Source organism: Haemorhous mexicanus, chromosome 1, assembly GCF_027477595.1.
Source record: "Haemorhous mexicanus isolate bHaeMex1 chromosome 1, bHaeMex1.pri, whole genome shotgun sequence".
Classification (NCBI taxonomy): Eukaryota; Metazoa; Chordata; class Aves; order Passeriformes; family Fringillidae; genus Haemorhous; species Haemorhous mexicanus.
Genome location: NC_082341.1, coordinates 42132713 through 42193660, shown reverse-complemented (window position 1 = coordinate 42193660; position 60948 = coordinate 42132713). Strand labels below are relative to the sequence as shown.

Sequence of the window (60948 nt, the reverse complement as noted above, 5' to 3'; positions counted from 1 at the left end):
ACGCCCGGAAAGCCGCGGCCCTGCTGCACGCGCGTCATCTGTGCCGCCATCCCGGGATCAGGAGCCAACCAACGGGAGCCTTACTCCTGCCATGCCGCTGGCGGGCGGCTGGGGAGCGCCCGGAACCCGCTCCCGTTTGTGGGGCACCCCTGTGCCCAGGGCCCGCCCGACGCCCACTCACACCCCAGGGCCCGCCCGCGGCGCTCCGGGGGCTGCCGGGCCACTCACGGCGGCGCTCGGTGGTGTGGGTGGCCCCGCGGGCATGACGCAGGCGGCGGGCGGGCAGGAGGGAGGGAGTAAGAGAGGGAGGAGCCCGTGATGGCCGGTGCCGCCGCCGTCGCGCTGTCCCTCGCCGCGCTGCCGGCCACCGCCACCGCCGCCCCTCCGCCGCTGTCAGCTGCCGACCACCGCGCCGCCGCCATGGCCGAGGAGGAGGCTCCTAGCGAAGGGTGAGTGGAGCGGCCTCGGGGTGACCCCCGTCCTCTCCGCGGGTGTCCTGGACGACGGCAGGAAGCCTTTCGGGGCGCCCGGGCTGTGCCGTGCCGCCACGGGTGCTGCTCACCCGCCTCCTCCCGCCGCCGGCCCGTCTGCCCGCGGTGCCTACGGGCTGCGGGCGGCGGCGGCCGCCCCCTGTGCTGGGGTCTGCGTGGGCTCCCGCCTCCCCGAGCGCCCGCCGGGCTCCGCGCTCCGCCTCGGCCCCGCCGCGCTCCGACGTCGCCGCTCGGGCGCTCCCCGGCGTGTGGGCACGCTGCCTGCCATGTTTTGCTGCCGCGCAGCCCGTCTTCCTGCCGCGGCTTCCCGCTTTCTGGCACGGGCAGGCTCCCGGCAGGGTTTGCCGCCCGCTCCCTGCGAGCCCTGTGTCCCCTCTGCTTCCCCTTCTGCACCGGAGCTCCGCCGTGGCTGGCCGGCTGTTGTCATTGCACACCTGCCTGCAGGCGTATCCCTGCTTCTTTGCTTTGGCGTATGTACGCACTCCGGCTGTCATCCACCCTTCCCATTGCGCCCCAGAGGTCACACGGCCGCATACAGTGCTGGCCCGTGCTCCTGTGTGCCTCTGCGGCTTTATCTGTGCGTACAGATACCCCATCTTCTCATTCTATACGTTCACTTTGATGTAGAGCAGACAGTACACTTGTTCAGCCTCTCTGTGTCATCATTCTGTACTTTATATAAGTAGGAGATGAGAGCACATCTATAAATTACAAGCATGCACTGTTGCCCTAACTTTTCCAGTACTGTATGCTATCCCTGCTAACTTTTTCTTTCATTTTACTGTCCCAGGACATTAATATCTACTGAAATAACTCCTATGGCATAAGTTACCCTGACCCTGTTCTTGACACGTGTCTCTAATACCTGTTTGTAACCATTTACACCCGTGACATTTGACTTTATTGTAGCTAATAATCATTCTTCTGCCTGGAATTACATAGTTCCTCACTATATCTTTTGTGTGTGTACGTTCAAATGCTTGTATATAACTGACTAATCAATGGTCAATTCTTAAATTCACATGTTCTTTACTCAAGTATGCCTTCTTAGTGTATGCTTTATTTCTTGTTACACTTAAGCTTCCATTGCAGACCTATTTTTATACCCTTCCATTGCCCCCAAATATGTTGTCTGCCCCTGTAGAATAATACAGACATCCTGTCTCTGAGTTTGTTTACTAAACATGCTTAACATATCTGCTGGTCACTTATCTCACAGTTAGTTCCATCATATTTTTTATGGTTCTAATCCAAACGGTGCTCTATCAGAATACATCTAGCTCTGCTTTAGTCATACATGTGCTTTATTCCTCCTGTCAGATGTGTAAATATGCTTTGTATGCATTGTTTACATTAATTTTTCTTCTTTCTCTAGGCTTTAAATATTAGGTAGTATATCCCATTACTGACTGCCTAGTCCTCAAAAACTAATTTCTTGCCTTTTCTCCTACATCTCTCTTGTTGCATAACTAAGTCTTGTGTTATTTTGAGAAATCAGAGTTAAAATTCTTCAGCTATTTGCATGAAAATCATGCTATGCATTCATGACTTCTTAATTAAGTATATTGCCATTTGCATGTTGTCATGTTATGTGTCTGTTTTGTTATCTTCCAAAACTACCTTCATCCTCAGTCTTGTTCTTTTTTTAGTCCTTTTTCCAGCTTGGTATTTTGGTATTTCATCTTACATACTTTCCTGCTCTGCCAGCTCAATCTGACCAGATCTGGACTATCCATCTTTTCCAAATTCCCTGTTATGCCATTATCACCGTATGTACACAGCATTCTCATTTCAAATGCAAACTCCAAAAGCTTCCCTTTCAAAGCACTATGCAGTTTTGTCTACTCTGTAACTCTGCACTCTCCTCCTTTCCTCAAACTTAAAATAGCTTTCCAAAATCTTCACCTCCACACAACCTCTGCAACATTACCCACCTGAAAACTACAAGTGAAACGCTTCTTGGTTCTGTGTTCTTTCTGACCCCTTCACAGTCTTAAATACAAGTACTTTGTAAAGCTTCTTCTTTCTGGTTTACAGGTTTTCTAAGTACAAGTCTTAAAATAGCTCTGCCTCAGCCTGTTTTGTTTGTGTGTTCATTCAGCGCATTAGCCTGAACTGCATTAGCTGTCTGGTTTGATCACACAGAGTGCTGAGTGCTGCTGAGACGCTGCCAAGCGCCCTCAACTCCAGTTGCCTTTCAGGATTGCAGGATCGTAACACACGTTGGTCTGGACATAGGTTTAGGCTGAATTTTCAAGGGGATTACTGCAAGTTTCTCGTGTGGTTTACACAGCTGGGTGGTTTTTAAGGGGTGTTGGTTTTCTGGACCTCTGAATGATTACACGTTGATGCGGTATTTTTCAGAGTAAGCCTCCCAATTCACTAAAAACCTTCTAAGAACAAAATATCATCATCCTTTTCCATGAATTTAAAAAGTGCATTTGTGTTGAAATGTTAGTGCTTTTATTGGTCAGTTTCTAGCAATAATTAAAATTAGCATTTGTTCATGTTTTGAAGTCAAGCAATGCTCAGTACCCAGGGGAAGCTTATAAACAAGAGAAATCTGTTAAATGATTTTTCATTTAGCAGGCCGTGGCAGTGCTAGGAAGTTACAATATACTGTCAAACCCCTAGAATAAATTACTAGTGACAGGTGCACACAAAGAATAAATGCAAAGTTTATCTGCTTTGAAAAGAATAGTGTGACTCAACTTGTTACACAGCACACTTGCTTTGTTGCAATTTGGTAACTGTGCAAAGCATGGTGAAAACAGAATAATAGTGGTTCAGTTACTTTCTGGAAGATCTCAGCTGAAAAATATTCACGAAAGCTATTTATAGCCCTGTCCTAACTTTGAATTAGAAGATTATCTAAACAAATGTTTAGTAGTCACAGTGACAGTGATTGCTTGGTTAACATGTCACCTGCCAGTGATTTCCAAACCTGTTTACAGCCTTGGACCTCCTCTGTGTAGGTTTTAGGTGGAGACTTCTGCCTGTGAGGCAGGAGCCTTGTATTGAATTCACTTATTCACTCTGGATGCAGCAGGACTGCTTATGGCTTGTAATATAACTAGGAAGAACAGCTACTAGTATGTGTATGCATACAGAAAAAGATCCCCAAACTGCAATACGGGGTTTTTTTTCCCCCCTCTCTGAGATACGTGGAATAGTTTTCTTAAAAACAAAACTTTAGGACATCTGCAGTTACAAGCCCACATCAAATTGCTTGTAATTGGCCTTTAGTCTCACAAAATAGTGGCTTGGAGTAAAGGTAAAGGCATACACTCTAACACCAGCATTCACAATTATTTTTGTGTTATCCTTCAAGCTTGTTTGTATTACAGAACTCAGTTTTGAAGTGAGCTGTTTGATTAATAAAAGAGGAATAGTTTATTAGGCTTGATAGAGCCCGTGTCTTCTCCTTGGTAGGATGGTTCGCAGTGTTACAGCATGAAAGGACACTCTCAACTCAGAATTTTTGCCTGAATTTTTTGCTGGTTACATGATCTAGGTTTTACAGCAAACTGACTGGGTAGGCTACTGAAAGCAGGGTCATGCTTCCCTTTTCTTCTTTCCTGTAGTGCAGGTGACTGAATGCAGGTTTGGTAGCTACAACTTGCATTTTTAAAAACTGAGTGAGATGTAAGTGCAGTGTGGAAAGCAGATGTGGAAAAAGGTTAAAGGTAATTTCCTTCCTCTTTTCTCATTTTGTCTTTTTGGTTGGCAGGGTTGTGTCAGTCACAGCTTCAGTACTTAAAGCCTTTTGTGTTACATGGATGAGCTCATCAGAAGGTATTTGTATGAAGAGGTTTTTCAGGCATTTATGGGATTATTTCTAATGGTTTCTGGTGCTTATATGAATTTGAGTAGGGAAGGGGTCTGCGTTCATCAAGATCTCTCATTTCTCCTTATGCAGACTAAAGGGAGAGAGGGAAAAATGGCAAAATGTAACAGGGGCTATCTTCTCATTCTGGTAGCAGAAGAAAGATGCTCATAACCCCACTTTCCAAGTATCAAACAAAGACACTTTTTCAGAAGCTGCCAAAGCTGTAGAATTAGGTGGGTGGGGGGTCACCGCAGTGGAAATGACAGTGAAGCTATAAACCCAGAGGGACAACTAGCTGTGACACTATAGTGCTGGTGACCATGGGTCATTGGAGAACACAATTTTTAGCCAGTAGTGCATGTATTTGGGTATATGAAGAGTTGTTTTAGAGTGTGCTGGGGGCTGATAGGCCCAGTCAGGGATCTGCCTCTTTGAAAGGGACAGTGTCTATGTGCTGGGGGTTCTCTGACTGTTCTGAACTTTTGTGGGAGACTCTGAACAACTCTCCCAGCTGACAAACTATTAAAATGTCTCTTCTTTTATATAGTGGTTTATTAAGATTTCTTGCTGAGGAAATTTTGATGCTTGTGTTTCATAACTTCTGGGTATTTACTTGCAATTCCAGCTTTCTTTTGGGATAGTTTTTTGTACATGGTTTGCATTGACAGCCAGGGAGAAGAGGGCATGAGAGGAAAGGTGAGTGTCTGCATTTATATTGGCTCAGAAAGATCCAGATGAGAAGCTGAGCAGCAGGAGAGAGGTCAGTGGAGAAGAGAGATTTGTGAGTCAGTAAAGCTGTGTAAGGGAATGAGGTCGATCTGTAATAAGGTTAAGAGGGTAGAACGAGGTTTTTACGTGGCAGCAAGAACACATGGTGAGGAATGGCAGAGAAGAAACGTGCTCTGAGTGTGTTGTACTAGAAAACTCAAGATGATAGGAGACTACGGAAAGGCGGGGAAGCCACGAGCATTAAAAAAATGCATTCTCTAAAAGTAGATGTAAGAGCGCCTGTGGCCATTGAGGAAGTCTGCTCATGTATTGAAGTGAGAGAGAAGGGTGTGGCAAACAGCAAAATACAGAAGTGGGGTGGGTTAAAGCTCTAACAGACCACTGTAGAATTTTTTTTTTGGTTGCATTTAGTAATTTGGTGTCATACTGACACCAAAAGCTTCTTAATTACATCTTTACCTTTCCGTAAGGGGACTTTTGATGTAATGACTTTTTAGATCCATTTAACTTCTTAACTATTTTTAAGGCTACTTGCACTTCCTTGACATCTAAAGCATTTGTGGTGTAAGCATGTAGAGAAAATAGTCTGCTGTCAAAAGGGTTGTGCACCTCTTAGGTTTTCCAGCAAATGAAATGGGGATAGGTAGTCCAAAATGTTGAATACCAGTTCTTGCATTTTGACATAGGTAGCTCTTTGTCACCTTAGGTGACTGTGATAAAGGAACACATCATAGAAGAGCTCTAATGAGTTGCAATGAAACAACCCTCAGTGTGTGTTCATACTTGTGTACAAGTGGAGTTTGTGTATAGCATGTTTGGAGCAGAGGGAAGTGATCATATGCTTTAGAAAGTCTTATATCTGTGTACTTATATGGGCCTTTATGGAAAAATAAAATCCTTCACCTCCTAATGTTGTGATCTAAATTGTGCACGATATACAATGGAATTTTACCAAAAGAGAAGCAGGGTAGGGTGTGGATGGGCAATGGTGCAGGTTAGTGAGGGGTGCCTGTTGCACGTGTGCTTTGCTCTTGTCCAGTTTGATGGAATTTGGGAACAGGCTGAAATGCGGGCTGCTGGCATGGTGGGTATGAGAAGGCTGACAAGCATGAAGCAAGGTTGAAGTCATGCAATATCTGAAGGGCAGCAGAAGTACATCAGTTGATGTATGAATAAAATAAAAGCAGTACAAAGTTAAATAACATCTGAGGGACACCAAGAGGAAATTTTCATATCCTTAATTTTAGTTATGTTTTTCTTCACAAATTCTTACTGCAATGTGCAGTGTGGTGTTTGTAAAAGCACATGAAATGGGTGGCATTGCCAAGTTCTATCAGACATGAGTTTACTGGGGAGGGGGCAGAGGTAGGACCTCTGTGGTACCTAACCCATGGTCTCTGTCACCAACTTGAGTAGCTTTAGTAGAGCTGTGCAGCTTCCCCCTTGCTTCTCCTCTTTCCCCCCTCCTTCTCCATCTTCATCTCTGTATTCTGTGTTATTCCATACTTGGTATGTAGTTGCTAATATGTTTTTTCTTTGGATTTTTTTTTTTTAGCTTTTAAATAAGAACATGAATCTGAGTTGGGTGCTCTCACAGTTTCTATGTAAGCAGTATGAGCATTTCAGGTTGCAGGCTTGGATAGCACTCCATGGGTAAGCTTCATTCTTGTGGTACATACTGAAAAAGCACTTGCCCTGAAATGGACACCTTTGGGTATAGCTAAAAAGAGGATGGAAGAAATTATAAAAGCATAGATAAAAGGATATGTATGTTTTTAAAAAGAAAATGCAGTGCTGAGAGACTCAAGAAAGGGGGAGGGGGCTGCAATCGTGCATGTTATACTGCAAGATATACCTGTGTCTGAGGTCCAGTATGGGAGGGAGCAGAATTATGGGTCCTCTCCACTTCTTGAGTGCTCACGTTGCTCAAGTGACTTAAAATAGTCATAGTAAACTTTTATATCTCTAAAATAGCCAGAAAATCTCACAGGTTATGGGTTCACATTCTTGAGGTACATTTTCAAGTTAATTTTGATAAGTTATAGTTAATTTTGATTAAAACCATAATAAAACTTGCTTCTGAATTTTTATATTAATTCTGATGTTGAATGTTCTGAACACAGAGTTCAAGATGCAGTTAATACATGAGGAATGCATTGTTTTCACCTCTGCCCTAATGTAGAGCAATATTCTGCAATAACCTATCATGGGTTTTGTGCTGGAATGGGGCTGATGTATGTTACACTTCCTAGAAATATTATGCAGAGGTTTTCAAAACATTCTGTTTTAACGTTACTGAAGTATCCAAGAGTTTCACAACATCTAATTGCATGGAACATCTTGGCTCAAAACTCATCTAAACAGAACTTTATGGGCAGGGTTATAATGTCATCTGGGAAAAAAAAAAATCATTACCCTTTTTTAATCTGTTGACAATGATTTCATCCATTTTTTGTCTCCTCATGAAAATATGAAACAGACATTTCTTAAAGCAAGGAGGTTTTTTTGTTCTCATACTGTATTCCTGATATTTGCTTCTGGGTCTTGCCTCTTTAGTATGCACTTCAAGGTCTTTCCCTGAGGATTTTTAGTCTGTTCATGCAATGAAAGTGAAACATGGAATGTTTTTCTTCTCCTGATTTTTGTCTGCAGCTGCCAGAGTGTTTTGTCCTAGGAACATCTCATTCAAATTGTTGTGGTTGCTACATCTGCCTTCTATTGTACATGCAGAAGCTTTGTCCCTGGATATACAGCCTTCACAACAACAGCTACTGTGTATGCCTGAATGATTCTGACTGTATTCACTGCTCTCAGAAGACATAAGCATGAAAGGACATGCTGCACTTTAGGGACAGGAATGAAGGACTTCAAGGACTCCTAAAATTGCTTATGCTCTTGAGGTTCTCATGAAATCATATCCTGAGCCTTGTTGCAGAAACATCCCTGCCTAGTTAAATGTGGACTTGATGTCATGATTATATGTTACTGTCTGTCAGTGGCAGATCTGACTTAAAAGCCTGGTGTCCTCCACCTTGACTCACAGTCTTTCTTTCCACCTTGATAGTTCACAGGTCTGCTGGTTAACTTTCTGGCTTTTCTGTAGCTGTGTTAAATCATAATTATCTGGTTTAAAATCTAGTGCCTTTTTCATGCCTGAATTTCACAGATCTGGCACAAAGAACAGCCACCAAGATGGACCTTGGATATAGTGATTACTAAAATATTTTTCTTTGCATATTAGGGGTTTTTACCGTGGTGGTGTTGCTGATAACTCTCAACAAAGAAGGATTAATTCTTGCCATAATCAGTCATGTACAGAACCCAATATTCTCATATTGCAGGCTATTGAGTTAATGAAATGGGAAAGGAAAAGTTTATTATAACTCAATTCTGTCTTGAAATGAGCCAGATGTAAACCTGCTACTTTTCTCTGACGTTTTGACACAGAAAGTTCTATTTGATTGTGTCATCCTTGACTGTTTCTTTTGCTTTTTATTGTTTCAGGTTATTACCCATAAACTTGAAATTTAGTAACCAAATATAGAATTTGCTCTGAAAACTTTGTGGTGTTCATGGTGGAAGGAACCATCCTATGTACTCTTAAGCTTTGTGTAGATTACTGCTATGCTGAGGAAAATGCAGAAAGCATCCGGTAAAAAGGAGATAATGAAAATGTTAAAAGGGTATCTGTAGTTACTTCACTTAAGCATCCATCCTGTGTTAGCAGTAAAGTGTTTATAGAGCATTATAGTAAGACAGTTTTATTTTTAAAATTGGCACTTTGCCATAAATTTGATATGCTGACCTCTTTATCAGCTATGAATACCTGATGCTTCTTTTCACTTCTCCTTTTTTGCCCATTCTTAATATTTCTATAACAACTGAAAGGGCTGAATGAGTTGTGAGAAGTAACATGGTGTTTTTGTGGGATGAGGTTTATGTAAGACCTTAGAAGAGTGAACCCTTTGTTGCTTATATTTAGATTTCAACATATTGGGAATTTTGAATTCCTTTGCTAGCACAGTACTGCAAAAGTACTTTATGCATAAACAAGAGGGAAGAATCTAAACTGCCTTTCCAATAGTTTACCTTTGTTTTTTTCTGTTACAGTGTAAGAGTCTCTTAAATTGGAGCTAGCTCGACCTGCTGCGTGCTTATAGCTGCATTGTCAGCTGAAAGACCCTGAAAATCCCAATGCCGTTCCTCTTGGTGCTGGGCAGAAACAGTACCAAATTCTCTGCATTCATTTGTTTTCCTTTTCTTACTTACTTCTCGAATGGCTGAAATTAATTCTGAGAGTCAGGAGAGGTGGGGGTTAGGGTTTTTCAGAGATCAACTTTATTCTAAGAAGATTTAAGGGTAAAGGGTAAAGCTTGAAGTAGTTTACCAGTGACTTCACTCAGTGTTTCAGCTTTTAAAGTTTTTGAGTTTGCTCCCTAGCTAAAATCTTGGTAGTTTTAAATATTGTCTGCAGAAGTTCAATTAAAAATATTAAATAAATTTGTTTCCTGAGAGGAAGACAAACAGATGCAGGTCTGTTGCTTGTGCATTCAGTTACTTTCCCATAATCCTTCCTTTGCAAGTTACTGTGTATTTGTTGTATAACCTGAGCACTGGCTTCCTTACTGATGTATTTTAAAGTCCAAATAACTCTTTGTGACAGGAAAATCTGTTCTCCACACTCCTGTCACTGCTGCATGGTTTTTGGTCTGTACTGGGAGTTTTGATTACCGTACTAACTTCAAAATTCTTGGTGAAAAGCTGATTTTATATTCAACACTTTAGAAAGGTTTTTGCATATGCTGTCTTGGTGGGTCAGAAATTTTTGACAGGTGATCATGTAGCAAATGGTATTGTATTTGTTTACTCTGCTTTGGTGGAGTTCTGTTACCTTTTTGCAACTTGTTTGCAAACCCCAGGTTTTTTGGTTAGGTGTTCTGCCACTCAGTCTTTCCATGGGTCATGGCAGCTAGGTCTGCAGTGCTGGTGTACGTGGGGAGATGCCTCCATTGAATGATTTCAAGCTTAGTACATCTTGTAAGCCATGCATTCCTGTAATTCTAATGTAGGTAAATCAAAATATTGAAAAGGGAGAGAATGAGCTCCATTTCTGTACATTTATTATCTCCTGGATAGCTTCTGCTGAATATTTTTATGTGGCAGAGCTTCCATATTTTAAATCCACACTACAAGCCAGAAATCAAATAGGCTGTTCAGCTGTTTCAGTACATACCTCATTGTTAGAATATATGTTTTCAATTCTTCTTCAGTATCTAAGTTTGCACAAACTTTTTGTGAGGATGTCAGATTTGTGACTGGCTGCAGATCCATTAATTGTCTTGCAGGGATTCAACTCTCACCAAGCTGAATAGGGTTAATGGAGCTGACAGAAAGCTCTAAAATGGGTGGTACAACCAAATTGCCACATTCTTTATTTCGTTTGATCTGAGTAGTGGAGGTGAATGGGTGGGTCAGGCTCACTGTACCTCTGCCTCTACTTGATTCTCAGTTCTTTTGAAAGTTACCCTCCGGCAATTCAAGCAGTGCTGACAGTTAAGATCTTGATTCAAATTAACATTCAAGCAGCTAAGGGCAAGCAGTATTATCCTGAGCTACATTTAACATAATGTTTATTCACTCATTAAGGGTCAAAATGTAGTAGTAATTATTTTTTTTTATCCTTTCTTATGCTTGCAAGCATGAGGGTCTCAGAACACTTGCTCCAACCAGCCAGTGTGTTAGATCCTGCCTTGTGGCTTGGCCCCTGCACGTGGTGGTTGCAGGTCCACTTAGTCAGATGTTTGTGCATGTGTCCCTTTGGTTTGCATTATTTATTATGGTATTTAATCATCCATATAGGCTACTGATGGTCCCCACTAATCTCCTAGTCTGACACTAATCACCTTGACTTTCACTTAGGTCATTCAGTGGGTGTCTCCAGGGCTTTCCCTTACCTTCTGGTCTCCTTCCCTAGATGTGTTAGAAGAAGTGTGGAAGTGTGTGGGGAGGTCTGTCAGCAGGGAGAGTGACTTTTTTGAATGCCTGGCAGTCCAGCAGCCCCCCCCACCCCGCCTGCTAGCCTCTGATTTTTCCAGCCTCTGTTATTCCAGATGTTTTCAGATGGATGTGAAGAATGTAACTAACCCCAAATTGAAGATGCAAGGAATCACTCTATGCAATGCTTTGCCCTACTGCTGGTTATTGATTACTTTAGTGTGCACAGTGATTTATGTTATCACATAGCCACAAATACACAGGGTAAATTCCACTGGTTATGTGCCTTGGTAATTTGATGTGTAACACCTGTAAGTACATTTGGTAAAAAATTACAAAAATTTGAGCTGTCAGTTGCCAGATTTATTTCCCACTTTCTGAAATAGCAAGCAGCTGAGGCCAGTGGACCTCCTAACCTCACAAAATACAAGATTCTGCTCTTGACTTTTTACGAAAAGACAGGTGGGAACAGAGTGTAAGGGAAGTGGTGGGTGATGAGAGCAGTGTGGGGTCTGCCTCTCCCAGCAGTGGGTAGCTCACTTACAAAGTGGAACTGCTGCTGGAATCTTTTGTTTTCTTTCATAATTCGTCTCCATTGCTGGTGTGCACACTGTTTTAAAAGGTCCATTGCTTCATTTTTGACATTATGTATCACTTACAGCTTTATATCACAGAAATAAAAATGATAGACCATGTAAGCAATGGACATTCCTGTATGCATTTAGAAGACACATTTAGCACAGATGTACAAAAGAAATGATACAGCTATAACCTTCCAAAGTTATCAGAAAAAAAATTCCAATAGATTAAATAAATGTTTGTCCTCCATGTGTGGAAAACATCTAGCAATGTGGTAAATCTTTTCTGGAAGGAGGCAAACAAGGGATTAAGTCTTGACTATAGGTAACTAAATATTTCCTTCCTAAAATAGTAATTCTAGAAAATACTCACTTTTTTTTGCCTGAAAGCCTTCACCACTTACTCTTTTAGTTCAGCAAGTACAACAGGACAGAATTGCAAACATAGTTTTAATTTTAAAAGCTTCAGCTTGCTAGCTATATTTATAAAACCATACATGTATGCAATGCCTCTTCTGAATCAAAATCTAAGTATTTGTAAACAGTTCTTCTAAGTAACAAAAGAAGGAGTGGGCAACTTTACCATTCTGATACATTTTCCTAAATAATTTTCCTAAGTATCCAGGCGCTTCCCTAAGACTAGGAAATAAAATTCTGGGACTGTGATCTGTAGATGTCCCTTCTATTTCATTGTGGCCATATCCCTCCACGGTTTTCTTGTTGACCTGTTGCAGCTTTACATTTCTGTGAATAAATAAATAGGATCTTTAAAGTATTTTCTTCACTGAGTTAGTGGTTTTTCTGAGAAGAAACAGTACATCGAGTTTCAGCTTAGGGGAAATAGTGGCTGGTTTTGTTTCTGACCCAAGAGTTAAGAATGAAAATGCCTTGTTGAGCATGTAACTAGCAGAAAGCTTGACTCAGAAGAGTGGTGTCCTAGCTGTTGTTTAATAATTTACCAGAGTAATTCATAGCACTGGACACAATTAGTGTTATTGTTAAACTCAGATTTCACGGTTACTTGCGGGTGAAATTACTTTTGGCTTGTCCCAGCTTTAACTTCTTAAAGATCTTACTTTTAAATAAATGCATAGTTTAATGTGGAAGCAGAATACTTGAATTCCCATTTTCCTATAAGGTGCTAAGTTCCTTTATTTCTTAGATTGCATGAGCACATGGCATGGAAGGACATACAACCACTTGTTCCCAACTCCTCAATTAAAACAATGATAACAATACCCATGGTCCCTCCTCATAACTTATAATTCCAGTGATCTGGTGGGTCAGGAAGGTTATTTACAGAACAGCCAGATATCAGTATAGAGGAGTAAATAATACTGAATAGCAGTGGGCCTGGGTGATTGGATGATTAATCTGTTCTGTTCAGATATGGTTTGGGGCTTTTTTTTTAAATGTCCTCTCCCAGGTTTCTGTGAATCTGAAAAATGCTGCTTGCTGTTGCATTGTGCATTCCCAGAAAGCCTTCCATGTCTTATCATAAACTTAAGGAGCTATACAGCTGTAGAAGTCAGCCCCTTAGAATGTGTGGAGAAGATCCTTTGGGTAAAGAACTTGTGGGGCCCAATCTTTAATTTATTACTGATGCACACTGGTGCACACTGAAAAAGTGGACATTAGTAACCTAATAGTCTTTCAGCATTAGTTGTTGTATAACTAATACTCTCAGTGTTCAGTCCTGAAAATTCTGTGTGTAACTAGCTGGAAAACAGTTCAGTGTAGAAAAAGAGTGCTAGAGAAAGTTGGTTTGGTGACTGACATCCTCTTCCCTGTGAGGAATGGTCCTGTAGCTTTGCACTGGTAGTCTAAGCCACTTCAAAACCAGGTGAGAGATGGAAAAATAAGATTCTGTCTTAAAAACAAGGAGTAAATTAGCACCCAGGAAGAGCTATACCAAATTGCCGTATCCTTTGCAGCACTGGGCTAGGCAATGCTGCCAGCTGAGTCATTCCCCCGGCTCTCATGGTCAAGCTGACAGTACCAAGATAGTAACTGACAGCTGGAAAAGCAGCTTCTGTAGAGGGAATTGTTGGTTTGTTTTCCTCTGGGACTTTGTTTCTAAGTTCATAATTAAGGTTCTAGGTTTTTGCTTGGCAGGATAAACCTGCTTATTTTTCACTTTTTAAATTTAGAGTAATAATCAGGTTAAGCCGGTGAAGGCAGAGCTTATTGCTTTTTTGAAAATTATAGGTTCATGCAAGGTTATGCAGGCAGACTTCCAAAGGAACTTGAGACGAGGCTGGAAACTCCAGTGATTGTTACATATCCTGCCAAGCTTGTTGTGTTGATGTGAGGGCTCACGTCTCCAGGTCAGTATGCTGTGATAGGAGGACATGGTGGAAAAACTGCTCACCCTTTGAAGAATGCCCCTGTTTGTGATGCCACTTTGTAAAAAGTCAGGATGGCACTTTATAAAAAGTCAGGTAAAAATGAATTCCCTCCCAGTGCAAAAATAGTGTTCTTTATGCCGTGTGCTTAACGTGGGCTCTCCTATGAGGAGCAGCAAAAGAAATGTCTTTAAAGCATCAGTGCCAAAAATTACCATGCTGCTCAAGATATTTTTATTCTGTATTGCTGTTGTAGGTTTGGATGGTTATTCAGCTGGCTTCCTGCCTGGTGTCCCACATCACTGCTACACCTTAAAGAGGCTGAGGATAAAATGCTGAAATGTAAGTCTTTGTTTTTTAATAAGTTTCATAGATATAACTAGATTTTTTATAAATTAACATTAAATATAATGAGAGAAGTTTTTCAGTATGTCTTTTACACTGTGGTGAAATAAACAGGTTTAAAATTACATTTTCATTTTTCACTTATGTAGATATTTGATTAGAAGCTATGTCCTTTGAAAGGAGCTCCTATTAGAAACAGTGGTTTCAGTAGAGTGTAGACTTTATATTTTGTCAGGTGTGTTTAGCAACACATCTTTTTCCCCTTTTTTCTCCAGGTATCGCAAGCATATACAATAAACGATACGTGTATATATCTAATGGAAATAAAATATGGACACTGACGTTCTCTCCACACCATTCAAATAAAACTCCACTTGTTCTCCTGCATGGGTTTGGAGGAGGTGTTGGACTATGGGCTCTCAACTTTGAAGATCTCTGTGAGAACAGGACCGTTCATGCTTTTGACCTCTTGGGATTTGGGCGTAGCAGTAGGCCACACTTTGACACTGATGCTCGGGAAGCAGAAAATCAGTTTGTGGAATCCATAGAAGAATGGAGAAAGGAGGTGGGGCTAGAAAAAATGATTTTGCTTGGACACAACCTAGGGGGATTCCTGGCTGCTGCTTACTCCCTAAAATATCCATCAAGGTATGTGAAAATAAAGGAATAAAGGGATTCCTTCTCTTTGACTATAGATTTTAATATAGATTTTCTTTCATCAGGCTCTTTATAGATAATCTTTATGGAGATGACCATGATGATTTAAAGAAATTTTACAGAATTCTAAGACCAAATTGTGTGGTTTGTTTCCAGGTGAAGGAAATAGGTAGATATGGTAAACATTATTTTCTGTATACTTTTCTGTACCTCTTTAGTTCAGTACCCCCTTACCATGTTATAAGGTGAAATAGCAGTGAATATATTTATGGGTGAATATTTTGTCTCAAAGATGGTTTTGTGAAGGGAAAATAGGCCTGTTTCTGCCAAACTTCCCACTCTTATGTATAACATTGAAACTTCTGAATATGATTCCCCTAGGCAATTTATGCCTATATCCTAGCAGTCCGCCTGGTGCCAGCAGAATGATGTAAATAAAATTTTAGTGACCCTTTGATTTAAATTGTCTGTATGCCACTTCATATTTCTTTATAAGGTAACCCATCTGCAGTAGTTCTATAATTGTATTTCATCAGCATTTTCTGCACCATGTTTTGTCCCAACAGTTAATACATTTTTTTTTCCCTTAAAGAAGTAATTTCTTTTATATATCTGGTTATAAGTCTGGTTATATATCCCCTGCTGAGCTAGGATCTTAGCAATTGAGGTAATTCTCTATCAAAAAATGGCAGTGCTTTTGTTGGGATACTTAGTAGTCTCCTATGAAAAACTGAATGTAAGCTTAACTCTCCACATCATATAGCAAATTCTGTATTTTACTAAACATATCTTATTCTTTTCTATTTGTGTCAAGTTTTACTGTTTCTTTGTTTCTCACTTGGATATATTTGAAGTAATTTCATGCATCATTTTTCCCTAAAACACTTTGCCTTTTTCTTTCTAAATGGACAACAATTAGCACAAGTGGCTGGAAATGATGTGTGAAAGTAGATGTGTTTCTAAATCCAGAATTGTAATAAAGATATAAACCTATTAGCCTTTTAGTTATAAACCAGCTTCTACCTAGCTGTAGTTAGCTTTTTGTAGGGATCACTTATCATTTCCTTACCTCTTTTTCCAAAGGATGTATAAATGGCACTGTCCTGTCCTTATGGGATGGGATATTGATTTTGCCCACTGTGGATTTACATCAAAAGTGATGCTTTATTTTTATGCCTCACTGTGCTTAAGTTGGGGTTAATTAATTTGGAGAGGTTTCAGTTTGCGCTCTCACGTTACTAATGTTTCTCTGAAATTAAACTAAGACCACCAAAATAACAAATTGACTCTTAGGGTCCTAAAAGAGCATTGAATCAAGAGATAAATATAGCACAGCTTTCAGCCAGGTTATCTAACTCTTCATTAGAGGCTTAAGGGATTCTGGATACATATTGGTAAGAAAGTACATTTGTTTCTCCAAGCATAGATGATCCTTTAATTTGCTACACTGTACCAGAGTCCATGGAAAGTCCAAGGCTGCTAATCCAAAAAGATTCCCATTTGGCATATTGCTAACTTGAAGTGGGCCATGAATTTCACATAGTGAAATTTCTGGACCTTTACTTTGGAAGTGAATCTCATGGATAACTTCCCATTATCCTAGGTTATGTTTTAGGCTTGTTTACCAAAAGGAGAAATGCCAAACAGGAAGGAAAGTATTAAGAAAGGAAACATGAAGCAAAGGTTACTTTATTTGTGTTAATTTGTCTGCCATATTATACTTAATGCCATAGTTTGTGCATGGAGTGTGTGGCTGTCCTGAATGGCTCCTCATGGCTTGTTCTGCTGTGCCTCTGATCTCCCCTGCTTGATTTGTACAGTTAGATTCTACCCTGTCCTCTCTTACTGTTGCTGTTTGCTGCAGGGTGTGAGTATGCTCATAGCTGAGCTGACCACCAAGAAATGTCTTTGTGATGTTAATCCTTTCCAACCCTTCATTCCAAGCACAGGGTTTTGGTTTCCCAACTGATCATAACCCGGAAATAACTTTTGGGATCACTTCTGGCATCATTTTAGGCACTATGAACTCTTCTGTGTTAATATATAATCTCATGGCTTTAAGGAAGGAAGTAATGAAGGAAAAAGTAAAGATAAAAAGGTAAAAAGTTAAAGATGAAAATATAAAAATCATGGACGGATTTAGGTTAGATAAGACTTTTAGGATCTAGTCCAGCTGTTCACCCAGCATTTCCAAGTGCACCACTAACTCATGTCCTTAAGCATTGCAGTCACACATCTAAATACCTCCAAAGATGGGTACTCAATCACTTCCTTGGGCATAGCATCATAAAATGTTATAGGTGGGAAGGGACCTAAAGGATTATCTGGTTCCAACCTCCCTGCCATGGGCAAGGACACATCCCACTAGACCAGACAGAACAAGACAGCCTGTTCCAATGCTTGACTCCCTTTCAGTGAAGAAATTTTTCCTAATATCCAATCTAAACCTCCTTGAAGGTGTTTCCTCATGTCCTATTGCTTGCTACTTGGGACAAGAGACCAACCCCCATGTTGCTACAACCTCCTGGCAGGTAGTTGTAGAGAGCGATAATGAGGAAGCTGAAATGGAAAATCATCTTAAAATGGAAAACTACTAAAGAGTCACTTTTTCCCAGAAATCACCACCATGTAGGATATGTAAAAGTAGGTGTTGTTATGGGATTAAATGGAAAAGGGACAATTAAAGGGAAAGGGACAATTCTAATGTACCAGGATGAATTAGAATTTTGCTTGAGGGGGACCCACAGCATGAAGTGATCAATAGTTGCATGTGCTGGAGACTCCTACAATGCTTTCTGTACTGATATTCCTTTGAATAATAATTTTACAAATTGCCTCTCTGATGTTTTCTTTCATGACCTAAAATCAATAAATTTGGAAGACTACTGCTAGTTTTACTCTGCCTTTTTCAGTTCAAATTTTACTTTGATGATTTTTCAGTTAAATTGTTTCTCTTCTTTGAACAGAGATCTTAGACTTCTAGAAACTTCACTTTAATGAAACAGGTGCAATTATTCTCTTTTCTGTCAAATTAAACTGCTCCTGCAAATAATATTGACTGAGCATTTAGATTAGGCTATTTTTAAAAATAGAAACAAGACTATCCTTTCTCTCAAATGTTTGTGACGGTGGGTATCTGTAATATACTGAGTTTCTCTTTGTGACACATGCTTCCATGTTTCTGGTTCATACATATGATTAAGTGCAATTCACTCTTTAATTAGTAACTGAAATCAAAATGGTTGATGAATCAGAAACTAGGGTAACAAGCCTCTGTGATAGAAGTGACTAAAGTAGGCTGTATGCATGTATTTGTAAAACAGCACGTTTTCATCATGCTCAGTTAAAGAAAAGCTACTGTACTTTAAACCGATGAACCTTTTTTGCCAACAGGGTCAAGCATCTTATCTTAGTGGAGCCATGGGGTTTTCCAGAGAGGCCTGACAATGCTGAGCACGAAAGACCAATTCCAATCTGGATCAAAGCACTAGGAGCTATATTGAGTCCATTTAATCCATTAGCTGGGCTAAGAATAGCAGGACCCTTTGGTGAGTTTTAGCTACTCTTAAATACCATTTCTGTTTTGGTTAAACATAAACATGGAGCAGACAACGCATTATGTTAAGTTTTTTTGCAAGTCTGTATCAGCCACGAAGGAGAGAGTTGGAGGAGAAAGTGGGAGAGGTTGAAAAAGGTTTGAACTCTTTAGGAGAGAAGGCAAACTCTTGCTATTAGAAGTACTAGTACGATAGTCTACAGCAAGCTACTCTGTATGATCTGTACAGGCTTCAGTTATAGTGAGTTGGATTATGCAGGTGTCTGTTGGGGAAGCCTGACAAAGAGGTGTGAATGTGAAAGGGTTTTTTCTGGTTGCCTCTGGTCACAGTCCATTTAGATTCCCTTCTAATTCCAGTTTGATGAGCAAATGGGATTTCCAAATTCCCTTCACATTAGAAGGCAGTCTGTCATAAATGCAAGAATTGGCCTGAGTTTAGAGAAGTTGAAACTGGGTTCTTTCCATTAGCTATTTTCTTACTACTCTAGGAAATCTTGTGGGCCTCATTGGTGTCCTGCATTATGGTGGCAGTTCATATTTCCATTTCTTCAACAGCACTGATGGAATGGTAGATAAAGTGTCTATACCTTAATACTAGGGCTAGGTAGTGCTGACCAAAAATACTGGTTTTAGTTAATACGGGAAATGGGGAGAAGAGTGTAATAAAATCTAAAAGTCATTATAGCTATTCCTTCTAGAGGCGAAAGAGGTTATCTGTCTGTTACTCTCTGTGCTACTGAATTATCTTCTGGAGAGTCTTGGAAAAATATATCCTTAAGATCCCTCACAAATATAATTAACTAACCTCCTTATCATTTTCGGTATTCAGTCTGAAGATAAACTCGTGAGATTTCTAGGCATTGTTTACATTTAAACCACATCTGTTTCCTAAATCTACTTCTATAGAATATATATTTCAATATGCTGCTTATGATGATTTGTTTGTTTCTTTTCAATAGTGTGACAAATTTCATTTTTCAGACAAGCAACATGTTTTGTACAAACAGATTTTTTTTTTAAGTAAAATGCTAATTTGGTTAACAAAACAACCTCGAAAATATTGAGTGATATGCACTGATTTAATGTGTTCTATCCAATAACAAGAGCATGCATAAATCAGTCCACATGGGAAAATTCAAAGCTGAAATTGTCTTCCTTAGCAATAAGTGAAGAAGCAGACTCTGTCCTGGCAAGGTGCCCCCACACCTAGCCTCACTTACAGGTTGCCGTGGAGGGCAGTGCCTTGAAAAAATTTTTCATCTGTTTCTCACTGCACTGGTAAAAAAGTTTTCCATCACCAAATTAAGTTCTTGACAGGTGAAACCTAGTTCTTAGAGAGAAGGGTAGGTTTAAACACTGTCCTGCAAGTAGACATCAGACCTAACCTGATGAAGGCGCTGAACTGATCCCCGGTTTCCTTCCACGTGCAGATGTGTTTAAGCTGATGGGCAGACCTGGTTGTTTGAACTTCACTCTAAAGCCAATTGCTCTTATTCAAAGGTGTCAGTTCAAATGTGAGCCACATTCATTGGGATATCACAATAGTATCACATGTATATTTAATCAGTCCCACAGGCAAATACTTAAAACTGGAAGAGAGACAGATTCCAGAGATATTTTTTTTTTTGAGTGGTTTCCAGGTAGTTGATTTGCATGTTTTCCTTTGCTTAACTGAAACAGTCACCCAAGAGTTTCACAGTTTGGTGGGGGTTTGGTGCTTAGGTTGGATTTCTGAATTCCATTCCTAGAGCTGGATGCCTGAAAATTCCTCACGACAACAGAAATGTCAGTGTGACCACAACCTTTTTTTGTGGAAATCTGTGTCTTCAGTGTTTCTTACAGAATTTTCATAGGCACTGTGGGAAAACATCAGCCAGACAATTCAGAATTTCTTCAATAAATATTGCAACAATGATTTACAGTCTGATTTCATTCTGAAATTTTTTCCAAGTTGCCCTGAATCTTTGTTTCATTCTCCCCTTTAAATTCCCAGGGGAAAAATGTTTTGGAATCGGACCCACAGACAAAGCACTTCTTACCAAAACAGAAAGTGAATTCTAAAATTTGATTACACTTCATGCCATGCCCTCTATGCTGATAGCAGGGCAAGGCACAGAATTAGTCTCTTTTTTCCAGGTACTCTTATTCCAAGTCAGCTGTGTTCACTTGTGTTCAAAAAACCCAAACACACAGAAAAAGAAGTCCAGCAATTGTACTCTATGTAGGGAAAATAGAGCAAAGCCAATTGCCAGATTTTTACAAAATCTTCATTGCTTTGGGAGTTAAATCACTGTTTCATAAGGGAATTATTTTTTCTTGCACTGTATTCATTTTCTAAATCTGCTTAAAGCATGCATGTTGCAATAATCTCCAGGTTACGAAAGCATAGATCACTGTGACAAGGTCTACATAAATAATACCAGGCCTTTGCCCAGGACTGGGTGGGAAGAAGTGACATCATCATAATTACACAGATTGGCAGCAGCATGAAGTCCCTACTGTCTGGGGAAGGGGAATCATAACCGTGAATAGTCACACTCAGTCAGCTCAGTGTCCACATGGAGAGCAGTGATGAGTATGGTTCCTCACAGATCACTGTTGGGATCGGCTGTTATGCATCTTTGTCAGCAGCACAAACAGTGGGATCGAGTGCACCCTCAGCAAGATTGCTGATGGCACCAAGCTGTGTGGACAACATGCTGTAGGGGAGGGATGCCAGCCAGAGGGACATGGACAGGCTTGAGAGGTGGGCCCATGCCAACCTTGTGAAGTTCATTAAGGCTGAGTGCAAGGTTCTGAACCTGGGTCAGAGCAATCCTGACCGCCTCTGAACAGAGAATAGGTGGAGAGCAGCCCTGAGGAGAAAGACCTGGGATGTTGGTTGATGAGAAACCCAAAATGATCCAGCAGTGTGTACTTGCAGCCCAGAAAGCCAACTACATCCTGGGCTGCATCAAAAGCAGCAGGGCCAGCAGATTGAGGGAGGTGATTCTCCCCCTCTACTCTGCTCTCATGAGACCCCATGTGGAATACTGCATCCATCTTGGGGGCTCTAGTATAGGAATGTTGGAGACATTCCCCTTGGAGATAGTCAAGAGGAGGGACATGAAGGTTTATCAGAGGGCTGGAGCACCTCTCCTTTGAAGACAAACTGAAAGAGTTGGGATTCATAAGAGAAGGCTTTGGGGACACCTTGTAGGAGCCTTCCAGTACCTACAGGGGGCCTACAAGAGAGCTGGAGAGCAACTTTTTACAAGGGTCTGTAGTGATGGGACAGGGGTAATGACTTCAAACAGAAAAGTTTAAATCAGATATTAGGGATGACTAATACTCTTAAACTAAGATTAGCCTTGTGGTGAGGCTCTTGTCCCAAAGATCCATCAGGTCAATGTAGAAGAGGCTTCTTCCTTAGAGAAGCTATTCAGAAAAGACTCTTAAGTTTAGGAGGCCTGAACTGGCCCCTGAAAAGATCCACTTCTCCAGTGGCTTGTTAGGAGATCATAAGGACAATGGTTTTCAGCATTAAGTCACTTTATTTATACCTTGTGCCTTATGTTAAGATTTCTGCACCTGTTTTTCATCATAGACTTCTGTTCTTTCCACCACACACTAGTTAGATGAACTAGCTTCAGAAGCAGACTGTTTTGTAAGAGGAGAAGACAGACTTGAGCAAGAAAACACCCCAGCTTTTTCAACAGTACCTTCTGGTCCTAAAAGGTGTAGTGCATTTAACCTACCCAGTGCTGCCAGAGAAAGGAGAACATATTGGTATCATGCAAGACTGAACTGGTGACAGAAAGGCACTGCTTAGCCCTTTTGCTGGTCCCAATTGTAGGTTTCTTCTATTGCTGTAGTGACCTTACTCAAACATTCCCCATATGTATTGAGTGGGGGGAGCAGCATAAAATTCTTTACTGTATTTGTATTTAATTCCCGTTAAGTGTAATTCCATCATGTTTCCCTAAGACATGCAAGTGGTAAAACGAAATACAGTTTTAGAAGCCACATGTTTCAAGGGGATGTGTTCTCGGGGCTCTAATGAAAAGCATTAGGCAATCTGATAAAATAATTTATACACATTCCCCCTCTAACAGTGTTTCCTGTTTTAACAGGATTAAGCCTTGTTCAGCGTTTGAGACCAGATTTCAAGCGAAAATATTCATCAATGTTTGATGATAACACTGTGACTGAATACATCTATCACTGCAATGTACAGTCACCCAGGTGAGGATGAATTTCCCGCTGTATGTTTTGGAGTCTCTTGTTCATTTACTGAGTGCCTGCTACTCCCTCCAATGGCCATGGCAGCAGTGTGCATGCTGGTTTGTTTTTTTTTTTTTAATTGTGTCATTTATTACATTGAAGAAAAAGGTACCAATGCACTTTTTTTTGAATTGCAGATACTGATAAATGTAAAAAGTATCCTAATTCTCTATTTGTTCTCAATTTATGTTAATTCTGTGAGAGTTTGGGCATTTCACTTAAATAATTGTTGGAGAATTTTAATGTGTAAAGAATTTCTTTAAAAACTTTAAAAACAAGTCATTTCATTCTTTGAAGGGCTACCACTCAGTCATGCAAAAACCTGGGCTCTTCCTCTTGAAAATTATATGTAAACCTTGGAAACTTAATTTTCTTAATTGTAAAAAATCCCAACCTCGTGCTACCAAAAGCACAGATACTCCATTTTAGATGAAAAGCAGGTCCAATGGCAATTGAAATTGTTTTTACCCTTTTGAATACCTTGAAGTGGTGAAACAGCTTTCAAGAACATGACGATTCCTTATGGATGGGCAAAAAGGCCAATGCTGCAACGGATTTCACAAATGGATCGAGACATTCCTATCACAGTGGTCTATGGAGCACGTTCATGTATAGATGGCAATTCTGGCAGCACTATCCAGTCTCTGAGACCAAATTCCTATGTGAAGACAATAGTAAGTTTAACTTCTAAAGCAATTGTTTGGGTTTCGTGTGGATTTGTTTAAGTCATATCTACGTGGCCAGGTTGGATGGGGCCCTGAGCAACCTGGTCTGTGTGGAGGTGTCCCTGCCCATGGCAGGGGGGTTGGAACTAGATGAGCTTTAAGGTCCTTTCCAACCCAAACTATTCTATGACTCTCCTTTTTCATACCAGCTGTGGAAATGGTATCACTTTTGATTTAAAGCCTGGGGTAATAAGTTCTGTTTTCTGTAACAGAGAGAGAGAAAACAAACGTTACATCAGAGAAAACCTAGACAAAAGTGTTGAGTCCCCAGGCTAAGAACAAAACTTGCTGTAACACTAGTAGAAGCCATGGTGATTCTTTATTTTGTTCTACAACATGCTAATAGAAGGAGGTGTTATGGTCACTGTGTTTCAAACCACACCAGTCCTACTATTTCCATGTATATATAAGATAGTGGGGAGGCTCTCTTCATCTGTATAATGCATTTGTTCCTCTGATAAGAGAGCAGTTTGTACCTGGTGCTTAGGATCTTGTTAGCATTTTTCTTTAAGTCATTAAAAAATTGGTTAGTGTTGTCTTACTACCTGAGACGTTTCTGTTTAGAGGTATGCTATTGTCATTTAAAATGTGCGTACTTGCAGCTTGAGGTGAATGTGCGCACTGCATTTTTTGTCATTAGTTTCTATAAAAAGAAACTAATTCAAAAGTATTCTTCACACATTTTCACATCAGTCAGCTGTGATAATTGAATATGCGTTCATGTTAAAATGCTGTGAGGTGATAAAATGTTTGAGCACACCAGCTGTGATGTTACTGATGTCTGGAACTATCTGGACAGAAGTGTACAGTATGTAATGTTGATCGAATACTATAACAAGTCACCCAAATAAAATTTTATGGCTTGATACAGCAGAATTTAGAGCTGGAACTCAGAGAACAGACATTGTTGTCCAGCTGTTTTAAGTGTGTTAAAGAGCACAGATACATTTCATAAATGTTGACATCCAGACTGAAATTGTTGCCTAACTGCTTAACCAAAGAGAGGAAGTTGTAACAGAAAGTCACTGTTAAAATTGTACAATATATTGCTGGGATAAGCTTATACCATTCAGGGAGATTTTTTTCCACTCTGGTCAGGGACTTTTAGAAGGAACTGTGGAAAATGGTATTATATTCCAAGCTAAAATTTTGCCAAGCCACATACAGATTCTAAAAGGTAAATTGGAGTGGTAAAATTGCAGGCATGCTTAAAAATTGGAGGGAAAGGACTCTAATGAGACCAAGATGTGGACTGGCAGTGCCATGCTTGGTAAAATGCACAGAGATTCTGTGGTTTTGTTACATGCCTTTATTCCTAAATAATTTTTACTTTGAGTTTCTGGGAGTTTTTAACACAGTAACAGCTATACTTGTAGGAGATTTGGTTAGAGACTTAAGAGAGGGTGTTTTAAGGAGAGGAGGGGAAAATAGGTGTTTCTAAAGATTAGTCTTGGACTGACTGCAAAATAGAAGACAGGTCAAGTACATTTACTGTACGCTGTGGTGACAGTTTACTTCGTAGCATTTTTACAGAGAATAACAAATTCTAGAAGTAGGCTGTTTGAGTGGAGAGTGAAGGGAATCAAAATGCATCAGAAATTTGATATGCAAGGTGTATATATCTACTAAGTTTGTTGTGCAGTGACTTGTTTGTGCTTCAGTGGTGGGATTTTTTTTCAACAAGGTGAGCAGCTGAATAAGAAGTAGTTTTACTTTCTTTTCCTGTGTAGGAAAGTTTCTTTACAAGGAAAGAATATTTTGGTATTCCTTATGTTAAGAGTGTTTTTAGGTTGTGTCTTAGGTAATGTGTAAAAGCCAGGTTCTTCAACTGTGCCAGTATTTATTTGTTTATTGCATTTTTGTGATATTGACGTGCTTCTTCACCTTTATTCTCCAGGCTATCCTCGGTGCAGGTCATTACGTGTACGCTGATCAACCTGAAGACTTCAATGAGAAAGTGAAAGACATCTGTGACTCTGTGGACTGAATGTCCTCTCTCCTTTAGAGTCATACCATAGATAGCATTTAATGGCAGTACTCTCTAGGAAATCACTAAAGAATGCAGAGCTAAGGGAACACGCTCTGCTTGCACACTGTTTCTTCTAAGAAGCCATTTGCACACTTAAACCACTGAGTGCCTATTTTTGGGGGGAATGAAGAGGTTTGAAGCTAACTTTGTACAGCTTTTCTTTTTTTTTTTAATTGTCCTGTCAGATACAAAATTACATGTAACTTTTGAAACTGGAATTTTCTTCAAAATTTAATTGAACTTTGCACATGTTGAACTCTCTAAAAATACTGAATTCTCCAATGTGGAGAACTGTATCAATAGAGATACAATGTACAAAATGCAATTTGGTTTCTTTATGAACGTTCATACTTTTTAGCTGATGTTTCATAGCAAGAATATGAAACTGCATATGTATTTTATTTTTGGAATCCACAACTCCATATACAATATTTTAAGTGGGTTTGTATTTTAATTGGAGTGGTAACAGCTTATGAAACTCATTTTGGGGAAGGGATGGGGCCAAAATAGTGAGCAATGTCTGTCACTGAAATATGTTTGTTAGTTTATAAGAAATTGAGGCTCAATATTGGGAAATGCATCTTCTGTTGGATTTTATTTCCATTTATCTCAAGGCATCCTTTTCCATCTGTGCAACTTCTACGGAAGACTCGGTTTCTATGAGTCGATGATGTTGCCAGCACTTGTGCTTCCATAAATATTTTGATGTGCAGATTTCTGTGATTTAAAATACAGAAGATGGCTTGTTAGTTACTCCACCTATTTTTAACACTTTACTGCAAGATTTGTTACTAGTCTAAATCTAACAGTTGTGGGTAAGCTGATAAGATTTCGATTAGGGCTAGGAGATAGCCACCTGGATAGTGAGCCTATTTCCCTTTTTCTTTCAGTAGAAAGCCTGGTCCATATTTTAGTGAATTTAAGCTGAAGGAGAGGCAGAGGCAGAATATTGATGTTCTCTAATTGGGAACTACAACAGCGTAATGTATTTTATTTAACATTCAGCCTCCTTATAGAAAGGATTATTATTGGAATGAACAATACCACTGTAATGAATTATAATTACATGTTTTGGAGATTCTTTATATATTTTAATTGAGTATTTCAATATCAGAGATAGTCCACTCTCTGCTACTTTTTGAATTATAGTTCCATGTTAGTACTTCACATGCCTAGTAAATTTTATTAAGAAAAATACTTTGTCACTTTAAAGCCAAATAATGTGGTTTTTTTTTTTTTTATCAAGTTTACTTAAAACTGTTGATCTGTTTTTGAATATTCAATTGACTACTGAAGAATTCTTGATACTTTTATACAAAAAGAATTTGAATTAATGATAGCACCGTCTTAAAGCTTGAATTATGTGCATTTTTTTATCAAATTAGGCAATCACTGCACATATTTATGATGTGGAAGGCAAAGATACCTAAAATATTCAGGAGATAATGTGATTATGTTCCCCAGCAGAACATAGTCTCTCTTACTGAAGGAGATATTTATCTATACGGTGCTATGTAAGCATCAAACAGTTTTTGTGACTGCCTTGACTGGTAGCACTTCATATCTAGCTTCTATCTTATTTTAATTCTATCTTATTTTAATTAAAAATAAGTATTGCATTTAATTACTTTTGCAATTAGCAGATACCAGAACTGTAAAACAAAAATTTGGATTATTTGCTAAAATCTTGGAAATGGAAAATCAGAATTATCAATTATCAATTCCATTTTTTAATATAAGATATAAATTATCAGTCATGCCACCATTTAGGTAGATGCCTTCAGCATGTTGGTAATTTTTCACCCTTTTCAGTGTCTTATTTTGTATTTACCAACTTAAATAGCTGTTTTAGTTGTGCGTACAAACCTAATGCAAAAATAAATTTTGAGTCTCCTCCAAATAATAAAAGGTGAAACCAATTATTGGAATTTTCAGATAGCACTTACTGATGGGACTTGTAGATTCCACATCAAAAGTTGGAAGTAGGGATAAAAATTGCACACTGGATGTGAATATTCTTTTAAATATACCTTGCTTTTTCAGCTTATTGTACTAATAAGACTTATTGCTTATGTTTTGCACAATGAAAAAATTCTTTGATGTTATATTTTATTAATGTTAAGACATTATATTGCTTTTTTAAAAAAAAACATGTGCAATTAAGCCCTGGAAATCAAGAGTTATTAGTAAGTTGAGGTAAATGATCCAAAATACATTAAAAATACATTAATGCTTATTTTCAAATGTCTCAATGTTCTTAGGTTTCCTTGTATTTAACTGAAGCTAGTGAGTGTTTGTCAACAAGCAGCTGCAAGCTGAGAATGTTGTTTGTATGTATAAGGAAAAGGATTCTGTGTTATCCTCCAGGAAGTATTAGATGCTACTGTGAAGGTCAAGATGGAATTCTGAATGTCCTACTGTGTGCAACATAATCTGATCAAATTACTTTAATAAATGTCATAGGAGGTGCTGAACAGAAAATGAATGGCTGAGAAGACTTGGGAGCTAGACCTTTTGTGAGCAATTAGTGCCTGGAAATAATCTCAGTTTCTCCAGAAGTTCTGTTTCAGTGCAGTGACCAGTTGCTTAAATGTACTGTGTGAGCACTGAATGCTGATGATGCTGTTTTTATTAGAGCACTATAAAATAAGACAAGAATAACAGGCATAGAAGCACCCAAAGATCTATCCCATTCTAACATCAAAATGAAGACAGCTGTGTACCAGAAGCTAGAGCATAAGAAAAAGAATCCAAAATATTAATAAAAATCCAAGATAAACTGCCAAAATCTCCAGGACACACTCTTCCTGAGGTTGTTGTGATAAAATTTATTTAAAGTAACTTAGTAATATTTTATTTGCCATGGCTGAGTTCATCTTGTTACTTATTGAACCCTGACAGATTAGATTTTAGTTCTGAAAAATGATTTTTGGAGAACTTGTTGATAAGACTCTATAATAAAATATTTGCAACCATCACAAGGAAGTCGCTGTTTGTATCTGATTGTGAAATGGAAATGGAAAATGTGAATTTGTATGTGTTGATCTTGGAAAAATGGGTCCAAACAAGAGAAATGTCATCATCTGGTTTCCTTTGGATTAAACCAATGCTGGCCTTTCTTTTTAAAAGTTAGCTTTTTATGGTTGCTGCAACTGTTTGTGCTGAACTGGTGTGCCAGTCTCTGCCTAAAATGCTCCCTGTGGTCATTGTGGTTCCTCAAATTCCCAGCCCTTCCAGATCACAGTTACTCAGCTTTTTCAGTGGGATGAAAACAAGACTAAATGCAATAAAAACATCTGGAATTAATGTATGGGTAGACATTTTCAGGAATGCCTGTTTTGTTAGCATTCATTAAAACATGAGCCTGCAGAATCTTAAGGCTCACAGTCAAGTGCTTTCAAATGGGTAATTTCTTGGGGCTTCTTGGCATATCTGTAATTTGTTTGGGTTCTTTTGGCTCTTTGACCATCAACCCATCCTGCAGTCTCTGAGCATGGCAGCACAGCCATGGTGCCTTGAAGCCTTCATGGAGGGATTTATGTTTTGTTGGGAGCAAAAGTGAAACTTGTGAAAGATTGAGGCACTACAGGAGCTGAAGAGAGACACGTTTTAGTGGGACTGGTAAGATCAGAACAGGACACAGGTGTGTGCAGCAACTGCTTTCTGGTGTTAGTCGCAGCAGGTGGAAATGGATGGAGCCTTCAGGTTTGCAGGCAGGTGATGGGCAGACCAGTGTGGAGAGCAGAGGCACGTGGCTGGACTGACAGCCTACAGCACAAGGAGCAGTAAGAGCTAGAAAAAAGGGAGGCAGCTGGAAACAGCAAAATTCAGCTGAAGAGCTTTGGGGTGGGAACATTCAAGAGCTGGTCAGCTCTGGAGGAGGATAAAGGAAATGGTGAGGGAAATGTTTGGGGTGTCTAGTGTACAGTAGCACAGCTTACCAAGGTAAGCAGCTTACCCACAGTGCCAGCTGGAGGGAAGTCTGGTTGGAAAGCTTGGATCTACACTATATGGAGCACTTTAAATTTTTGGTATCCCTCCTTTGACTAAAGCTTGTCCTTGGAATGCAAGTGCTTTTTCCCAAGCTGGACACCATTCCTTCAGACTGGTACTTGGACGGGAACCTTAAAAGAATTACCTCTTCATGCAGCACTCAAGAAATCATGAGAAACTGAATTTTACAAATCAGAAGTGAGCTGTGATAAGGCAAAGCATGTGATAGGGGGTCACTGGACACCCTGAGGTAAGAAGAAAAATCAGGCTATACAACAAGACTTGTCACTAAAGATCATAAATTCATCTTTTACAAGAGGAGTGGCTCTATTCCAGTTTGCCTTGTCGCTTTTGATCTCAGGGATATCCTACATTAAGGTTCGGGTGTGGGTAGTAGAATGTAGAAGTATAAAATATGGAAATACTTGCCACATATCTTTAAAAATAAGAAGCACAAGTAGCAGGAATGTACTGAAGACATTTTTAGATATGTACATAATTTGCATTAGTAATTAGCAGCAAGATGAAAGCAGTGACAACACTACAAGTTAGGTGTTTGCTTGCATTTTATGCTTCACTTGCAGAGCTCGCAAACTGAAACTGTTAGTTTTGGGAAGCGGGGCAGGGCTGTAAAATGGAGTGTGACCCCAAATGCATGCTAAGGAGTAGATGTGCTTTGAAAATGAACTACTGCAAAAGCAGGATCTCCATATATTTACAGGTCTATTTCTGCACTCTCGAATTCACCTACTTGATGTGTAAATGAGTGGAGCTGTGAATGGAGCGAGGTGCGGCTGTCACTTCCTTTGTAGTGTTGTGATAGTTAAATGCTTGCCTGATACCCACCTGCCTTTCTGCTTTGACTTTATTTAAGGATTCTCACACTCACTCCGAGCTCAAATCTAAAATGGAGGCTAAAGAGCTCAATCCATGCAAATCCCCCAGCTAGAGACCCCCTCTGAAAAGGAGACTATTACTCACATCTACCCAAGGTTTGCCGTTCTTCTTGGTGCCTGGCAGGAGTGAGATTACTTGTCCTGCTGGACACTGCACCCCTGTGTTCAGTCATGTGCCATGGCCAGTTCTGCCTCATGAGTAACCCCAGTAGATGCTTTGGTGAGTACAGAGTTGAGGAAAATAACATGCAAGCACAGTAGAAGAAAGACTCTGGTAGTGGGGTCATGCGTGGGGGAAGAAAGACCAGCACATAGTGACTCCTGAGAGTGGTGGGATGGTGAGCCCCATCCAGCATTTGACCCTGGTTTGTTTCCCAGTTTGCAAGGCCTGAGCACCATGCTGCTGCTGGATTTGCTTGCTGCACACGCCCAGCTACAATTTATTTCTCCATGTCCAGCTCCCTGAGCTGCAGGATGAAGCATTTGAGCCCCTTAAGCACCTCTGTCCAAGCATTCCACCAGCAGTGAGCCTGCTCACAGCTGAAGCCACTCTGGCTGTTTCTGCAAAGGAACTTGGCAGAGCAACAGTGGGTGCAGGTAAGGAACAGAGAAAAGTGAGAAGCCAGCTGGCTCATCCCCTGGCACTGACTCTTTCCTAGCTTTCAGCCCCTCCCTGTGCTCAGCAAGAGGCCTAGCCAAGCAGGAGGTTCCCAGTCAGGAACGTGTCTTCCTGGCCAAAAGTTGTAGAATCACAGAATGGGTTGGGTTGTAGTAAACTTCTAAGATTTCCTAAACCTTGAAAGCTGCATCCAACCTGAATTACCTTCATGGAGTGCCTCATGCCAATGGATAACTCTTCTGCACAGGCAGGACTGGGCTGCACTGGGAATTTGTGCATCACCCTGAAGCAGCTTCTAGGCTGTGTGACACCTGCCATAGTTCCTGGCAGCAAAGCCTGCCTGAGTACATTAGTTAGGGCCATGCTTTGTTCACGCGAAACAAGAATTCAGGTGTGTCATCAAAATGATGCATAAACTGTTTTGGAGGTTTTTTGAATACAGGCAGATTTCAGCAGCAGTTTGGGGACAGCAGCTGCTAAGCACACAGTAGTGTTTGCCTGTTGTAGAATGGCTATAGATTTGTTTTATGAGGGTTCTAAAAATAGTTTTTGCTAAAATGCTCGAGGGTTAGTGAGAAAATAAATGCATTTTTTTTTTTATCCCAGCAATATCTGGAAACAGATGAAAATCCAGCCAGGTGAGTGAATCCAACCTCTCATCAAGTCACATCTTTAATTGATAGGCAAATTATAACAACGGTATCTGCCCCGGCTCCTTCAGCGCAAGCCAGCTCCCAGCTGGGGCTGCGCATCCCTACCGCCCCAGTATCTCCGTGCCTGCACTGTTGGCCTCGTGGAGCCGGGATGGCAGGAGCAGGGAGGGAGGGGGACACTGTCCCCTGCTTTCCCCCATCGGCTGGGAAGCTGAGGTTCTCTACTCCTCTGCTCCATCAGTTCTCCGCAGACCCCACTAGAGGGGACACGGCGCTCCCAAACCGCCCCGGCACTTCCTCCGGGCTCCGGCTTCTGCACGGCGCTGCTTTTAACGAAAGAGCCGCGCTGCAATTTCTTCTTCCACGCTTGATAGATGGATACCTAAAGGCAAGGGGCAAGGCTGAAATAGGCATTCCAGCCGTTTGATTCACGCCTGTCATATGGGAAAGGGCAGGTTGTGGAAGGGGTGAGTGTGGTGCCATCCCATTAATGTAGATGCCTGTAGTACCGCATCTTTGTTTTATTTATTCTAATGCTTTTTCACAAGGCAGAAATTAAATCCGCAAAGAAAGACTAGACGTTGGAAAGAGGAGGGGGAGCACAAATGAACCTCCTCTATTATTACAGACGAGCCCCAGAATGAGAATAAATGGTGATAAGAGGAAAAAATAGCTGCGACAGAATTATTAAATAAGGGGCAACTTTTAAAGTGGCTCCAGTCTGGCTTCTAATTTTGTTCCTGTAATTTGATTGTGGGTTTAAATGGGACTGCTTAGACATTAGATACTTCATCTGCAAGCAGCAGCAGGTGAGCAGTGCAGGGGTATGTGCCAGGGCCGGGCGGGTGCTCCCCCAGCCCCGTGGAGAGGGATGGAGGGCGGGGGAGAAGCTCCCTCCTGCCAATCATTCCGCCACGGGCAGGGGTTGGGACCTCCAGAAATGGGCTGAGAAATGGGACACGGGGCACGGACCCCACCTCGCCTCTCGCTCCGGGAGATGTAGCAGCGCCTGGCCGGCCGTGCCCTGGGAAAGCCCTTTAGTGAAAAACACTGCAGGTACGGCTACAGAAGCCTGCTAGGGGCTGGCACCAGCACAAGGGCACCGCCAGCCTCCATTGCAGCCTGCCGCCACTGCATGTCACTGTTAGGACAGAGCCACCCAGACTGAGGTCTGTGCAGCTCTGGTGGGGACAGACCCTGCTATCCCCCGGGTGGCACCGCCCTGTGGAGATGGGCTGTGGGAATTCAGCACCCAGGGCCCGTTGCCCCGTGGTGAAAGCAGTCAAAAAGCTGAGTGTGCCCTGCAAAAATGGGTTGTCACTGAAGTGACACAAATGAGTAGTCTGAATTATGCTTCATTAAAAGAGTAGGGCTTTTTCTGGGACAGGCACCAAAGTAGAACCTGGTGTGGATAACTGGGGACAAGGGAGTAGGAAGTGCCCTTCCCACTGGTCATTCCCAGTCAGCCCAGTTCCTCACTGGGGCAACTGAGGTTGCATTATCTCCTGCTGAGGGGAAGGGATGGTTCACCAGACCTTAATGGTCGGGGGGGGATCGTGGGAGCTGGGGCAGGGTGAGATTCCTTCCATCAGCTGCCCCACTCAGGATGGTGATCAGCCCATAGCAGGGAGCAGGATTTGGCCCTACTACAGCAGGATCATGGGGCTAGCCAGGATGCCAAGGGGTGCTGGGGCAAACCTGTGAGGCTGAAAGTTCATCCCATGGTTTAGAGGATTTATGGCCACAGCTGTGGCAGAGCCCATATGGGCACTGTGCTACTGGGCACCTGCCTTCCCAGTCTAGGTGCTGATGGTGCAAGAAGAGGTGACCTTGGCCCATGCCATTCCCCTTGTCTGCGTTCCTATTTCCAGTTGGAGGTGGGATTAAGGTGACAGACTGCATGAGGGATGATCATGTGTCTGCCTCAGAAGTACCTGCTACAGAAACAGGGCATGATACACTGTTCAAGGGGAAAACTGTGCCAGTGATCAGGGGACATGGCTGTAAGTAAAGCAGAGGCTCTTGCCCTTTGTGGCCCTCAGCCCCATGTGCTTCTGGACATCTAACAACGCTCTCTGGAAGCAGGGATATATGCTGAGAGGGGAAGGAAAAACATCTGCAGCAACATGACCTCTTTGTTTGATGGGAAATACAGAAAGAGAGGTGACATTGCTGCAGCCAGTAGTGCACTTATTACACATGGTGGGCAGCAGTGTCACTATATGCAAAGCCATGTTTGATCTACCCAATGCCTATATTCATCACCGTGTGTGCCAGCTGCAAGTAGACAAAAGCACTATAGTGTCCCACTGGCATTTGAGGAGATCACCTGGGAGATGCCCATGGCACCCTATGACTCCTTGGACCAACCATCTCAGCACTTGTCATATCATCTCCCTTCCTGCTGCAATCTGCTCTCCATGGTCTGTTACCACTGAACCCAAGTGCCTGGCCCAGACCCTGTGGCCAGGTCACCTATTATCTCTGTTGCTCCTGAAGGACTCAATGTTAGGACAGGAACAATTTAGCAGCCCAGCACTTCCTGCAATACGGAATTTCTTAGAGCACCTTTCAGATTGAAACCCTCTAAACGCTCAGCTGCTTGGCAGATCCCCCCAGCACACTTGCACAGGCTGTCTGTCTCAACAGGATATTAAAAAGAAGAGGTTATAAAAGCAAGGCGTGATATGAGGCGAGGCTTAACTCGCAACACCAACATTTATATCCTCTCTGCAGCTCATGTTCAGCAAGCAGGAAACATCTGCAGCCCTCACTGCCCCCTCCTCATGCCCTCCTGGGCTGCCACACTCCCCTGGGGGCTCTGGTGCTGTGACGGCAGTCGAGTACACAGGTCCCACTGGGCTGCTTTCTCATGGGGGACCAGGAAGCCTGTTCCAGCTCTGCCTGGGGCAGCCAGCCCTGCCTGAGTTATGTTGTCTGCCTCTGGTCCTTCCTGCAGGTCTGTAGTCCTGTGCTGTGGGTGGCTTCTCCTCAGCACAGACACCTCACTTAAACATTGCTGCTTATCTTCAACCTCATCTGCTTCTGCTCTTGGCTGGATTTCCTGGTGGCACTCTGCTCCTGGCTGACCATGCCAGGGGCTATCCATGATCTCCAGGTCTGACCCTGCTATGGCAAATTCCCATCACTGGCCAAGTTGTGTTTACTCAGTTTCCCAAAACTCTGAAGAAAACTCCCCTTTGCTATTTGATTCCCACCAGCTCCACATCTGGTTAATCATTCAGGGCAAATGGTGTTTCCCATGACATTATCAGGGAAAGAAAGAAAGATCAGGTATCACATCCTGCTGGGCCCAGGTACTGGAGGTGCCCCAGCTGGGACAGGGTGCAGAGGGTGAAGCAGTGAGCTATCCACTGTGACATGAAATGGCATCTCTCAATTTTAATATCAAAATAGCTGGCCACATTTTCTCAATGTGTGCAGACATAGCTTCCTGTCCAGCTCCAGATCCCAGTGATCAGGACCACTTAGAAGAGAGATTTCTCTCTGTCATGGCTGCCCACTCTCATAATCGTTTATTCCTTTTTGCCCCTTGCCCCCCAGTCATTTTTCTCCTTCTTCTTCCTCCCTTCTGGTTTTACAGTCACTGGATAGACAGGCTCACAGGCTATTTTTAGGTTTCTAAATTACTTTTCAGATCTATTCTAAATTTGTCTCTCAATAATCTGAAATCTTGACATCGCAGGAGCAAGAATCAAATCTGAAAAAGGTGAAAAAGTTTAAGGTCCATCTTACTGGGCTGGGCCCCTTTGCTGTGGCAGTGTCTTGGTCTTCCTTCTCCTCATCTCTCACCTGTCCCACAATGTGTACCCTGACCATCCTGACAGGGGCAAAGGGTGGTTATTCCCACCCAAGCAGGGTCCAGGACCAGGAATGCCTAGGGGAGTGGGGGAACAGAGGAGCCCATGGACAGAGAGGGATGGACGCAGCACCCCAGGGTCCTGCTTTACCTGGGTGCAGAGCAGGGAGCCAGGTGCTTAGCTGGGTTTGCAGCTGTAGCGCATTGAACTCCAATGATTTTTGTACCTGCAGAGCCTCCTGTGGGGGTGGGAGAAGTAATGTTTTTGAAAATTAACCAGGAAAACTGGTATTCTTGAAGAAGGTGATGCTGGAAGCCCAAGGCAAAGCTAGGAAAAGGAGGCAGGAGTCCTGCTGTGCGGTTGCTGCGGGTTGCTCTTACGCAGAGCTAAAAAATAGGAAAACTTTAAAATATTCCTTAGGGGCTGGGCACCCTTTGAGCCGCTGCCAGCTCTTCCCTGCAGTGCCTAAAGGATAAAGCTTTTGTCCTCACTTCTAAATGTTCCACACCCTGCAAACAGCAGACCCCCAATCCCTCAATAATTGCCCTTTCCACAAACCACGCACAAAGGATTTTATCTCGTGGCCTCAGATGGATGAAACCCTTGGCTGTCGGGACAAGGCTGCGCTCCCGACACCCTGAGCCAAGAAGCTGTGAGGGCTAAATGCTCTTAAAAATAAACTATTTCCTCCTCCGTCGTTCCTGACAGCCAGTTCCTAGGCAAACCAGCAGGATGCTGCGCCGGGCTGGGGGGAAGGGGAGGGAAGGAGAAAAGGAGGGAAGGAGTTAACCTTCTTCCCATGGTAAAGCACTGAGGCTGCTTGCCAGTTTTCGGAAAAGCTGCAAGTCATTCTGCCAGGACGAGGAGGAGGTTTTGAAGTCTCTGGGATGTTCTCAGGAAAGTGCCGCAGTACGAGCCCAGCTGAGCTGGCATGACAGGAGGGGAGGGGACCTACCCGAGACGGGAAGTGCGGAAAGAAACCCCAAGCAGGAGCATCCTGGCAGGATGCAAAAATGCTGTTGTCTTCAGGTTTCCTTCCTAACCTTCCCCTCTCCTTTGGCCCTCATCCTTCACGTGTCCCAGCCCCAGTGCTCCAGACACCTCCATGCAGACAAGTAATTTGGGGAGTGAAATGGTGCTGCAAGCCCGAGGCAGGAGTGGGAGCAGCCACTGCAACCCTGATTCCCTGGATCACTGTAAAATAATGGATACCCTCTGACTGGGGGAGAGGTCTGCTAGGGCTTCTCCAAGCACTGCCTCCCTGTCCTGAGGGGATAGCTGCGCCTGCCTCCTCCTCTTTCCCCCTAGCCCTAAAGATCCCCCAGGTATTCCCTCACTAGTTTCTGAGAGAAATGTGCTGGAGTTGATGGAACATAAGGGGGCATCTTGCTATCAATACCCACTTCCTGGGAGGAAAAGTTGTTTTCTGGAAAAAATAGCAGTACATGGTGCATTACATTTGGAGAGAAAATAAGTAACCCACCAAGGTAAAATGTCATCAGCAAAATACAGGGGGTCCCATCAGGCACATCTCGGTGGTGTCTCAGCACAGTGGCTGCACTGAGCATGTGGTGAATGCCCAGAAAGGTGAAGATAGATTAGGCAGAAGAAAATAAAACCCCACTGAGTGATGCCACTTTGGAGCCCAAATTAGCTTATTTGGGAAGCAGAGGCGGCAGGATGGAGCAGCAATGAAAGGCCACTGAACTGTAGAGTTCCTCTTTTGGGGAAAAAATATCCCCCTCACAGATGGATCCCACCTTGATTTTGTTGCTTGGCAGCATAAAACCCATTCCATTAAAGACATGTAAAACCACCAGTGTAATTTCCTGGCTTATATTTTTACATTTAGAGCATGTTACATCCAGCACGACCCAGTCTTTTGAGGGAAGCTTTCGTCAATTAAGATTAGCTGTCATTCCACATTTATTACCATCATTTCTGAATTCTTCTCATTGCCAACAGACAGAAGGAGAAGATGGTGCACAAAATAAATAAATAATTGAAGGAGAAGCTCATCAGGCCCCTGATTTCTATCCCCCTTCCATCTCTGGCAAAGCTGTGTTCTATGAGTCAGCTCAGGCGGGCTCTGGGAAACCATCACCGTTTCAGCACTGCTATTAACCCGCACACAGATTCTCCTGGTGGTACTTGGGGTGAGTCAGGGGGACATGAGCAAGGGCTGCCCGCCAGCTGGGGTGCCACTGCCCCTAACCCATAGAGGTCCCAAAGGCCCTGAGCCTGAACTGCACTGGGCACTGCTGGAGGCAGGGGATTGGTCTCAAGGGACCACCAGGCTGAGCTGGCACGGGGGTTTCTGGCTGTGGCTGCTCACAGTGGCACTAAAGCATATACCTCATGCTCCCAGATGGGTGGGAAGGTGGTTGGGATGTTGGCACAGCACCCTCATTGCACAGCTTCAGCCTGGCACAGGGAGAGGGGAACCCCAAGACACCCAGCACACAAGGATGGGTGTGGCACTCCTCAGCCCCAGACTGTATAGGGGCTGCCCCAAAAAAGGGCCAAATTAAGAGATAACATGGGAAATATTTCAGATATATGTACCTAAATGGGCAGTCCTAAAGGCCCTCTGCTCATGGGAGTGAGTCAAAACCTTCTTTGTCTACTTACACCTTTAGTCCCTGCCTTGCTTGTGCAATTGCATAATAACAGTATGACCTTGAGAGAGAAAAACTAGCAACTCCAGGATGCTGGTTCAGATGATGAGAGCTTGTGTAACACTGTATTTCTGGCAGGCTGTCACTCCAAAAATGTATGTCCCTAATCAAAGGTAGATCTAAAAAAAAAAAACACTCTTCCCCTCTGCTACCACAACACTATTTTCAAGGCACAAGTTGTTAGCAGCACATTGTTGGCTGAGGGGTTAAATCCTCATGTCTTTTACATTGTGTGATGTGCACCTATCATTTCTGCATAGATCTAGAGTGAAGATGGAATAGCTCATTACTCATCAGTGACAAACAAAAAGTACCATGAATCAAACTAATGGTTATGGAGGGAAAAAGGAAGATGATTGGGTTCCCATTGTTCAATGTCTTTCTTATCTTTCAGGAGCATCAAGGAGCAAACAAGCCCCTGGCTTGTGCAGAGCACCTTCCCCCAGTGAGAGGAAGTAACCCAAGCACTAAACCACAAGTCCTCTGCACAGTTAATAATTAGAGAATCTGCAGAAAGCAAAAGAAAACAACCATTGATTGGTTTGTGGAACTTAGAGGGAAGATTAGGGACAGGTTATGGCTCTTGGACAATGGGTCTTGCAAAGCTCACAAAGGCGGTGCTGGTCAGGGTGAAGATGCCAAGACTCATTATCAGCCCACCTTATCTGGTAAGGCCCTACATAGGCTGGGCAAGGCTCCTCACTGCCTGTTTGTAAAGTGCTGCTGCAGCCCACCTGAGTACCGGCTCCTCAAAGAACAAATAAAATATGGGTAAAAAGGCAAAAGGAGCCCAGCCTGGAGGCCGCAGGCCAAAGATCACTTGGTACCCTGCACCTAGGCTGGGGCAAACTCCGCTGCCAATACAGGCTTGGGCGTGAACAAAGATAGTGGTGAGGAGAACTTGATGGTGCTGGTGGATGAAAGGCTGGACATGACCTGACAACATGTGCTCGAAAACTCAGAAAACCAACTGCATCTTGGGCTGCATCAAAAGCAGCATTATCAGCAGGCTGAGGAGATTATTCTGTCCCTTTACTTCACTCTGATGAGACCCCGCCTGGAGTGCTGTATCTCACTCTGGGGTCCTCAGCTCAGGAAGGACATGAACCTGCTGGAGTGAATGTAGAGGAGGCCATGAAGGTGATGGTCTGGAGCACCTCTCCTATGGAGAGAGCTGGGATTGTTCAGCAGGAAGAAGAAAAGGCTCTGGGAAGACCTTCCAGCCTTCCAGTACCTAAAAGGAGCTTGCAAGAGAGCTGGATAGGGACTTTTTACAAGGGGCTGTAGTGATAGGACAAGGTAGAATGGCTTTTAATTAGAAGAGGGTTGGTTTACATAAGATATGAGGAAGAAGTTTTCACAATGAGGGTGGTAAAATGCTGGAACAAGTTACCCAGAGAGGTTGTGGATGCCCCATCCCTGGAAAGATTGAAGACCAGGCTGGAAAGAGCTCTGAGCAACATGACCTAGTTGAAGATGTCCTGGCTCATTGCAGGGACCTTGCACTAGACGATCTCTAAAAGTCCTTTCCAACCCAAACCATTCCATGACTGCGAATGTTCTATTACAGCCCTGCACATCATTTTTTCTCGGGAGTGAGGATACCATAGATCTCATCCAAAGGGATGTGAAGGCAGTGGGACAACTTCCACGAGGTCACATCCTGCCCTTGTATCTGTTCCTGGACACAAATCAGTGTTTTATCAGACCATCTTCAAACCCATATGTGGTCACCACATTTTTTCTCACCTCTTTTAATTTTGAGGCACACTCCTCAGAAGAGTGGCCGCAGCCTCCATCTCCCCACAGCCACATTCATGGCAATGAACTTCATTTTCCCCTGCAGCATTATCTTTCCATGTCCTTCACTTCCAACACTGGTCCAGCACTAAAATCTTTCATGCAGCTGGCGACAGACAGCACAAAGTAAACTTGGAAATACACTGACTCTTCTCTGAATCCTTTTTTGCAGTATCACCTCTTTGGGGTCACAAAAGACCTTCAGTTGCACAGGGAAGGACTGTCACCCTTTCTTTGAATTCCTGTCATTTCTGATGGGAGACTCCCACACCCTTTCCCTGGATAAGAAATTTTCATGAGGTATGGCTCAAGAAAGGAAAACTTCCCCCTTGTAACTGATGATTATAAATATATTATTATGATGACTGCCTTGGACTGAGTGGACTAGGATGACTCCTAATTGTTATATCCTCTGTGGAAGCTGTGGAAATTCAGTCCGTTGAACCCCATGTGCTGCCTGGGGCCCCATCCTGCTCTGTGACCTACAAAACACAGGTTCCTGCCCTGCTGAGCCACTGAGGGCACCATGGGGCAGCCAATGCTCAGAAGTCTGCTGCAAGACCTCAGCTACCTCCTGTACATCCCCTGGCATGACACGCTGCTTTCAGGTGGAGGTACACAGTATTTTCAAAGCAGACTCCCCTCTACCATCTTGCCCTCCCAGAAACAGCTGCTACTTATTCTGCCCTTCCTCCCATAAGAACCTTGGCCACACTGAGAAGCTCCACCAGCAGCAGTTTCTCTGAGCTACACCTTGGTTTCCTCCTGAAGCCCCTCCGCTCTGGATGACTCAAGGAAACATTTTGCTTGTGATGCTGGGAAACTTCAAACCAACCTGGTGTGTTATGCATGATGGGGCTGCTACTGAGAATTATGATGTTTTTTGGCACTTAGAGAAGGTGGTAAGTGACTGGTACAGATGCAGCGGGTCCCTGGCACTGTTACAGCACTTACTCTTTTGAGTAGAGGTGGATTTTCAAATAATTTGCAAATAAATTGGAAAATCTGCCTGAGTTACAAGTACTCTATAAAATACATTCTTTGACAAATTTAGCAGCAGTTTTCAGACTTGTGCCTTCTCATGCATGCGCTGGAGGAAATGCCTAGATGTTTCTCCAGCCTTCCCTTAGGGGCAAAGCCTTTCACACGTGTTGCTTTCATGGGCTCTCAAAAAAAGGTGAGGTGAGTTCTTCTCCTGCCTTTGAGCACTGAAACTTTGTCACTCTTTGGGAAAGGAAAAGGCAACAGTGGCTGTTCCAGGGGTTGTTCCATTTCATAGGAGATGGAGCTCCCTTCTGGGAGAATGGTGCTGGATGAGTTAGCACAATTCCTACACCCCTTTAGAGAAGAGAAAGGTGGAAGTAGGTTATCTGCTCATAAGTAGGGAAGGGGGCAGGAATGGTCTTAGTACAGATGAAAACACTGGGAGCTGACACATTTTGGAAAAGCACAAGGGCTGTGGGATATGTGGAGAGGACGTGGACAGAAGGGCAATGAGGGACATGTGAGGGGCTCGAGCTGCAGAGGCAGGAGGGAGGTCTGCAGGGTTTGCAGTTACCTGCTTCATCAGCTCTGCTTCACAAAACCAGCTTCGTTCCTCTGCATCCCTGCAGGAAAGCCAGAGCTTACAAATGAACATGCTCATGAAAACCCAGATATGGAAATAGAGCTGGTATTCTCCAGATTTAAGTCATTACATTTCCTGAATGTGAAAGTGTTCTCTTTGCAATTCACAGTCACTGTACCAGTGGAAGCTCTTCAAACAGATACATACACACTAACAATAAATACATACATGGATGCATGATTTAAGAAAAAATCCATATCATACATTCTGCTGTCCTCCTCTCCACAGCCCCTGCCATTTTAGTCTGTAGAGAGGCAAATTTGGAATAAAACATCTAAAAATCTGGAAAGTCACAGTTGAGACATACCCAAATCCCCGACTCTGCCCAGTGGTGTAAGTATCAGAAAAAATAGAAGAGGATTAATTAGACTGTATTTTAGAAGACAGGTTCATCTGGTGCTGGAAAGAAAACTAAATTGAACTGTAATAGTTGTGCAATTATTTCAGTGTCACTAGGGAGCAGATCTCAGTCATTAAGGTTTGCCTCAGCCTAACAAATATACAAATCCTTATCCTGAATAAGTTTGTGTTTTCTCTTGAATTTAACAATTGTTTGTGCTTTCAGGATCCACAATGTTTTGTTTTGGCAGAATCAAAACATGTCAGTGATGCACTTTTCCCTAAATATGGCTGCTTTAACTTAACCCTGTCAATGTCACAGGCTTTTGGTTTTCCCTACGGCGGAAAGAAACAAAGAAGCCTAAAAGTGGGTTTAGGGAGTTGATTAAGGGTATATACAGTATTTTCACACCTTTTAAGGTTTCTCTAGTGCAAATTCCTTGGCATACAGGGGCAGTGACTGACTATGAAGCAGTCCCAAAGTTCTTGCTCTTCACACTTTCAGTCATGGTTCACCATTTCCAAGGCAACTGAGGTATGGATGGACAGACTAGAGAGGTGCTGTCAGGTGGATGTGTCCTAGAGCCTCTCACTTATTGATGCACCTGCAAATGCATCTGTATTTGTCTGCATGACAATGTAAATGAAAAAGCCTTGTTTCTCTTTCTGTCTCCCACGTCCTCCTTGGGACTGCTTCTGTTACCTAAGTGTAAATAGACACCACATGAGATGAAAATGGGAGGAACTGTCTGTCTAGATGGAAAAGGAACGCTAGACACGGAACCAGCCCGCCTCTGTGTGTTGTAGCCCTTGGTGTGAAATGGTGGTTTCAGCCTGGTAACACCCAGTTCCCTTGCACACGGTCCTTGTGGGGACTGAGATGGGATACCCATCCTGTCCCTGCTGTTTTCCACCTGCTCTGTGGGGATGTGGTGTTGTGGGGAGGCAGACAGCCCCATGGCCAGCCCCATCGCTGTCCCTGCAGACTGTAACACACCCCACTCCACCGTCCCACCTCACATTCCCTTGATGTAGAATCCACGCAGGTGGTTTTTTTGTGGTCTTTCCCATCTGGGACTGTGGCAGCAAGTCTCGAGGCTGTTCCCAGGCAGGGAGGTGGGTGGCATGGGGCTGGTGCTAGGAGCCAGGACCCCCTGCTCCCTCTCTTTGCTTGTTGGAGCTGACCTCCTGAGAAGGCAAAGTGCTGACCACAGATCTTCTCCTCCTCCTCCACTCGCTCTCCAACAGTAATGCACATGTGCTTTGTCCATAAATATATTATTTTGTGTTCCTGCCAGCCCAGACTAATAGGGCTAATGTTTCCTGAGGAGCAGCCCAAAGCTACATTAGCCGCAGATGTTTGATTGATTTAAAACAAAGAGCCTGACCGCCAAACTGCTCCATATGGTTTCTCTTCCTGTCACTTTGCCTGCAGGGTTATCTCTGAAATGCAATTAAGGTGCTTAAAAGTACATTTTCAGGAAGATGCAGAATTGATGAGGGTGGGTTTGCCGATGGGTGCCTCCAAATTGTTAGAGCAAGAGCAAGGAAAGTCATGCCCTACCCTTAGCAGCTGCACACATGGTTTTTCCACTTACATGAGGACCTTGGGAGGGCAGGCCAAAAAATGCCCCCATTGTAAAGACTTTGCCGTAGATGTACTTTGCCAGTATTTATGTCTCTTGATATTCTGCTCATTTATTATTGAAGTCAAACATTTCTCTAATTAGATATTTACTTGTGAACTTAAGTGCTGCAGAGATTTCATTCGATCTCACCTCTCCTCCACTCACTCCCACTGCCTGGGCACTGGAGATGAAACACCTTTGCCTGTGCAACTCAGGCAGCTGGGTTGAAGACCCAGTGATACTGCAGAGACAAGCCAAGCCCTGCTTGTCATTTGCTGTGAGGAGGGTGCTTACCCTGCCTGCTCACCAGGGGACTGACACTGCCTGGGGACACCCACTCAGCCACTGCAGACCCAGCCTGCCAAGCCTGGCTGCTGAAACCATCCCCCAGCTCCCAGTAGGGCTGAGACCCCTGCCCCATCCAGCTCCTGTCAGGACCACAGCCTTGTACACCCTGAGGGGGTTGAGGAGAGTAAAGGAAATTTACAGCTCCTTTGGTTTTAATGCACAGAGTAGATATTTATAGGTGGAAGAATGTGTGCTTCTGTGTGCCAATCCTCCATCCTCCCCTCAGTTCAGCTAACAGAGGAGAGCAACAGCCCCTTACTCTGTATTTTTTAAGAATTTAAATGATTTGGTTTCTGAAAACAAACTTTTAAAATCCTTTTCCATGAAAAATTTCCAAAATAGGTCTCTGACATCTGGCACCTTAATCCATGTCTTGGTGTGTAAGGAAAGGAGAGTGTGGTAAGTCACCTGCAGTGACTTAAGGCATAGCCAGGTCCTCTCTCTGGACCACAGAAAAAAAAATACCCATGGATTTGAGAAGGAAACCTCAACCCATGGTTCATATTTATTATCATATTATGGAAAAATAGAAATCATTATGTTGCAACAGGTCTGAAGATTCATGGCAACGGTACACGCTGTAAATAGACAGCACTGCAAGATAATTATCTGGTGCTCAACTCTCTTCAAACTAGACCCCTGTTAACCTTGTCCTTACCTCTCCTTACCTCTCTCAGAATTAAAATCCTAAGATAATTCTTCACAGAATTTCTTGTTAACTTCAAGTATAATTGCTAAGAAGTTTTTAGGCACATACAATTACCACACCCAATTAATCTTATCATGAGTCTTAAAGCCAGGTTGTTAAATGGGCCTTAGATCTAAATAAACTCTTGTGTGTGTGTATATGTATAAATACATATACACACATATATATATATGTATATATATATGAGTATGTGTGTGAGTCTGTATTGGAAAGAAGGAGAGCAACTCTCAGAAATGCATCTTTCACCTGCTTTGTTCTCTAATTAGGCATTTGTAGAAATATTACCCTGGCTACTGCATACTCCCTAAATTCACATACGTGATCACCACTATCCAGATCTTTGTAACTATTTAAAGTGAAGTTTTTCACAGAAAACCAATTGTACAAACAACACCATATTGCACGGTGTTTATTTTCTTTCACGGGCTTCCAGAGCAAATGTTCCTCAGCTCCAAACAAGAGGAGTAGCTCGCTTTCTTTTTTTGTCTGTGCTGCAAAATCAGCCTGAGATATGAAACCTCAGCTGTTTTCTCCTCCTGGCTTTTGTACTCCTCTCAGTGAAGGGAAACAAGGATTAGAAGAGTCTACCCAATCTTTGCTACCCTGAAAGATTAAGCAAATGAATTTAGTCACTTTGTGATTCATCCTGACGCTCCTGAACATCGGTAATAAAGCAGCAGAAAGGCTCATTCCTTCTGTGTGTGTGGGAAATGGGAGGGTTTGGTCCTTCGAGGGAGGGTACAAAACACATTGCTGGCTTTATAAGCTGCTTGAGGGTAACATGCAGTATGCAGCTCATAAATAAAAATAAATTTTGCCACAAAGGTCTGTATTTGCCCACTGTTAGGTTCTGGCACAGGCATTAAGCACCTGAGGCCTGTGGTGCTTGAGGAAGGTGTTAGAATAATATGATGGGTAACTGGAGTCATCCAAGGTGATAAAAATTCCCGCCCAACAATTTGCCATGTCTATAATCTGAAGACATTTCCTTTGAACTGAAGACCCCCACAGGGACCCAAACACTTGATTCAGAAACCTCAAAGCAAGAGGAGCGGAAGCGGCCTGTGGTCTTCCAAACTGAGCATGTCCTTCAGGCTTTAAATGCATTTTACAGAAATTATTAAAAATAACTTGCTAAAATGGACAGGGAGCAAGATTCACGGTATGAAATTTGAGAAAAAATGTATAAAAACTTCTAGAAAGAGAAAGATATTTTCCTCTCCTGCACTCTGCAGCTTTGCATTTACATACAAGGTGGAATCTGCAATTTCCTGCTGTTTCTCCTTTCTTCTGATAAATATTTTTAAAGAGAAGTGCCAGGAACGTTGCCAGCCAGGCAAGTGTACTGCGAGGCATTACTTGTAATGCTCCTCCCCAGCCCCTGCAGACAGCTGTGTCCCCTGCCTTCTTGCCTTTGCAGGGCTTGTGCCTGAGTAATACCTGTCCTTGTATGTTGCTGCTCTCCATGCCTGCTGTGCCTGGCATCAGGATTCCCTGTCCCATCTCTGGGACAACCCTGTTGCCTTCTCTGCACAGGAATAAAGCCTGATCTCCCCTTGAATCTGTGTGTTTCTCTGGATAAACATTGCTGAAAACTCTGTGTGAGCAACTCCTTCCCAGCCGGAGGAACGGATGCAGCCCTGGGACCAGAATGCTGTGAGCAGCAGGAAATGTGGACATGTTAATGGGAAATAACCATGGCACTGAGCCACTTTGGACCCTTCTCTGATTCCTCTCTAAGTTACAGCAAATTCAGTTGGTTCTCAGAGCTACGCTTTATCTCCCCTTTGGGAGGTTTCTGGGTCAGCTGTATTAAAATGCATTTATTCTTAAGGGGGTCAGTAATCTGACACAACAGTGATGTACGAGTGAATGGGGAGAATACATAAATTTCTAGCAGTGCAGAAAGAAGAATCCCAGAGTTTTGCTATCTGTAAAAACGGAGCATGGGATCTGTCACTTCATGTCACGACAGCCAAATTAAACAAACGCAAGATGACAGGAGGAAAAGAAACAAAGGACTTCTATCCAATTACTTCCAGAAGCATATTAAATTATGGAGGCACTTGCTTTTGTGTTAGCAAATAAGTATTTAAATGGACCTAAAGTTCTTCATATACTGAAACTTGGGTTTATCTGCATAGGAGAGATGAATGCTGTGGACACTTGTTCCTGAAAGGGAAATGCAGGACAGAGAGCACCTTTATCAGAGGCTGTAGGTTGCCATGTGGGGGTTCGATGGCCAGGAACAGCGTTGAGAAGAGTGGTAGGGGCAGTGAGAATACCTGGGCATGTAGTTTTGGATGCTTCCATCGCCACTGCCGAAGCAACTACTTGAGGGTATCGCAGGAGCCCTTGAGATGAAGACCCCAAAGCAATAGCTCAAGTTGTCTTTTCACAGCGAGGTACAGACACAGAAATGTGAGCCACATTTAGGTTGTTTGAAAGTCCAGCCTGTCTAGGAAAAAGTGAGTGTGAACCTGCCACTCCGAGATGATCTCAAGATCAAAGTGTCTTTTTGACCAAGTCTGTGAAAGCTGGACTTGGTCAATCCAAACGTTCCTCATCAGAAATGTGGTTTGGAAAGACAAATCATGGCAACCTCTGGCGTGTCTGATGTGCTGTGCTCTAGCAGTGGTCAGAGCAGGCTGCAGCAGGGCTGAAATGCGTCACAGTGAAATGGGAGCGTGAGTCAAAGACACTTTCCCCTGGGTGCACACAAGGAAGAGGGAGGTGAAAGTGTCAGGAAACATCAGGACACTCATGAGAGAGAGAAAGCAGACACTGAAGGACAGCTGTGAGCAGTGACAGAGCATGATTAGGAGCTTTCCCAGAGTGCAGGTAGCCACCCACTGCCACAGCCTGGGTACCTGCCTGAGTAACCCATGAAGGACCCAGCAGGAGATGGCCCCAGCTTGGCTTGCATGGACAAGCCTTGGGAGCCCCAGGGGGAATGTCAGTACCTGGGATACAGGGGGTCCATGCCAGGACAGGAGTGCAATCCCTGAGGTGAGGTGAGGAGAGGAGAGGTGCATTCCTAAGGGAGAAGGATGGCACTGCCACAGCTTTTGGGCCATCTCCATCTCCCCCAGCATTAAACAAGGAAGGGAAAAATGAGAGCTGAGGAGGGTGCATCAAAGCCCCATATCCCACCCACCTCTGGGCCACCCTGGTCAATGCTTCTCCAGCTATCTGTTTTGCAGGCAGTGCAGGTGTAGTGGTGAGTCCCAGGCTAAGGGAACTCACTGTTGGCCAACATCTCCCATGCAGGAAATGGGCAGAAGGGCAAGGAGCAGCTTCGACTCTTCTCTGGAGGAGCAGAGAGGGCAGCAGGTAAAAAATGTCAGGGCAGAACACTTGCACCAGACATCTGCACTGCAGCAGCCTTGGCCAAATTCTAGGCCTACTTAGAAATTGTTCTGCCATGTTACTTCTACCTGTGCAAGGCCAAGAGGGTCCATGTTTAAGGAGAACTGCAAAAAGCCTCTTTGGATCACAAACTGGCATGACCAGGCTCTTATATCATTGAATATTGAGGGAGGGAGGGAGGGAGGGAGGGAGGGAGGGAGGAAAAAAAGAGAAGGCCAAATTTTGGCCAATTTTTTTTGTCACATACCCTGCTCTAAGTCCAGAGTAATTATATTAAATTTAATGAGCCTCCACACATCCTTCCCCACTTCCACATGGGAACAGTCATTTGTTGCTGGCCAATTCCTGTAGCAGCCAATGTCCTTACCTACTGCCTTGGCAGAAGTTTCCTGGCCCGAGAACCACAGAGAGGACCAAAAACTGCTGCCTTGCTTGCACTGCTTCTCCTTCTCCCTCTTTGCCCAGGGAGAAAAGAAGCAATGCCCCTCTGTTAAGGCATCTAAAAAGCAAACATTTATTTTGTCTACACCCAAGCTATCTGTGACTCTCAGTGGTGCTACCAGTCCCGGTTCCCACACTGGTTCACCACTCTGCACCATTTTCCTCTCCATCTACCTGAGGGAGGTTCTTCCCCAAAGAAACACAGGTCAGTAGTTCCTTCAGAGCAATGCCAGCAGGACTCCTGCAGGCTGGTGGTGGCCTGCTGCACTCAGCTCTCCAGAGCCACAGGCTGGGAGAGTGGGGAAACCATGGGGAGGTTTTGGCTAAAAGGAGGTGGTGAAGAGAAGAGGTGTAAGAACAGGGAGCAGAACAGTCTGACCTTCCCAAGGCCAGGAGTACATGAGCAGTGCTTCAAGCAACATCCAGTTTCCTAGACCCCAGGCAGGCAAAGGCTTTCCTGCCAGTCCAGGTCAGCCCACTGCAGCCCACACAGCAAGATGCTGGGCACCATGAAAGCACCCTGCCAGCCTGGCAAGTCTCCCCCAGGTGCAGACACAGAAGACCACAAGCAGCAGATAGAGGTGATTAATCTTCCCACTCTGTGTGCCACAGGTCTGATCCCTGTGGGGCTGGTTGCCTGCAATCCTCATCACCTGGGGGTTTTATGGAGCTGCACCTCCCAGACAGGAAGTTTGCTCCAGGGAGCCGTGAAGCCATATATAATAACTGCACGTTCCTATTATTAACTCGAGCACCTGGAGGAGGTGACAGCAAAGGCCTTATGGAGGTGATGAGTAGCTGTATTTAAGCCTATCAGTTTCACCAGAGGAAGTTTTAGGGCCTTGACATAAGAACAAAGCTGCCTTCAGCATCTGGGCCTCCTCTCTGCTTTTCTTTCCCAAGCAGGCAAATATTTTCAGGCATGTAAATGAACTAACTCTTTTGTGCTCAATCCCACTGTGCATTTAAAGCATCAGGATTGGGATGCATCCATGCTCAACACAAAACAAGGGAGGGAAAGAGGTGAGATGCAATTCTATCCTCCCCCCCAACAGCAGCATTTGAGAAGAAAATCCTCCAGAAAAAAAAAAAAAACCAACCCATGCTCTGCTTTCTTCTGATGGTGCAGGCTGATTTGTGCTGTCTGTAATTGTAATCAAAGTTAATTTAATCCTGGTGTGGAGGTTGCTGAGCAACTGAAGACATTTATCCAGAGGAGACAGGGGCTGTAATCATGTCACCTCCAGTGAAGTTGGTAGGGCAGCCACATCACACTGCTAATGCCCAGGGCACAGGGCTGTGGGTCACGGGAAGGCTTTGGTATTCATGGTAGGCACAGAAGCCAAGGGAAAAGCACTAAGGTCATGCCAAAACTGTGCTTTCTTCTGTAATACAGGCAGATTGGATCAGATTTGGTATTAGGCCCCATATGGGCACCACACATGAAGGCACGACTTCCCAGAGGATGAGCAGAGAGTGCCTGTCTGGCTTAGGGACATGTGGCTGTAAGCAAAAAGGTGCAATGCCAGGAAAGTGGTCAGTCAAGCCAGTCTGTGTCACAGGTGTCCCCCTGATGCCACCTTTCCTCAGAAATCCCACTTTTCCCCCAAGGAGCTCTAAGTCCTCTGTCTCAAAGCTGAGAGCACGGGGCTGTGCTGTCCCTGCCAGCACCTCGAGGACTCAAGGCAGAGCATCCAGCAGCCAGAGCCCGAGGGAGCCCTCCCGGGAAGGCATGGAGCTGCCTCCCTGCTTCCAGCATTGGAGAAGGATGGGAAGCTCCAGCAGCGCCGGAGAAGCTCCAGTGAGCTGCTGAGAGCCGGCCTGCGGGGCCCCTGCAGAGCCATCATCAGGGCCATTTGCCGGTGATGAGGAGATTTCCCGAGGCCGCCCCGGTGGGGCCTGATTAAGTGGTTCAGCAGGGAAGGAGGGGTCCTGCCATCAGCGCCTCAGCAATCAAGGAGGAATTTTTTTCCCCCCCACCTCTGCTTTTACCTTTTTTTTTTTTTCTTTCTAATTATTATTTTCTCCAGAACCAAAGAGCTTTCATGAAATTTAAAGGCCTGTGGGTGCACCAAGGGCAGGAGGAGGGCGGCAGCATGCCAGGGAAAAGGCCCAAAGCGTGGTGGGATCCCAAGGACGCCAAGTGGAACCTTACCCCAGCTGTTTTCTCCTGTCAGACCCTTTTCCTTTGGAAAAGTAGGTCCTGCAGGCCCACCAGAGTCATCTCCTGCTGCACTGGCCAGGCTGTCTCTGAAATAGCAGTTGCAGGGGGGAAAAGGAAATTATTTTGCTTTTTTAAAAGGCATGTTGAGTTTCTAACTGAGAGGAGAAGCAGCTTGATGACTTAGGAGGAGATTGTGGCTTTTCAAAGCAGAGCTGCACTTCACTATGTTGAAGTGACCAAAAACTTGGATATATGTCCAAGGAAAAAGACAATGTACTGAGCAGTAACGTTGCTGCATGTCAGACCTTGTGAAACAGTGACAGCTCAAGCCAGCCAAAGCAGGAGAAAGGAGCAGGTAAAGCCTAATTTCAAGATTTCCCAAAGAGAGGCTTTTTGAAACCAGAAAAGCCATAGGAATTTATTTAGCCTTTTGCTTTGTGCTGCAAAGTTTGCTACCTTTTCCATAATTTTGCTCTGTTTCATAGAATTCTTTAGGTTGGAAGAGGTGTTTAAGACCATTGAGTCCAACTCTTAACCAGACATTGCCAAGTCCATCACTAATCCATGTCCCTAAGCACCACATCTATACAGCTTTTAAATACCTCCAGGGATGGTGACTCAGCTGCTTCCCTGGGCAGCTGTTCCAAGCCTTGACAACCCTTCTGGTGAAGAAATTTTTCCTCACATCCAATGTAAACCTCCTGTGGTGCAGCTTGAGGCCATTTCCTCTTGTCCTATCCCTGTTTACCTGAAAGAAGAGACTGACATCCACCTCTTCACAACCTCCTTTTAGGTTGTGATGTGTTGTGCCCAGAATGGGCAAGAATGGGTCATTTGTTTTCAGTGCATAACAGCCATCTCTCCTCCTTCATCTCACACCTTTCAGGGAGTCAAGGCTGTAAGTGCATGACATACTGGGTATTTACCTGCCCACCACCCACCCCAGCACCCTCCAAAATGTGCCCATTCCAAGTGGATGTGGCTCTTCCTCACAGGGGGAGGCTGTGCTTCTGCTTGCCAGCCAGGGTATTTGCCAATCCCCGCTGCTCATTTACTTTGCTTCAAGCACTTGGTGGTGACAGCAACACTGAGAGTTTGCCCTGACCAAAAAGCTTCAGAGTTCCGTGCCAAACCAGCCAGGAGAAACGCACCAGCCACACTGTGCTGGGCTCAAGGCATGTAGAGCTCCTCTTTAGGAAACTCTGGACAGGAGGGAAGGGTAAGGCAGTGCTGAGATGTGGTTGTCATAAAAAAAAGGAGGGTGAGCAAAAATATCAATTAAGAAAAAAAATCCTGAGCAATTTTCTTCTGGGAAAATTAGGATGCAGTTTTCATTAAATCCCATACCTCTTGGGTTGTCCAGGCTTTAGTTTCACACCCCAGTTTTGGTCAGTCCCGGTGCCAGTGGTTCCAAATATGAGACCCCTTGGAGGAGTTCCTAAAAGGAAGTAGAGAGATGAAAAAATGCAATGCATTTAATGAAATCCCACCATGGAAGCAAAAATAACCATTGATGCACAGCCCTGCACAAGACTGTTTTCCATTTACTCCAGGGGAAAACCCCTCTGAAGCTCCACCACCTTTCTGCAGTGTTTTTTGGCTGATGGTGATCCAGCAAGGCTCCAATCCTAATCCATTCCTGGGGGTTTGAGGTCTTGCACAGGCCCTATCTGTGCCTCAGGGGTGGAGTTTTCCCAAGGGGACTGAGAATACAAGACCTACAGGGATTTCACCTGGGCAGCAGGTTGGGTATCACTGTCTAACTGCGTGGCACATCCTAGATCTCTTCAGCTCTGTGTTGCTCAACAGGGAGAGAAGTGAACCAGCCAAAGCATTCTCCTTCCCACAAGGAGATTCAAAGCCGGTCTCCAGGTTTTCAAGTTTACAATTATTCCTATGTTACAGGCTTTCTTTTTTCTTTTTTCTTTTTCTTTTTCCTTTTTTTTTTTTTTTAATGATAAAGGAAATATTAATTTCATGCTTGGCTTGGTCCTCGAGCAGGAGCATTCTCCCTTCTGCACTTTTTTCTCCACATCAGGAGCTGCTGAGCCATTTCCTCTCCCTGGGGCCATGGGGATGGGCTGCAGACAGAAGGTTTTTATGCCATGTGGCTGTTTAGCACCAGCATGGAGGCAGCAACCCACCTCCACCTCCAAACCTGACCCCTTGTGCTGACTGGTGACAACCCCATCCTGGAGCCACACCACTGTGTAAAATGTCTGGGAGAAATTCAGAATGCCTCAGCTTTGCTTTAAACCTTGTTTCTTGTAATAGAATCCAAAGTGTTATTTGATCATGCTAGAACCTGTTTACATGATTTTCTAGGGTTTTTTCCTGAATAATTGCCTCAAAAATCTTCAAACTTACAGAGCCTTGGATGGTCCATTTATAAAAATAAATCTATGTTGTATGCATGCCAAGAAAAATAGAATATTTATCTCTTTCTTAGTTTTTCTAAGTGGCGTTTGTTCCTAACACCTTTAAAGCCCTCTGGTTTTCTGAAATTTCTTTCTTTAAGTCAGTGAGTACAGAGAAAGCAAATGCAGAAGCAGCAGTTTCAGGAGCTGGCAAGGCTACTGAAGATTTATGCTGACATATACGCTGTGCCTATGGCTGAATTAATAGTGCCACCAAAGCATTTGTATTTTCTGAGTTTTTTCACTCTGACATTAGAAATGGAAGCACAGCCACACCTGCACACAGGGAGTGTGGATGGAATGTATATGGAATTCATCTGCAATTCTTCCCTATTCTCTAAATTGGATCATTGTTGATGCTGCAGATCCAGAAATATCATCCAACTCCCCTTCTCTCCTACGGAGAGGAAGAGAGAATCCTATAGGTGAGGATTTGTCTTTCTGTGGGACTGGTCTTCAGATCAGTTTTACACCCAGATATTTTCATTGTCTCCAGTAAAGTTTATCTTCACTCATCTCAATATATCTGACAGCAGAATCTAGCCCAGACTGAGGAATTTCATTTTTCTCCTAAATATTTTATTGCTTTTTATTTTAATAAAAACTGAACTAGAAATATTTTCTTCCACTGAAAAATATTGAAAAACAATTTTCTCCTTTCACCTCCAGAATCCAGTGTATTTCAGAGCCAGAATTCAGCTTCCCACACAGCAACATGAACCACTTGGAGATGTCAAGCAGTCTATTCATTGCTCAGATTGTATTTTGATGCTGCTCAGAGTTCCCAGGTAAGAAAATACATTCAATCATTTATAGCTGTGAACCAGAGCAAAAGACCAGTGCCTTAAAGGGAAAAGAAGGAAGCAAAGAAGAGATGTAGGTTGTTAAGTGAAGGTGGAGAGCAAAACAGATGAAATTGATAAAGTGGAAAGCTATATTATTCACTCCAAGGCTCCATTTAGTCCCTCTGGCCTGGTAGTTTCAGCAAAGTGAAACTCTTGCTGGAATCAATACTGCTATCATTTCACAAAATTACAGTGGTTTGAACAGAAAACTACTTATAAATCAACTTCGTGCATGGACAGCTGGAGGAAATATTTCTTGCTTTGAAGATTTGGGTGCTTCAAAACTAGTAAAGAGGATCTTGGCTCTCCAAGAATCTGTATTTACTGCATTTCTTGGAAATAGGAGCTGCTGTTGCATATTCAAACAAGTCAAAATAGCAATGTGAAAAAAGGCAGTGCCTTCATTTTAATCAGATGAGAAAAGAGTGTGCTTGATTTCAGTGAAAGTTGGGTGTTTTGGAGATGGTCCCATTCTCTGGCACTCCCTAGAGTTCCTTCAGACTGGGCTAACAATGTGTTCTCGTTCCTCCTTTTTCATATGCCTAGCCTGGATCCCATAGATTTTGAGGGACTTTTGCACCTCACCACTTTCAGCTTAATGACTTGATAGACATATGGATAGAGCCTTTCAAGTCTTTGCCACAGGAAGATGTCCAGCCCTCAGCTTCCAGAGAAAGGGACTGGACTTGGAGACTGACCTTGTCTTCAGTATTTTAGGAACGTATATTTGAAGATCCTTCAAAGAAAAGCATGAAAAGCACAGCTGATGACCACCTCAGGAAGGTCTCACTACATTCTTCTGTGTTTTCTTTAATCATTCTGAAATTCAACATTTTCTGTAGTTCTTGTTTTCCAATAAAGATATGTCAGATGGCAAGAAATTATCTGTGTGGGTGCTGGAAGCTTCAGAGATACAATGCAGAGCAGGAAAGAAGTAGGGAAAGAATGTCTCCACATCTAATTCCTTGGTCTGGACAGAACAAATGTCAGCCACAGCTCCAAGACCATTGACTGGCCAATGCACTAAGCCTGAGGGACTCGTAGTCATCCCTGTTACTGCTGGAACCCCTTTCCTCTTTTCCCATGAGGCAGAAAGGGGCAGCACTGGGGCTAGAACAGAGCTGGGAAGGGTGCTGGAATGAGGCAGGCCTGTTTGTGAAACCCTCAAAGCCTGAAAACATTCCAGGTTTCCAAACTACAGCTTCTATCAGAGCCCTGTCTTGAATTGACAGACCTTTGGATGTGGTTGTCTTTGCTCAGCCCTGCTTGCAGTGACAAGGCCAGTCCACTGTGTCCTGACTGGGTGCTGCCAAATTGAAGAGGTAAGGATATAGCATTTGCTAATTTGGGATTGCATCTGAGGTAACTCTCTGCTTGTTTTCCCTCTAAGGTGCTTGTGAAACACGCATTTGTGCAATATCTAAGCATCGTACAGCTGTAATTATTTTTATTGGTTCCCCCTATCTCTTGCATTTAGTGCACTGGAATTTTCTCTTAATTTTGTCAGATATTTCTGGAAATTGCTTAGCTAAATTTGAATTCATTAAAGACAGCAATCATCATTATTTGATAAATAGCATCATTAAATCCATTACACAATAAAATATTGCAAATAAGAGTACAAGTAAATATTTGCAAGAGTATTCACACTGTATTTCCTCTCCTGGCATTTTGAAAAGCTCTTTTATTGTCTCACAACAGAATTGCCAAGTAGCTACAAATGCTCATGCATCATCTGCAAGTAAGGGAGAAAGAAGGCTGCTGTTTAATAAAATTTGATTCATCCAATCAGGGAAGGGAGGGAGAAACGTATGATGTGGAGAGCCAATTGGGTAGCATGTGCTTTGATTATTACCACCAGCCAATTTGTTAACAAGACACAAATAATCTGTAATCTAAAATAATTCAAAGTGACTGAGGTGAATAAACACACTTACTCGAACTGTGACCTGTTCTTTACTTCACTGGCATGAAAAGAATGGGCTGAGGGTATTGGGTGAAGGATTCAGTCAGCTTGGTTTCCAGATATTTAAAAATTTGGAGAATGGTAGGGCAGGCTGGGAAGTGTCACAAGAGAGGCACAGTGACTCTGGGCAAAGAGGGGAAGAGCACCTGCCTGAGAGTCTTGGGGTCATGTGGAGAGGGGCTCATGGGACCCCACTGAGGTTGGTCCTCACCTCCAGAGTCCTCTTCTACTGCCAGCTTCCCACTGCCCCTCTGAAAAACAAGCAGAGAAGGTGAAAAGTGCCTACACCTCCAAAGAGGGTTCAAGGGCAGAGTGATTCCATGGCCCTTTGTCCAGCTGCCCATTTGTGGTGCCCCATACTCCATGTGCTCTGCTGCTGTCTTCCCAGGGGCAGGCACCCACCTGCAGGGACATCCAGCTGCCTGCAAAGAAGGGTGGGAAGGCAGTGTCAGGATTTTATAGCTTATTTCAGCCAAACAGGCACATTTTGGAGCTGAGGCACTAGTAACAGTGAGTAGCCAGGACACTTCCCTAACACTTAACAAGTCAAGCTCCGCTGTGCTGGAACCGAGTCAAGGAGGCAGGAACCACTTAATTAGACCAAAGCAACTGACAGCCACTGTGCTGTAAATCTTCCCTTGCTGCCTTTGAGGTCTCTGGTCCTCTGTATCTTAATAGTAAATGATATCTCTGTGATGGGAGAGAAGGAACAAACATGCCTCTGCCTGTTGCTCTGTTGACACAGGACAGCAGGACTTGCAAGGGATCAGCTCATAGGCCAGGGTAACAATGGGGGGCTTCTACCTGGGTTTCCTGGGTAGCTATAAGATGATGCTCACAACAAAAAGAGTCAATTAGAGACTCAGCTGCGGTTTTGTTCATGAGGAGGAGGGAAAACACCACTGCCAGCACATTTACAAAACCTCTCTGCTGACCTGAACCAGTCCTTTCCATAGGCTGCTCCATCAACACCAGTTCTGGCACCAAGCTGAAAGAGAAAAATTGTATTTGGGTAATAATGGCAGTCTGGAAAAGCATTGGTATCTGGCTTGATAGTCATGTGGGATTTCTTTTACCCGTCTATTTCCTCTGTGCCTGACAAAGAAATTAGGATAGGAGTACAAGTATGCTGATGAAATTTGGTGAATACTGATGTAAGGACTATTGTCCCCTACCATACTTCATCTGAGGTATATTAAAGCAAATGTGTTCACCTAATTGCTTAAAACAGCAAGTAATAGGCATTAATTACTTGCAAATGGCAATAAAACTGCACCTACTGTAAGTCAAGAGTGGATCAGAGCTAATAACCTCACAGGAAACAGAAAGGACTGACATCTCCAATAAACAGATCCCTGACTTGTCTTCTTTTCAGCAGCCAGCAGCTGCTCATTCCTTCTGATCCCATGTCCTATCTTCTTGCTGGGAGGCAGAGCAGTTGTTAAATATTCATCAATCTACATTGCAGACTGAAGCTCTCCTTGAAAAGCAGCCTCATGGCTCACTCCTGGCCACTGCTGAGAGGTCTGGTTCCTCTTGGCACTCGTGCTTCCTGTGTTCCCAGCAGCAGAAGCCTCCGCCTCGGCATCATTTCCACCCACTCGCTCCTTTCCATGCCATGCAAGGACCATGTGAGCATTTGAGGAATGGTTGCTCAGTTTCCTTCCAGATCTCTTTCCATTCTATAGAGGCATTTCCCTTCACTGATTCCCCTGAGTCCATATCTCCCCATGGCTGATAGCAGTGTAGATACCCCCTCAGCGTTGTCACTGTGCAGATCATCTCCTGGCTGTCTGCAATCTGCCTTCTGGGAAAACCTTGAGTGGCTGAGCTAGGTAAGGCATCATCTTTTAGCAGTATTTGGGACCAATCAGCCTCTCACTTCTTGCTGCTGATAGACTCCCATCTCTAAGTCATCTTCCCTGAAATTTTTATGTTGAGATCAGGCACTGACTTCATAGGATATGTAAGGGCATTTCAAGATCAGGACTCTCTTCTGCATTCCTTTTTTCTTATTCCCAATGTGACATTTTATGACAGCACCCAGACAGTGCTCAGGACACTGTGGTCACCAGAGGTCCAACCCTGGAAGGGCATCACCTTCCCCGCCCCAAATCACTGGCGCTGCAAACAGCTGGCAAGGCAGTGAGCTGCAGTAGTGCTATTCCACTGTTCAAGAGATGCCCCACTGTGAGGCTGCAGGCATGCACAGCTCTGGTGCCCTTGTTCCTGTCCTGCTTCTCCCACCATGTGGCATTTCCACCCATACATCATGTTGATGCAAACAAGCCACAATACCTTTTGATGGGGAATTTTCTTTTTGAGTCTCCTTCCGCAGGCCAGCACTCTTCCCACACACACTTCGTTTCTGCTCAGCTCCTAAAGTCATTCTCCTGAATCTTAGGATCTCATGAGAGCTTATACCAATTGAGGACATCTGCTCTTCACCCACTGCCATGGCTGCTGGCATTCACCTACCCTTCAGCTCCTTCCCACAGTATCCTTCCAGCCCACAGAGCTTTCCAAGGGCTCCTCCCACCCTGCTGCCCTAAAAGCCCCTCTCTCCCAGCCTTGGCCCCTTCCCCCTGCACCTCACCACCCTTCCCCACACCTCTGAGTCACACTTACTCCCACTCTAGTGCTGACCCATCCAGCATACCAAAAATTTCTCTGCAAGTCACTGAGTTGCCATTTAAATCTGATATTAAATTTTCCTTTCAACCTTTAGCCGGTGCATTCCTTAGCCCATAAAGCATTCAGTAGATACAGTGCATTCAGGCAGATATATATATATATATATATATATATATATATATATATATATATATGTATGTATATGAAGGAGGGGTGCAATGTTGCAATGCATAAACCATCACCTCTTGCCATGTCTCACTGCATTTTTTCCTGCTTTTTTCACCAGTGGCCTTATATAAAATGATTTGGAATCATCATGTGGGTTAAATTATAACCTTTCAAGGCAACCTTGCTGAGAAGGGTGCAGAAGGATCAAGCCCTCTGCCTTGTAATGGTCCCTTTTTGAATTCCTGAAGTAATATGTGCCTAATGCCACTATACCCAATTGTGCAGAGGACACTACTCTAGTACCTGGCTGGAGGCACATGGGGAATTAGGAAAATTGCCTTGTCCACTGCAGGAAAAATGTAGCCTGAGCACTTGCCTTGCTTGGGACTTTGGTCACTCCTGGCTGGCTTAGGTTAGCCCAGTCCCTAAGCTGGAGTGTTATGAAAAAAAAAAAAAGTATTGCAGGAAGGCAGGGAAATGGGGTGGAGGCAGCCAGGGGAAGGGTTCTGCCAAGATCTGGACCATTAAATGCGGTAGAGCAGTGTCAATGGGGGCAGAAGGAGTGTGCAAAGGGTAAGGCATGGGGACTTAGGGACTCCTTATGGGGTGATGTCTGCTGCTCCCCATGACTTTATCCCATTTCCCTGCCATAAGTCATGGCAAAGCCCTTGAAGCAACTGAACAGGACTGAGACCAGCTGTGTGGTGCAGGCAGATTTTCTGGCATGACAACTATCTGGCCCAGCCCCTCATTAAAATATCTTAAGTAAGGCAGTGGTGAAGGTGGCCTGCTGGTAAAATCACAACCAGAGACATTGCATCAAACTCATCAGAGAGAAAGTTTCTTTTCAACTGTTTTCGACAGCTCCCCTCACACAGACATTTTACAGTAACAAATTGTTTTCCCTGCAAATATCTACACACTTGCAGCCAGGCTGCAAGTGCAGATAGTCATCTTGCAGAGAAAGGCAGGGCTCTGCTAGGTCTGACCCAGCCAGGCAGTGCCGGGAGGCCACACCACAGCATCTTGGGTGGCTTCAGCCTTCTTGTATTACCAAAATTTAACGGGCCAATAATCACAGGGTGCTGGCCAGACCACAGCGCTGGCAAACGGCATCGGCATTTCCCGGAGGTACAGCAGAAGATTGTCCAAGGAATTTCCCAACAGACAAGACATTTTGAGATGAATTTGGCACACAATTACCATCATTTCCAGACCTATTTTCTTTCAGGGTCAAAGAGGGAAACCTCCAGGTTTTCTCCTGGCTGTCCACTCCCCGCTTAGCCGTCTGAATGCTCAGGAATCTGTAGTTACTAATTTTTCCCTATGTGAGGGCACAAGGCATCCACACTTTGCCATGAAGAACTACATAGTCAAAGCATGGCTCCAGCAAGCATGAATTTTTATTTTTGGTGCTTACTCTCCCTAGGGGACCCGCAAGCCTCCCTCACTGTGGTACAGAAGGCAGTAAACAAGCGGGGAAAGCCTAGGCAAGCAGGTGTCCTTCTCTTGTCTGCTGATTTGAAATAGTATAGACAGCATTGGCATGTATCTGAAGCACAGTCATTATATTTCCATAACTTTATCTGCAGAGGACATAGGAGTTACAATGCAATCAGTGCTATACAGTTTAAAGTGTAGCTGAGATGTATTATAAAGTCAGCTGCAGCAAAGAACATATGGTACAGCTTGCCACCCCACTATAGTATTTCTTCAAAAGACATTTTTCTTACAAAAACTAAGACATTATCAGTCAAATTATAAGTAACCCATTTCCATTTATAGCATACAGTCTACCCTCTGAGTCACACACATGATCAGCAATAGCAGCTGTGAGACTTCTAAAAGTTTGGTTGGCTTTTTTTTTCCCCTTTTATTTTTATACTCTTGATTCTGAAAATGTTTCCGCTTGAGTGGTGAAGTCTTCCCTCACCTCCATTGTGAAAGCTAAGCATTGCCACGGCTGTCTCTTGCCTTGCTCGCAGTGCTCGGAGCTTCCAGCCATGGGATGTGCCCGAACTGGGGCACAGAGCAGTTACCTTGCTACCTAGTGCAACTCAGGGATCATTTCTGCTGTGGCTGGGTTGATTTAGCACAAAAATCCCATCAGAGATTTGAGGGAAATTGCCTGAAACCAGATATTATTTACCACTATGTTATGGTTTACCCCCGGCCAGCAGCTAAGCACCACACAGACATTCAATCCCTACCAGCAGGGTTGGGGAAAGAATTGGAAAGAAAAGGAAAACCTTTTGAGTTGAGATAAAGCCAGTTTAATCGGTAAAGAAAAAG

General features: G+C 43.5%; 1 protein-coding gene across 2 annotated transcripts; it reads left to right on the top strand.

Moving 5' to 3' along the window:
• Window positions 1-290: 290 nt before the first annotated feature.
• Window positions 291-28522, top strand: ABHD5 (abhydrolase domain containing 5, lysophosphatidic acid acyltransferase). 2 transcript variants are annotated; one of them, XM_059846999.1, is made up of 8 exons: window positions 341-449; window positions 6605-6702; window positions 14223-14308; window positions 14587-14959; window positions 18362-18516; window positions 22637-22748; window positions 23275-23461; window positions 25410-28522. In XM_059846999.1, exons 2-8 carry the CDS (start codon window positions 6620-6622, stop codon window positions 25497-25499), a joined length of 1086 nt encoding a protein of 361 aa, XP_059702982.1. In that variant the 5' UTR covers window positions 341-449; window positions 6605-6619; the 3' UTR covers window positions 25500-28522. The 2 variants fall into 2 exon arrangements, with proteins under 2 accessions (XP_059702973.1, XP_059702982.1); XM_059846990.1 differs by lacking the exon at window positions 6605-6702 and having other exon boundaries at window positions 291-449.
• Window positions 28523-60948: the final 32426 nt, after the last annotated feature.

Bases quoted from the DNA above. Each gene is read 5' to 3' on its own strand.
- ABHD5 (XM_059846990.1), top strand. From the start codon at position 319: ATGGCCGGTGCCGCCGCCGTCGCGCTGTCCCTCGCCGCGCTGCCGGCC. The intron at 14,309-14,586 runs GTAAGTCTTTGT...TTTTTTCTCCAG, and splicing joins TGAGGATAAAATGCTGAAAT to GTATCGCAAGCATATACAAT. The intron at 23,462-25,409 runs GTAAGTTTAACT...TTTATTCTCCAG, and splicing joins ATTCCTATGTGAAGACAATA to GCTATCCTCGGTGCAGGTCA.